General features: G+C 46.5%; 1 protein-coding gene across 5 annotated transcripts; it reads left to right on the top strand.

Annotated features, from left to right (window-relative positions):
• The first annotated feature begins 251 nt into the window (after nucleotides 1–251).
• Nucleotides 252–28618, top strand: FOXD1 (forkhead box D1). Of its 5 annotated transcripts, none has more exons than XR_012833075.1 (3): nucleotides 252–3797; nucleotides 5750–5869; nucleotides 5940–7016. XR_012833075.1 is itself a non-coding variant. In XM_075740505.1 (2 exons), exon 1 carries the CDS (start codon nucleotides 691–693, stop codon nucleotides 1936–1938), a length of 1248 nt encoding a protein of 415 aa, XP_075596620.1. In that variant the 5' UTR covers nucleotides 252–690; the 3' UTR covers nucleotides 1939–1960; nucleotides 28265–28618. The 5 variants fall into 5 exon arrangements, 2 of the variants coding, with proteins under 2 accessions (XP_075596620.1, XP_075596619.1); XR_012833074.1 differs by having other exon boundaries at nucleotides 5750–6381; nucleotides 6568–7016; XR_012833073.1 differs by having other exon boundaries at nucleotides 5750–7016.
• The last annotated feature ends 32330 nt before the right edge of the window (nucleotides 28619–60948 follow it).

Below are 60948 nucleotides of genomic sequence, written 5' to 3'. Positions count from 1 at the left end.
GAAGGCGAGGGGCTGGGGCGCGCAGCGAGGCGCCCCGCGTTGGGGGGGAGACACGGCGCCGCCCGGGGCCGCCGCTCGCCCCGCCGCACTCTGACGCTGGGAGCCATGTGATGGCCCCCTCGCTATAAGGCGGGGAGGAAGGCCGCCCTCTCCGGGACTCGGCCCCAGCCTTTTCACCGTCCTTCCGAAGGCCCGGCAAGCCGCCCCCTCCGCCCTCCCTCCTCGCCAGCCTCCTCCCCTCTCCTCCTCTCAGGACTAGGCGCGCTCCCTCCTGCCCCGCATCCATTAATGTCTGGGGGCTGAGGTGAGGAGAAAGAAGGGGGAACCGACTTCCAGGCGCGGAGGCACAGTCCCCCCGCCCCCAAGCCCCGACTCCAACCAAACAAAAAAACCAAAAGACCCCAAAAAAGGGGGAGGGGGGGGAAAGAGAGAGAAATCCAAAAAGCAGCAAAAAATACCCCGAAAGAAATCCTTAACCCGCCGCCGCCTCCGAGAGGGCGGCGGGATCGCTCCCGCGGCGGCGACGGCGCTGGGGGCCGGCGCGACTCGGAGCGGCCCGCCTGCCCGCGGCGGCGGCGGCGGGGCGGCTCTCCGCGGAGCGGCGCGGGGGCCTGGCGGCGGCGGGGAGGGCGCCCGCCCGCCCGCCGCGCCGCGCCGGCCGCCGCCGATGCGCTGCCCCGCCGCCGCGCCATGACCCTGAGCTCGGAGATGTCCGAGGCGTCGGCGCTGGCTGAGGAGACCGACATCGATGTGGTGGGCGAGGAGGACGAGGAGGAGGACGACGAGGAACCGCAGCCCCGCCGCCGCCGCCGCTCCTACGCCGAGGACGAAGAGGAGGAGGAGGAAGAGGACGAAGAGGATGTGGGCGACCTCCACGACGACACCCTGCTGCCGCGGTCGCCCGTGCGCGGCGGAGGCGGCGGCGGGGCGGGCGGTGGGGACGGTGCCGGCGGCTCTCGGCCCCCCTCGCGGGGCGGCCCGCAGAAGGCGGCGGCGGGCGGCGGCGGGGCGGGCGGCGGCGGCGGCGGCGGCAGCGGGGCGGGCGGCGGCGGCAAGAACAGCCTGGTGAAGCCTCCCTACTCCTACATCGCCCTCATCACCATGGCCATCCTGCAGAGCCCTAAGAAGCGGCTGACGCTGAGCGAGATCTGCGAGTTCATCAGCGGGCGCTTCCCCTACTACCGGGAGAAGTTCCCCGCCTGGCAGAACAGCATCCGCCACAACCTCTCCCTCAACGACTGCTTCGTCAAGATCCCCCGGGAGCCCGGTAACCCGGGCAAGGGCAACTACTGGACGCTGGACCCCGAGTCCGCCGACATGTTCGACAACGGGAGCTTCCTGCGCCGCCGAAAGCGCTTCAAGCGGCAGCAGCTCCCGGCGCCCGAGCTGCTGCTGCGCGCCGTGGACCCCGCCGCCTTCCTCCCGCAGCCCCCGCCCCAGCCCCCGCAGCAGCCGCCCTGCGCCTACGGACCCTACGGCTGCGGCTACGGCCTCCAGCTCCAGCCCTACCACCCCCACTCCGCCCTCTTCGCCTTCCACCACCCCTCCCCGGCGTCCCGCCAGCCCCCCGCCGCCCCCGGCAGCGCCCCCGGCGCGGCGCTGCCCCCCGCCGCCGCCGCCGCGCCGCCGGGCCCCTTGCTGCCGGCGGCGGAGCTGGCACGGACGCCCTTCGGCTACGCGCACCCGCTGGGCCCCGCGCTGGCGGCCTCGCTGCACGCCGCCAAGCCCGGCAGTGGCGCGGCGCTGGCCCGTTCGCCCTTCTCCATCGAGAGCATCATCGGGGGGGGGCCCGGCCCCGGCCCGGGGAGCAGCTGCGCCTCGCAGTCGGCCGCGGCGCCGGGGCTGGCCCGCTCGCTGGGGAGCGCCGGGGGCGGCCTGGCCCCCGCCGCCGCCCTGCCCGCCGCCCCCGGCTTCGCGGCCCGGATCTCTAACTGTTAAGGGTTTGGGAGTCTTTCCGAAGGTAGGACGGCGCCCGGAGGGGCTGTGGGCTTTGCACGGGGATTGCGCGGTGGGTCTCGGGGAGCGTCCGCCGTAGCCGGTGGGCCGCTCGGGACCACTATTTACGCAAAGCCAGGTCTAGATCCCGCACGGGCAGACTGTCACGCTAATGGAAAGTTACTCGTTACTCCTTAAAAACTAAAAAAAAAAAAAAAAAAAAAAAATAATAAATGGTGATAAATAACGTCTCTAAACCGTTAAAGTTCAGAGATTCTCAGGTCTAGCAGCTTGAAAACAGTAATGTACAGGAGAAAAAAAAAAAAGGCTTGAGGGAGGACAGCAAAGCAATACTTTTTTCATTTTAGTACACTTGTCTCATGTACTTTTATAAAGAAAAGAAAAGATTAACATGTTTACACAGAAGAAAGTCAAGATTATCATTTCTTATTTTAACCTGTGTTTTGTATTATAATAGACTTACGGAGTTTTTTATTTTGTACTTTATGCTTGTTCTTTACAAGGAGTATTGTTAAAATTACTGGCAAGTATTATTGTATCATTTTAATGTAAAATTTTTACACATTTTCAAAAATAAAATTTTTAATTTTCAAAAAAAAAAAAAAAAATCAAGACCAAAGGAGCCTAGCCAAACAATTGGCTTCGGACCCTTCCCTCCTTAATACTTCTCCCTTCTTTGGGACATGCATATTTTTTTCTTCGGGATTAATAGCACAATAGCCAAGGGATTTTACAGCTTGAAATTTGTTATGTCTGGATTTGACCGCGAAGAAGAAGATCAGAATATGATCTTTGCAGTCAAACCATTGTTAACTCTAGCAGAGAATGAAAGATGGAAAAAAAAAAATAGGAGCAAGGACAAAAGAGGGAATAAATAGAAATAGGTCTCTCTCGCGGGAATAAAGCCCAGCTCTGTAAGGCACCAATCAGGGGATTGATTAAAAAGCCGGTTTTAAACTATTTTTGTACTTTTGGGTGTGTTCTAAATCACAACTGCATCACAGTTTGGTTTCCAAGAGGCCCAAAGGAAAATACTACTTAAGGGGCACATACTGAACTACAGAGAGATTTGTCCTAGACTCTTATGTTTCTGTGATGATAATAGGGACATGTGTTTCTACTTTTCAATACATATAATATAAAACGAGCATTGGAATATCCTCGTGTGACGAGCTGATTAAGTGCACGAGCTATTGAAGTAAGGATATGTAAGTGTACGGAAAAAACCGCGAAAGCAGCTTTTCTGATTCTGAACTTTCGTCTTAAGCCGCATAAGGTCGATAGGTATCTATTTCATAGACTAAAATTACTTTTTTAACAAAAAAGCCAGCCTCAAATATTCGGAGCTTAGGTATGAAAAGCGAATCGCGGGTTTTAAGAGTAGGTGTGTGGTTGCTTGTCATGGAGTAGGAACACGCGTTTTTCAAAAGAGTGAGGCGCTTTTCAAGTACAACTGTATATATGACAGTTTAGTAGATACATTATGTGAATTTTTGTAAAAAAAAAAAAAAAAAGGAAAAAAAAAGAGGGGTGCCTTTTAGTGCTTTTTAGAGTGAGGAGGGGAAGTTTGTATGGTGACATGATTTTACGTACCGAAGTACCTCGTTGCCTTGCTTTTAAGTATTTTCGTGGATAGAAAAATGATGCTTTTCTGTTTTGTTTGTAGCAATGCAGAGTTAAATTAATGGTTTTCAGTAATTGGAAAGACTGGACGTCGGATCTCTGCTGGGCTCCATTTGCAGTCTGCAGCTGGAGGGCCTCTTTGGGTGTCCCTTAGAGGACGAGGAAGTAGAGTCCCGTTTAGCTTCTACAACTAAAGGGAAAAGACCCAGAGGCACCGCGTACGTACCCTTCGGGGAGAGCGCATCCTTTTCGCGACGGACCGATTAACTCGCTTTCCCCGGGCCCGACCGGGGGGGAATGCGCCGGTCCGCCGCGCCGATCCAGCGCGGAGTACCGAGCTGGGCTTAGTCGTCCCTCGGAGATGCGGCTAAAATCAAGCAGGGAAAGGTTTTGCGAGGGAGAAGGCGGCTGCAGCCGTGAGCGCGGCCGAACCGGACGCTCCGCGGCGGGATGCTGCTTGCGATCGGTCCGGCTTCTGGCTGCTCGAGCAGCGGCCCGGGCGAGAGGCCATGCGGGTCTTTGCTCTGTGCTGTTAGATGGGAAGAGCAGGTTCCGGCGACCCGCTATTTGTTTCTCTTGGCTTCTCCGCAACAAACCGCGGGGGCCCCGGCGACCTCCCCTGATCGGAGGCCGGCCCGGCCCCGCGGGCGGCGAGGTCCGAGGGTGCCCGCCGCCCTTCCCTCGGGTGTCTTCAGAGGAAAGCCGTGCTTAGCGATGTATGGCAAGCATACTGCTCGGCCACTTGTTCCTTTCACGCTTTATGCCGGTCGTCTGCATCCTGTGCGGACAGGGCCTTCACCTGCGAGTTGGTAGGGAAGCTGGCAGGAGCAAATAGCAATACGTGTTGTAGCTTTATTATTTACTTTTAAAGCGCTGAGGAAAGGGGTCGGGGAAGGGGGTCTGTGGTGCCGGGGGAAGACTTCTTCGCTTATTTGCTCCGAGTTCTAGGGAAAGCCGTCCGGCCTCGGCCCCGGGGCGCGGCCGTCCCGGTTTCCCGCGCCGCTGCGCGGTGGTTCGCGGCGCCGGAGCAGGTGCCCCCAGAAAAGGCGCCGGCCCCGCAGCTCTTTGATGGGGTCGCAGCACCGCCGGGCCGCAGCGCCCCATTCGCATGCAAATGCCCCGCCGTGCCCCCCCCCCCCCCGCCGCTTCCCCGCGGCTTTCAAGGCGAACAGAGGGGACGTGTAGTCCTCACGGGGACGGAGCCCGGACGAACAATTCCTCCAAAATAGGCTGGGCCCTAATAAACAAGCTGGTGGGACAAACAGGATGGTGTCGCCTCCTCCTCCTGCCAGCTACAAAGTGTGGATTCATTAACCCGTCTCCTTTTCTCATCATATCCCCGTAGGGTTGAGAGACGAATTACTGGAGCTGAATTGGGAGGGGATTGCTCTATATGGGGGCTAATGTTTCAATCAGTTCCTCCAGAAGGACCACACAAAAAGAAACTTTTTAGTTTATGGTGCTATTATGCAGAGTTTTAATCTAGGGATAGATTTAGCCAAATGTTATCTATTGGGAATTTAATGAAGCCCTTATGTATTCAATCGCTTTTTATGCCACACACAGTGTCTCTATCCAGAAACGTTTCCTTCCACATATTTCTTTGTTTCTGTCGGGTGATTTATATATTTTAATTAGTTTTTTAAAAATTATTTCTTTTCAAGCATCTTGTATAACGTTTCTCTCAAGCAGGACTGTGTTAGGTCCCTTCCCACATCCCCCATAAAAGAAGTTTCTCCTTCCCTCCCCCGTTTCTAAGCTGATTAGTTTGCACGTCCGCACACTGCGCCCTTCCCGCCGTAGTGGTCCCCCCGCCTTGCGCTGAGGGTCCCGACATCGCGCCCGCTCTGCCGGCACCGGCGTGGGCTGCGGTGGGCAGCTCAGCCCAGGGGCCCGGCCGAGCCCCAGGGGTCCTGTGCGCGGCTCCCCGGCCTCGATGCTGGTCTCCCAAACCTTCCCCATCCGCAGCTCCTTCGGGCCATACATTCGCTCCCGATCATTTTTCTGGTGCAGCGAGAGGCACCCCTGGGGGCAGCGGGGTGTCGGTTGGTGCACCCCCGTGTCCTTACAGTCTGGTTTCAAGTACCCAGGGCCAGCCCCGTCCCCGAGTCCGGAGGGTGAAAGGGTGGGCGATGGCCTCACCTGCTCTCAGCTGCTCCTTTTCTTGCAGCGTTGGTGGCGAGGGCAGAGCGCACGGTCGCCCCCGCCGAGACTGAGGCCTACGCGACGAATCTGTCGGAAAGTGGGTCTGGTTTAATAGTCCCTTGGCACGGCCCGGAGGCTCCGCTCCGTATGTAATACTTTCCCTCATTACTTACAGTAAGTACTTCAGTAGTCTCTGATAATATTGTATTTGACAGAAATAATGGAAAATATGATCGTGGCCAAACGCTCCCTGCGCTGGGACTTGCTAACCAAAGCAGATCCGTTTTTCAGCTTGTTACCAGCGTATCACCCATCCGCAGCGAAGTTTCGCCTGCTCCCCCTTCGGTGCGGTGCGGGCCACACACACCGGCGGGACCCGGGGACCGGAGGGGACCGGCCGCCGTGTGCCCGCAGCCGGGCGCCTCCCGAGCAGGTAGGTGTCCGCTCGCCCTCCGCCGCCCCTCACCCGCACGCCCCCGGTGACCTGCCGCAGGTGACTGCAGGGCTTCTCTGCCCTTCTCCGTAAGTCCTTTCCCACCCGCAACTCCCACCGTGAGAGCCACGTCGAGCAGCCGCCGTGGGCTCTCCGCTCGCTGCCGCTTACTGCGCTGCAAAGCACGACTGAGATGAGGAGGAAAGATTCGTGTATAAGTGTGTGTATGTACGCGTGTGCAGGAAAATGGCACTCCCGACGGTAACGAGCTGCTTTCGGATCCATGCTGCGGCAGCAAACGCTCCCGTTGCCTTTCTGCGCAGATGGGTGCCCATCGATTTAGGGGGAGGCGGAGACCTTCAGGCGAGCCCTAAATCCGTAAACCCCTTGTTCCCGTTTTTCTCTTGCAGAAGACCGCCGTCCCCTGCCGCCGGTCTCCGCCCGGAGGGGTGCTGCGGCTGCCGGTTCCACAGCCCCACCGGTCCCCTCCCCGCCACCAGGCCCGGCTCGCCGCGCATCTCCCGGCGCGACCCAAAAGAGGAGAGGCAAAGGCTGAGTGGTTGAGAGGGGACAGACCGGACGGGGACTAGGCAGGGAGCCCTGCGCCAAAACTCGCGGCCCGCCCGGCTGCAGCAGTGCGGGTGGCACCGCGGGTTGTGCGCGGCTGCGCAGCGGGGCAGAGCTTTCGCGGCCGCGGTGGTGCTCCGCGCCGAGCCCGGCCGTAGGAGCGGGGAGGCACCCGGCGGTAGGTCGGCGGTAATCACCGCGGGAACCTCGGGGAAGATGCCCCTCTTACGAGGATGTGCCTTCAGTGCAGGGCTCCAGATCCGCCGGCTGCGGCGGCGAGGGGCAGCGGGGATCCGGAGGCCTCGGAGGAGACAAGAAACCTACCGGCTAGGCCCCGAAGTGCCCAGAAAGTAGAAAAAACTGTAGACTGGGCTGTACGGAAGATTTTTCTTTTTTTTTAATGCAATGTCTAGCCTATTTCAGGAACGATATCACTGAGCTGAATTCAGAGGGAAAGTTGTGTTGGGTTTTTTAATCAAAATAATTAAACTTGCCCTTTCCTCAAACCACAAGAGACCTGTTGAATTGATTCTAAATTTCCCTTTCGTTGATGGAGCAAAACGACATGCAGAAGTCTGCAAGGCCCCATATTTAGATGATAAATTATACAATTTATGTTGGAAGCAAAAGGATAAATAGAGATTTCAATTGTTGCATTAATTCATTATCTGAGACTGGGAAAGTCTTATCCACGGTTAATCCGAAAGTATTTCTCTCCCCTCCGCGCAATAGAAAACCATCTGCGTGCATCGAAACGGGTGTGTACGTTCAGGTGTGTGTGCCCAGGACCCGGTGCTGCCACCGACCCGCGCATCTGTAGCACTGCGGCAAATGTCCACGCTTTGGAAAGCCCTTGTAAATCTTCCTACGTGGCGGACGTAGGTCTGCTTCTCAACTTTTTTTTTTTTCGGGAGAGCACATGCACACCTGTATACATTAAATACACACAATCAAGATAAATGAGGTGTCTTCCTCGGTTGGTTTTTTTTTGGTTGGGTTTTTTTTTTTTTTTGGTAAAATAAACACTGTCACGTCTGCTTATTCAGCAACCACTAGACGAAACTGATAGGTTTCTAATATACGTGTACACAGTGAAATTCCACCTGTCGGCTGCACGAAGGGAGGGGTAAAGGAAGGCAGTCTCTTCGGATCAATAGTTCACGATTAAAGGAACTATTCGTGAAAAAAAACAAAAATTGTCCAGAGCAGAGCAAGGAGGGTCAGATAGGTCAGGTGACAGGCTTGCGCGAAAGTGGATGGGGTCGGAAATGACGGACTGTGGAAAATAATTTATACTATTAATTCCAGCCTGCCTGTGATTGCGCAAAATCCTGCCGGGGGCAGCTCGGTGGGTTCTGTCAAACATCCTGGAAGTCCTTAACTTCTTCTCCGTGCAGACGGCGCTGCGTGTGGGGCAGCGCACACGGGTGTGCGTCGTTGTACTGTCCCGCAAGCACTCGGCAGCCGGCGGCCCCGCTAACACCAAACCGCAGACCTCCTCCCCTCTGCCTCCCGCTTCTGTACGAGAAGCCAAAGGGCGGCCCTTCTCTGGAAATTAACCTCTTTAGATCGCTTTCAGCACAACTCCTCTCGCGATGGCTCTTCCCCGGGTGTTCAGATATCTGCCTTTCCGCGACCGGGACACGTTTTTCGGGGGGACACCGCCGGTCATGCCCGCCGGCCCATGAGGCAGATCCCCGGCCCTCGCACCCGAGCGGAGCTACCGACAAGCGACGTGCGTATCTGTGCTTTAAATAGACTGTCTTACCCTCCAGCCTGTCCCCACCCAGAGGAAGCACTCAACAACTTGCTAACACACTCAAGCCAAACTCAGCGCTCCCACAAGAGCTTTTGAACCCAGCCCCGGAGCTGCTGCTGCGCCCGCGGCTGCGAGACGGCGCAGTTCGCCTGGGGAGCCGCGCAAATCTCCGCGGCCGCGCCAGGGCAGAGCTGGGGATGCTGCGAGGAGCACAGCTGAAGGGGACCGGCTGCTCCGTGTCTCCTCCCGGTCCCGAATACGCTGCCGCCTACCTCGGCTGCGCTGGGCACCCGGCCGCCCGCCGGCAGAGCAGACCTCAGCTGCCGTCGAGGGAGCGCCCTGGGTTGATAACCCGCCCCGACACGGACAACCCGTGGCCCAGGGTCGGCCCTGCCTTCGGCACCCACGCGGGGCGTTTGGAGACACCGTGGGGCGCTGGGAGGGGGGCGGGGAGCCCGGTGCCGGCGCTATAAATCCCTCGGCAATTGAGTTCTGCACCTTTGATTTGAAAAATCGGATTCCTTGAGTGGAAACAGTTGACAGGAACCTAAAAGGATTAGCTGCATTCCACACAGGATCATTTTTACTGGTAACATTTTGAAACGATTGATCCCTTCCAGACCATAAACAATGTCCAGAAAAATGATCTAACGAGACTTCCATTGTTTCCTTTTGTCTGCGAATCCCCTTTCGCCAGCAGTTTGATTAGGGACTTTGACAGCCTGGGTTTTAATTTCCAGCCCCCCGCCCCCACTCTTTTCCCGAACGAAGTATTGAATTTGAAATCGCTCACAATTTGGTCTGTAATCCCAATCTGCCACAGAGCGAGCAAGTGTGGAGAAAGGCGAGGAGAGCGGGCGGGGAGAGAAGCGGGGGCTCAGTTGCCGCAGGGTGCCAAAATGAGAAGTGAGGGCCTTTCCCTCCACCATGCTTCTCCTGCGGGCTTTTGTGAGGACCTGGAAGAAGAGAGAGAAGGGGAAAGCCCACCGGTAGACACGCTGGCCCCGGCCATGGCGGGGAGAGGACCCCACGCGCGGCCAGGTTGCCCCCCGTGGCCCGGAGGGACTCGCGATCCTCCGACCCTGCCTTGTCCCCCCCCCTCCCCTCCCCGTCCCGCCTGCAGGCGGGAGACTTACCAGGGTGACATTAGTGGGGGAGGGGGCCAGGAGGCCCTGCCCTGCCGTGCTGGCCGAAGGACTTTTCCTCTGTTTTGACACCTGCGCGCACTGCCCCATGCTCCTCTCCCTGATTTATCGCCCAATTAAGGGTTCAGCTTTCCTCGAACCACCCGCGCATTTTCCCTCCGCACCTTCCTCCCTGCGAGGAGCCGGTGGTGGGCTGGAATGTGAGGCGGAGACCCTCCTCAGCCTCCCGCCTTCCCCTGCACCCCGATCAGACCCTATGGCGCATCCTTGCATAAAAGTAGCCTCGCTGGGGCCTCTGCGGGTCCCGGCTTCCCGCTTCCCGGCAGCAGGCCGGGAGGCGATGGCCCGAGGTGGGGACCCGGGAGAGAAGCCGCTTCTCGGCGCCTTCCCCTTTCTGTTCCTTCCCCTCCACGCGTGTGTGATTGCGGATCCCACGTCCCAGCGGCGAGCCGGCGGGGGCCAGAGCAGTGCGCCGACGGCGCGGCCTGGCTCAGGTCTGTGCCGTGCAGCAGGGAATGCTTCCAGCCCGGGACAGCAAACAGCCAAACCCACTGGGGGAAAACCCGGCCGGGAAAGGCACCTCAATTGTGTATCCCCCTCAATTAAGAGACAGCAGCTCCTGCCCCTTGGATTCCTCGGGACTTTTCCTTCGTGCCAGGCTCCGGGATTCTCCTTTCTCTCTTTCTTATTTTCTCTTTTTTTTTTTCTTTTTTTTTCTTTTTTTCTTTTTTTTCCTTTATTTCTTTTTCCTCCCACAGAGAATATGCCGCTCCTCGGTGCAGATTGGCAGCATTGAGCATCCTCCTAACTTAACTCTGTCTTGCTTGCATCTATCAATCCACCTTTCTAATTAGACTAATTAGAAGATATGTGGAGTGTTGCTGGGTCCATAGACTAAACTGCTTAGGGCTTGTGAAAGGAAGGCTGAATGCCCGCCATGGGAGGTGGCCATTCAAGGGGACGGTAACAGTTGCTACATTTGTCTCCTGCCATTGAAAAGAGCTCTGCTTAAAGCTCGATTAAAATGTTTGGAAACTAATGCCACCCTGGATCCCTCTCTAATTAGAGGGCCTGGATAGATCACCCTGAGCAGTCAAAAGAAACTTCTTCCCGGGCCTGGCTTTTCTGTTCAGCAGAATTACTTGTCACACCACCATCCCGCCCCCACCTCGAAGAGAGAGGAGGAAAAAAAAAAGGGGGGGGGGGGGGGCAGAAAAGAGATAACGCAGCTATAAAAACGGAAAATGGGCAGAAAAATGGCGCTAGGTCCGAGCCTTCCTCCCCAAGTGTTATCTTCGGCCTCCGTCCTCAGGGGTTTCTCAGCTGCCAGGATGCTCCCGACTCTGCTGGAGCGACAAGGGAAGGAGTCTTGGTTGGGCTCCCCCGGCTCCTGCTTCGCTGCCTGCTGCCAACGAAGACGGAGCTCGGGGAAGGGAAAAAGGCCGTCGCCCCCCTCCCCTCGCCCAGCGCCCCCGCGGCCGCGGTGCGTGCGCAGGTGCGGAGCCCGGCGCCCGCCTCTCCCCCTTGCCTCGCTGCCCTCCCCGCTGTGCCGCGCCGGCCTGGGACGGAAAGCACCGGCGGGGTAAAAAAGGGGCGGAGGGCGGGTGAGGAAAGGTCATGCGCCGGGGGGGGGGGGGGGGGGGGGGGCTCCTGTCCCCAAAACGCTGCCTGCGGGAAGCCCAGGAGGAGCGGCAGTTTCCAATGGGCCGCCGGGCGGGGTGAGGAAAGGGCGGCTGGAAATCTCTCTCCGGGGTGCCCTGTGCCTCCGGCTCGGAGCTGGGAACACCCCCCGCGCACCCAAACGTGCCTACACGCGTTTGCATCCCCTGGAGCAAGTCAGACCCGGATTTCCTGCCCCATGGCCCCCGGGATGCGCGGGGGCCGCGGGCAGCTCTCGGGGCGATCTGCCTCCGGGGTGGGCCAGCCCCGGGGGAGAACTGCGGTGTCTGAGCACCTCGTAAATCTGCGCCGCCGCTTCTTCCCCATATGATGGAAGGATTTTTGTCCTCATAAACGCGAATAAAAGATTGGTGCTGATGGGGGGAAGGGAGGAGGAAAATGTTGACTCCATTAACGCCAGCCCGCTACACCCGGATGCTTTAATTTACGGGCTAGATATGACCGAAAGTGCCTGAAAAGAGATCGCACCCATCACTTGGCCGGCGACGAGCTCCCGACAGCCAGTGCCGAAGCCGGCGTTCACCCGGGGGGCACCCTCCTTGTGCCGGCAAACAGGGGCGCGGGGGCGCCTGCGGCCCCGTCCGTACCGTCGGGGAAGTCGGGGGTGCGGCGGCGGTGCGGATTTCACCCCGGGATCTTCGGTGCTTGCAGCGCACCACGTGTCAGCAGAGTGGGGTGGGATTTTATTTCATTTTATTTTATTACTTTATCTTATTTTATTTTATTTTAGAACGACCCGATAGGCCCTTCTGGAGAAACAGTCGTATCTGCTAGGGGCAAGTACCCGAGTCCCCTTCTCCCTGCCTCCCCTCAGGAGAGGCCTCTTGTGCCCTGTGGCATCTCGTGGCATAAAGACCTACGGGAGTGCAAGCGCGGAAAAACAAGTGGCATCTTCCGTTTTATTCCAAGCCCCCAGAGTCACTTTCTCCAGAGACCCTCTGCTGGGGAGGGGAACGGGAGAGAACTGGGAGCGTCTGCTCGGTGTGCTCCTCTTTGCCCCAGCAATCAGACGGCGTTGCCGGCGGGGGAAGGACTGTCTCTGAGCCCCGGGTGAGCGGGCAGGTGGGAAACGGGGCAGCCCCCGCGGTGTCCCGGGTCTGCCGCGCTCTTCCAGGCCCGCTGCCCTCTGCCCTCGGCCGGGCGGGGAGCTGCTCAGGCTGTATCACGTCTAATCCCAGTGAACTCAACAGGATGAGTCCGAAGGACAAAACCCAGCAAACATTTCCCTTAGGGACATAGAATCTTTTTTTTTTTTTTTTTTTTTTTTTTCCTTCAAAAGCAAGCCGAGCTCAGAGGACATACCTGCTTGGCTGCAGAGAACACATCTCTCCACTAAATGCTCCCGGAGGATCTCACCCTTGCTCCGATGGGGTCCGCCGGAGGACGGGCGGCCCCGGGGCCCACCTCAGGGAACGAGAGAGGAAGAGGAGCCCTCTCTGCCAGGGAGGAGGGTTTGGCGCTGGGGGTTGAGCAGGAGACTTTCTCCCGGCTGACAGGCCAGGCCACTGAGGAAGTAAGGAGGGAGGCCACCCTCTCCCAAAAAGACGGGCTTGTCACTTGTCCCTGCTCATGGGCTGTGCCCCGGCCCACACCCCTCCAGCATGGACAGCTTCCGGAGCCCTTCACCACAAAACGCAGCTCGGTAGGTGCCCTACAGACAGTCGGGAGGGGGTGCCCGGCCTGCAAGGATCTAAGGACAGTGCAAGGGGTAGTTGAAAGTTTGCTGAGTTTTACTCAGGTTTAGCGGTTTATTAATTTTAAAGAGTGCAGTATCTTCCCAGGGCCCGTATCTGCATTTCTGAAGCCCCAGGGGAAGCCCTGATACTGGTGACCTCTCTCTTTCGGATAAAGAAGTAGATGAAGGCTGAGGATGCTCCGTGTCCAGACCCAGGGGCAGCTGCAGCTGTGTGCCTGGTAGTCGGTCACAATCAGCAGGTGGTTGAGCTGTTTGTCTACATTTTACATGTTTCACATTGTTTTCCTCGTGGGCGTTATATGGCAAGTTTCCTTGTTAGCACTGGGAATTTTATTTTTTTTATTATTTTTTTAAATCCAAATGGGGAATTTCTGCAAGTAGCACGAGCGTAGGGTCAGAGCTTCGGGTTAGAGAGGTTTAGCTGAAACCTGTGTCCCGGCACCTCTCCGCTCCCGTACTCCTGCGAGTCCTGGCCGTGCCCTTGCCCCCGGGGGTCCCTTGTGCAGTCGTGCCATTCACCCCGGGCTGGGCAGGAAGGGAAAAGGTGGGGGATTGGATGTTTTGGGGGCGGGGAAGGCTGAGGGCAGGAGGAGAAGATGGGTTAAGCCTCTCTGACAACCCGTCCTCGGTGAAAATCCCGCGCGGTGGGGGGGGCGCGGGGTCAGAGCCGCCCCGCAGCAGGGGAATTTCAACCCTGGGGAAGCGGGAACTCTCTGGGATGTACGGAGCTGTGGGCTTTTTTTTTTTCCCTACCGGATGCTCCGGGTAGAAGCGGACCAGAAAGTGACTGGTCAGTGGGTTGATGCAGGATGCCTCACGCCCCCCACCCCCCACCCCGCGGGGTGACGGCCCTTCCCAGGGCCCCAGGGGCCGTGGCCGCGGTGAAACTGGGACGCGGAGGGTCAGGGGCTTTAGTAAGGGGAGCTTCGGTGGGACGGAGATCTGCCCAAGCGAGGGGTTTTGCCTCGGAAATACGTGTCTGAAAACACGCACCCCTCGCCATCTCCCGCCAAAGTACACTTGTGATCTGGCCGTGTCGACCAGCCAGAACAACAGCTTTCCCCAGATGTTGATGGCAGAAAGAGATAAAAGGGGAATTAAAATAAATATTTGTCCTTCAGGAATGGAAGTTATTAAATTAACACCCCAAAGTTTGCGCGATCTAATGAGTTTTGTCAAACATTATTTTTGAAAAAGAAAGATCAAAATATGTGAAGTTTTGCCTTTGGCCGGTGCAATGGAGCGTAAGAAAAACCTATTAGCGTACATCATCGAGCCACGCAAGCCACTGCTGGACACGTACAACAGAAGGTAAATAGATTATTTTGTTTAACAATGCTGACAGCTCGTATGGAGCAGAATTGGAGAGATCTAAATATTAATAGATTCATTCAAGTGGAGCAAAAGTTACAAATCATTAGCTGAAGAAAGTTGGCTTCCAGCCCACATTCTATAGGGGCATGAGGGAAGCGTGGTAACTGTGCTGTTGCCGGCTACAAAAGGGCAATTTTTGTATATAATTTATTTAGATGAAGTGTGCAGAATGTTTTTATTTGTTCTACTTCTAGCTGTCTCACCTCTGTGTGAACTCCCCAAACCCAGATCTACTCCAAATACTTCTGCTCCCCCTTCTGCACACTTCCCTCCAACGTGTTTGCTTTGGCAACTTTCATGTTCTTGCAAACAATTCTTCCAAAGATATCAATCACTCTTGCACCCAAAGAGAAATACTGTACACTCAATGCGATGACAAAATGAAACATGTTTGAAGCAAACCATGTGTTCCAGTGTGCCAGGGATTATGTTATTTGTTCAAGGAACATGTTCGGAATATTTTAGGCTTCTGTTACTCCTGTGATAGTAAATTTTATTGTCTGCCGTTGGGATTTATTATTTCAGAGACAACCCAAATACCTCTTCACACGGGGAGAGCTTATAAAGTGGGAAGCCTGCTCCGCGTCGCGCTGAGGGAATTTATTGGCCCGGGGTATTTTATTTTATTTTCTAATGCCGTTTCACGTACGAGACATGCAGAAACCGCGGCAAGTGTTCCTTTGCGGGCCTGGTGCCGGCAGCTCGGCGGGAGCACACCGCCGGCTCCCACGCGTGTCCACCCAGGCACACGCGTGCCCCACGGCGGCCGAGGGAGCGGGGCCCACGGCGCCCCGACACGGAAGCCGTCTGTCTGCGGCGGGAAAAGCCGAGGACGGCGGGATCCGCCAGCAGCGCCCGTGCGGAGCCCGCGGAGCCGCCCGGCAGGTAGGACTCCCGCGGGCGATGGCTGCGGCGAGGCCCGGGGGGGTTGCAGCGGCCGCCGGCTGGTGCGTGGGCCCCTTGCCTCTCTGCGCTGCAGGCGGTGATGCCCACCTGCCCTGCCTCTTGCGAAATCCTAATTTCACATCCTGATCTTGAGGGTGAGTCTTGGTGTGGTGTGGGGTTTTTCTGGTGCGTCCCCCTCCCCTCCTCCCCCCTCTCCCCCCCCGCCCTCGCACCGGTTTCTAAACACACTTGCTCGCCAGAGAGCAGGGCGTCCCGGCGGGACGGTTATCGCGCGGGTGCTCCCACTCGAAGTTTCGGTACTGACGGGCTGAACCCAAAGCCCAGGGATGCGTGGGTATCCCTGCCGCCACAGCCTCCCCGTGCTCTGCACCGGCGGCCAGCACAGCCCGGCACTGGCGTCCCGGCTCCCCTCTGAAATACATCAGACATTTGCCCCCCGCAAACTTCGCAGGGACCCTCCCAATACCACTGGGGAATTATTGTTCTCAACGCTAAGCGACTTCGCTCTCCTTTCCCCTCGCCCTTCTCGCGTGGGCGGCGGTGCCCACGGTGTCCTCACCCTTGCGTGAGGGGTGCGCAGGGCCTCCTTGCATCACTTCTGAAGCGTCCCCCCGACACGGCACCCGCTGTGCAGCGGCACGAAGAAGCCGTCCTTTCCGGGTGTTTGTCCCCTCCGTGTGCGCTGGCGTGACGGGACCCCCCCTCCGTCCACGCAGCCCCCCGGGCTCTCCAGTGCCAGCGCAGGTGGGGGCTCAGGCTCCTTGAAGGCGGCTGGGCTTCCCTAAGCGCTGGAAAGCCAACCTGGTATCTTCATGCAACCCTGCCACGCTTCTTGTCTCCGAAAAGATCGGGCTGTCCGAAATAACGGGTCTGATAGTCAGACGTCATTAAACCATCGCGGTTACGCATGAGCCAGTGCATGTGCCATCTCATTTTCCCGATTTAGCATTGCTGGCCGAAGTGAAGGTGATAGTGCCTTGCTCCAAAAGAAGCAGAGGTGCCCGACACCGGAGCTTCCGGGTGATGGATGCCCGGTTTTCTGACCAGGAGCACATTTCAAGCGAAGAATATTCGCATTTTTCCCTAACGTCATTGTTAAACTTCCTCTCGCAGGACTCTCACTCGGCCTGCAGTCAGGCTGTGCAGCGACTGCTTGAAACGGAATAACTTTGACTGGATCCTTCAGGAAAAGAAAGTAGACTGCAGATCATTAAAGCAATAAAGAGGGTTTTGGTGGCTTGAACTGCCAGGGTGTTGCCCCTGCTTCCCCGGTGCGCCGTGCCCGGCTGGTGGGGACAGATCGGGCCTGCTCGGGGCAGGAGCAGCGGCACGGCTAAGGGGAGATCTCCTCTTGCCCTGGAGGAGGATAGGACTGCTTTCCTGGCGTACCTCAGAGCGTTAACATCCTAGGTGGAAAAGCGCTTCTCACACCGAGGGATGGTGCTAATTCAAGGATACCGCCCGCCCCCCCGCCCCCCCGCCGCTCCCCAAGGAAATAACATTTGGTGAAAAGTCCCATCGCGGAAAGTAGAGTGGGGCGCAGTTCCCTACCGGAAAGTTTTTACTTTGTACACACACGTATTTTTCCAGTAAAACCTTTAAATATCTGTATGTGTGCGTGTGTTAGCCCCACAAGAGTAAACTGGGAGGGAAATCCTGTTCTGAAATAGTTGACATCTTCCCCCCGCCCACCTTGGCCTAAGGACGGTCGATGCTCAGTGTCAGTGTGTTTTACTGTAAGCGGTGAGCTCAAGGCATGAGCCACCTCCCTTCTCAAGATGATGGAAAATAATCTTCCATCAGTATAGGTAAGAGTGAGCGGCAAGAAATGCCAGCATATAAGCTAGCACACGATTCAGGTCCTGGCCAATGCCTTCATCCTCAATAAAAAAGCACGCTGAGAAAAATATGTGCAAGGTTGTAAAATAAACAATAAAACAAACAACGCCACCCCCTCCCCCCAGGCCAACCAACCAACCAAAAGGCCAAAATGTTATAGCAAAAAACCCCAACTTTTAAGGTGAAAGTAACCTACTGCAGATGTCACGAAAGGGCAGGAAACCTAAAGGGAACGGCCGAGAGAAGCCGGACCTCGGCCCGAGGTTCAGCCGGTGCCAGCAGACACACGGGGGTGGATCACTGCCACTGTCTCCTGCTAGCGAAGAAGAGACAAGGGAATTAGTGCATGTGCTTACTCCCGGAAGGATGGCCGGAAGCCCGTCCGCCCGGCAGCGGGAAAGCGGGCAGAGGTTTCCCCAGGCAGCTGCAGTTACATCGCGGCTTCGTCTGGCACCAGCCTCTTCTCCATCTTTTCGCCGACAACGCTGTATAGAACACAGACCAGCGCCCAGGCCTGGAGGAAAGAATAAGCCTTGCTGGGTGGTGATTGTCCAAACCGAGGTGTCGTTCCCCGGGCCGGGGTCCGAGTACCCGAGGAGTGAAGGGGTGCCTGCCGGAACCCCTCCGGGCCGAGGAAGCACGGTGCCGGGCCTCTCCACTCTCCCGATTTGTGGCTTTTTCTGATCCTCGAGGTGCAGCGCCCGCTTGGCCGCTGTGTTTTAGATATGGCAAGGATGGGAACACCACGGGACTGCGTGTATGTCCTTATTTTGTGCATACGACGAGGGGATGTATCTGTTCGCGGGACATTTTTCCTTTCGAGCAGTGCTCAACTTCCTTTGGCTCTGAGGAACACATGGCGAAGTACGCCGGAAAATGGAAAGAGATGTGCTTGTGACTGCTCATTTCATCTACCAAGGAAACGTCTCCCGAATGACTGAAATCCAGAGCCGAGGCAGAATAATCTCAACCACATTTGGTTTTATAGTAAATTAATACCGCAGTCTATATAGTTGAACGGGAAGTCGAAAGCCAAACCAAAACCCTTGTGAAAATAAATTCTCATCAGCAAATATTTTGATTATTTAAAAACGCTTTAATATGTGTCTAGCATTTAAAAAGAAAATTAAAAAAATGATGAGAGAGAAGTGGCGAGTCAGCCCGAGCACCACATGCCTTGCAGCTCATCCCCGGGCGAGAGACGAGACATTGATTAATCTGCATTGTGCGGGGCTATTGGAATAGACTCATAAAGTTTTATTTACAATTATCTCGTTCAGCGGCTTGCACGAAGCTCCAAACCTCCAGTTGGGTTTGAGGCTTTGCGTCGGGAACGGCTCAGATAGAAATTGAGGTCCCATAAACATCTCAGGTTGCCCAAAGCGGTGAAGATGCCCTTGTGTGCGGGGCCACGGGGGATTCGGGATGTCCCTGGAGTGTTGGGGGGTGGTGGGGAGGCTCGGCTGGTGACACTACCCCTGTCCCCGGGGAGAAGAAGCACCAGGGCTGCCCCTGCTTTGCCCCCGGCCGCGCAGGCTGTGGCACCGGCGCTCTCCATTCTAGGGCTGCTGTAAACAGCCCCGAGACTTCTCAGCTTTCTGGTCCACAGGGCTAGAAGCCTGAAATGTCCAAAGCTGGCACGGTGCACGAACTGAAACCTTTATAAACTTATTTCCCTTAAAGGCTTTATTAACTACCCCCAAGGACCATGGCTGCTCTTGCTTCTGCTCTTGCACGGTGGTGGTCTGGCACCTCCACGAAGCACACATGCTAAACAGATTAACATGCTTCGGCTGACCCATACTTCACAAACTGGGGATAGAGTTTCTCCAGCTCCATGTGGAAATTAACCTACATGTAGCAATGGTCAGCTGCAAAGAGGGAGTTCCCAAGCAATCTAAACAACCTACAGTTCTTTGTTACTTTTGGCCTTTCCCTCCCTTTCCAGCATTAAATATTTATTAAAATAGGAAATAACGGGGGGAGGGGGGGGAAGGGGGGGAAAAAGTGGGGGGGGAGGAAAACGAAAGGAAAACAACTTCCTTCCTCTTTCGCTGGGCTTACGCATATACCTGCAAGAGCTTTTTGTGCCGGTGCTTTTTTGTTTGTTGTTTTAGAAACGCAGGGCTTCTTTTAGAAAAGTCTAAAATCTCAGTTGTATGGTTTATTAGATGTTCTTGAAAGGCAGGTTAAATGGGAGTGTTATCTTTGTCGGAAAGACTGCAGTCGCTGATGTCCTCCCTCCCGTCATTTACATTTGAAAGCACCCTGGGAGAGAGTTGTTTGCAGATAGCCGGGGCAGGAGTTTCCAGCTAATCCCACCACTTTCCCTTGTAACAGCCTCTTCGCCTTGTGCCGTTGCGAGATCGATCCTACACCCTCGCCCCTCGGCTGCAAGCTCCAGATTTTCAGAGAACAAATACAAGTAACTGTTGGCTTGTGTCACACGGGGCTGTCACGGTAATAAACACACGGCTTCTCCTCCAGGAATTCCTAAGCCTCCCTGTGTGGCTTTAGCCCTGTGGATAATATCATTACAGGACTAAACAAATAAACAGTCTATCCAAATCAAGCGGGAGGCACTGGGGACCACAGTTCCTCTCTGCGAAGATGATACAAGTAAATTTACGCTCAGCTTGGAGAGGGTCCAGTGGCTATGAATAGCTGCTCAGTTCTACAGCACTGGCTCTGGGCTGGGAAATGGTGCTGACCCTCCTGCTCTGTATTTGCTGCAATCAATGTGAGCTATTCAGGGCTGTGTTTTCCTTACTATCCTCTGCTGGGAACATCAAGGACCACTAACACTTTTATGAACCCGGGCTCGAGGAAGACGCATTTACTACAAAGTTGGAGTATTAAACCCAGTGACATGAATGAGAGGTTAATGTGCTTCTGCCAACCAGGAGCTGGGCTCTCTCATGCGATTTCCTGTTGTTCCGGCTGCTGCCTCATATTTGATAAACTCGCTCACGTGCTGGGATGCACAGCCACATTCTCCCTCATCCTATATAAAAAAAAAAAAAAAAATTAAAGGCCAATCCAGCTGCAATCAAGATCCAACAAAACCAAGACATCTTAATAGCACTCTATAAATTCCAGTCTCGAGTTGTAATAAATAACTTGAATGGCGTATTTGGAACATTAGCATTTATATATCCCCCCCCCCAATAAAAACTACATATATTAAACTTATCTGTATGAATCTGACTCCATGCCATAACAATTCCAAATCCCTGGACATTTAGCACCCTTGCCCCCTGCAAATGCCAATTAATAAATCATGTTTAAATGCAGTTAGCTTTCCATGCACTTTTAAAGACATTTAGTTATCCAAAGTGCTACCCTTTCAGGGAGAGAGGTGTTTTATTCTTTCTCAGACGAAGAGAGGAATATATTGTTGTTTTCTTATGTCTCTTTGCATGAATTCTTCTGAAATATGTTTTCTAAAACTGCAAATTTGGTGATTAGCTCAAATGAAATTTTTCCTTTTTTATAGAAGCAGCAATAAAAACATCACACCCAAAGTGTGCCCTAAAGCATGGGGTTTTTTTTTCCTCTGTAGAGGGGAAAAATTCAAGAGATAGGTGATTAATAGAGAAGTGTGTGTGGGAGGGTAGTTGTTGAAGTGAAAAAGTACTCCAGATGAAGCAATACTGACTTACTGCACATAGATAAAGTTATGAATTTTCTGAACCACCCCAGGCAGGAAGGAGTCTTACACAGTCCATATGAGTTTCAAGAGCAGAAAAGTCCTGGATCTAATTTTTATTAGGCAGTTTGACAAAGATCTTGCCAAATTAAATATACTAGTTGCTAATCCTACAATCACTTAATTAACTCAGTTTGGTGTCAAAGAATAACAGGGACTTTCCTCTGAATACGCTTTGGCCACTTCAGGCCTGCCAGCTCTTGGTAGCCGCCCCCCCCCCCCCCCCCCCCCCCCCCCCCCCCAAGAAGATGAGGAGCATTTGGAGATGGGCTACGATACTGGTGCACATCCTGGAGCCTCCTGGCAGTTAGAGAGTTACACTGGTTGCTCCCCAGAGCAGTCACGCAGAACCCGCCGGATGCACCCTGGTTTTATTTACCAAGGCTTTTTTGTTTGTTTAGTTTTCATGGTGCTGTGCCAGTGGGTTAAAAGAGTACGCATTTTTAATTAAGTCAGATTTCTTTGCCATATCTGAAGGCTCGATTATAGCTGGAATGAATACCAGGCTCAGAGATGGAGCAGCTCCAGACACTCCTGTGTCAGTGGGTTATTGTGAACAGCAGCCTTGAACAGGACTAGGAGCAGTGCCTAAAGGAATTGGACAGTCTTTGGGAAGCTGGACCCTTGGCTTTGCTTATGTGAAATTCCCACAAGTTTTTATTGTTTTTCTGTGCTAGGACTTTATCAATGAATAAATAATAATGCAATAAGTCCTACAGACCTGTGCTCTGTCAGATTTTTTATTGACATTAGCTTAGACTGTGCTGCAAAAGTCTTCTGTGCAGGAGCTTCATATCCTCTATCATCACCTCTTGGGAGGTGCTTTCATGAGTATACTGCTCAGGATGTGGTTTATGTGTTTGCCTCCTTGCTGGTGCCCACCAAAGGTCTGTGAACAACCAGCCAACTTGGGTGACTGCTGACTGCATTGAGAGTGCCTGGTGCCGAGCCTTGCATCCTAAAGTGGAGAGGGAAGGAGCTCCCAGGGCTTCTGTGCTGTAGTCTGTTCTGTGACTTGCTTGGTGGAACAAGAAGGAGCCACTTAGCCCCTGTACCAGCTTCTTTTCCAACAGATTTGCATTTCCCCCTTCTTTCTTACCTGCCAGACACACTCTGGCCTATGTTGCTCCTTTGATTTTGCTCCTCCTTAACTCTGGCTTGGCCACTGATGCAGATGTTCCCCCTGTCAGTATTGTTATGCAGAGGTCCATGGAATGGGGATCATTCCTGCTTTGGACCACAAGTTGCAGGCATTTTCTGGCAGTGGTAGTGACAGTGTAGGAATACATTGTACCTCCTGATAAGCTACCTGGCAACCCCATCTCTTGTTAGTGCAGTGACGGACAGAAACGCCCTGAAGCACATCTGTGATGGGGAGAGGGCACAAGTGATTTTCTTGGAAACTGCTGAAGATAGGACTAAAATTTGTGCTTCATTGTCCAGGGACATAACTCATCTATTAAAACCAAGAGGTTAGCAGTTCAGTCCCCAGGGGAAGAGAGCTCAAAGAAGAAATCAGATTTATTCCCTTAATAAGATGAGTTCAGAGTACAGGGATATTTTCTTAGCATGGTTCCTTGCAGCCATCAAATCACATGGGTGGTTTTAAGATTCGCTTTGCCTTCCCCCAAGCTGTTCCTAACGTTAGTCCAGGTCTTCTTACTGGGAAGCTTATGAGCATGGGAAAGCTATCACTGCAGAGGAGAGCCTGCAGCTCTTCACCCTCCATCCAAGTGCAATGCAGGGGGACAGCAGTCGAAGGAGCAAAGTCGCCAAAGAGTTACTGGCTCCCACTGCCCTTTTCCATTAATAAAACCCACCATGGCGTGATTGGCTCTGGCCTCCTTTCCATTGTCATAAAGCTGGAATCAAAGAACATGACTGCTTTTATTGGCAAAACTTTTGCTCCATCGGTGACGTCAAAATGCAGAAGGCAGCTGAGGGTTCACCGGCAGCTCAGCGCAGGGCGGGCTTCTGGGTGAAAGGAGCCTTCTGTCAATGCCCCTCTTGAGACACTTAGGTTTAAGGAAATGTTTGTACTGCTCTAGAAAAAGAGCTGGCTGGGTGTTTTTCTTTTGTGCTTAGGCACTCTGAAAGGAATTCCTGTGGGCACAATTATCTCACATATGGCAAGTCAGAAACAAAACAAAACAAAAAAAGGCCAAAGGGAAAAAAAGGAGAGAGAAGAAGAAAAAAAATCAAAGGTCACTTGGATGCTTTGGCCCAGCACAGGAAAGAGGAAAATCCACCTTGGAGGGTACAACTTACTCGAGGAGAGCTGGAAACTCATGATCAAAGCAACAGGAAACTGAGAACAAGCCGTGGCCCAGTTAAAACCATTGAAACAAATCCCAGTCTCTGCAAACTGCAGGAACAGGGCATCAGCCTTGCAAATGAAACGGAAAGTGTATGTGTGTGTATGCGGTGAGCTTCACGGGACTGTACCTTCTGCACCCAATGGCTTGTCTGAAACAAAACACAGGAATTCGGTGGGGAAAGAGGTTGCTAAGGGGCAGCCAGCCTTGCCTTATCTGCACTAATACCTGTGCTTTTCACACAGCTGCTTAACAGGTTCCTACCTGGATCTTGTGTGATGCTGCACAAAATAGCACTTAGTCCTTGCAGCATCTCCGTGGCGAAGGTTAGAGCAAATTAAACCCTATGTACAGAAGGGAAAATGAGGCTTTAACCCCAGCCAAACAAGTCACAGGCAAGAAGAAAATCTACTGACTTTGCTCTGTTTCTTCTGATAGGAGGCAAAGCAGAGTCAAGGAGAGGCATTACTTCAGACAGATTACCTGTGCAGCGCAGTGGTACCAACTTGAATCCAGTAGCCAGCAGTGACTAGTTCTTTTTCCCATGAAGAAACTGCTACCTCTCTCTAAAATTCAAAGATCCCACAGTGTCTGGAAAGTATAAACTTTTTTCAAAACTATTTTTTAACCTTTATTTAAAAATCCATTGTAATTTTGTGATTAAGAAATTGTGTATTAGGTCATAACTTGATTGATTAGATGCTCTTTTGTTCATTCTTGGAGAATGGCTTGGCTACTTCACTATGTCTAGCTTGTCATATGAATGCAAGCCTCTTCCTGCACGTGAATTCAAATTTGCTCTATGTCCAAAGCGTTTCAACACGTGCCCCCATTTAAGTATCTGTGCAAACTACAGGACTGAGAAAGATGGGAGGAAACCCTGAACTTCCCAGTCTGTCAGTGCTGGCCACCACATCTATTCCTCCATATGGGCAATACCATCAGGCTTTTTCCTAGAGGACATTGACTGCGTGCCATAACACACTGTGAGGCTGGTATCAACACATGCATGGGTCAGGGACCTTGTCTGAGCCTGTTTCCTGGGCTGTGTTTACAGAACGGGTATGGATGAAGCCCTTGAATCAGAGCATCAGCAGATGCATAATGTGCTGCCAGGATATTTGGCCTTGAGGGGAACACACCAAGGATGAGGTGGTGTAAGAACCATCAGCAGGGAATCAATGTGTCATGAGTCTGCCTCAGCATTAACTCTGCAAAGGACATTACAGCATGTTTGAGTTCCCGCTTGGAACAGTAGGGAATGGATCAGACCACCAGCTTCTAAAGCTTCCAACTGAGCTTATTAGATTTGGTTGGCGGGGTATCTAGCACCTGGTAGATTACCAGTTTCTCTGGCATTTTTTCCCCTCCTGAGTGACAGAAAGGGCAAATCAATAGATACGGTAAATACTTAGGCTGTCTGTGTTTTTTAAATTGTTTATTTTGTTCTTTTTCATTATAAGTAACAGAAAATCATGGACGCTTTTTTTTTTGAGATAATACGAAACAAAGTGCTGACTTACTTGCTACTTCACATGTGTTAACCCTCCTCAAAAAAACCTCACTCTATCTTGTTCTCTCTAAAAACTTGATCAAGGCATCAAATGACAACCTGGAACATATGATTGTGCAGGCTGAGGGTCACACTTCTGTGGTGTTGTTCCACTGCTATGTCTGCCACAGCAGTGATGAGGCCAGCCTCCTTCCCTTCTATGCCAGCTACTGGAGCTGGGCGAGCACAGGTGCAGAAAGAAGCAAAGCTGCCCTACGCTTGAGTTCCCAGGAGATCCGGTGTGCACCATAACGGTGTGCTGCTTGGGTTCTCACATGGGATAACGGCAGTAATCATCCATAATTCTTGGTCAGCTATGACATCATAAAGCTCTGTGAAAATATTTTCATTAAGTCCAGTTTAGCTATGCCAAATCTCCCTGTAACTAGGCCAAAAATCATCTTTGCAGTAACTGCATTGACTTTGGGATGCATGTGGTCAACCCCCAGTCATTGGGCTCAAAGCTGAGATAAAACCAGATAGCACACTTATTTTGCTGTAGCTCTCCTTTGTCTGACAGTGGTGGTGGTCTTGTTTTGTTTCGATCTGTTTTAGGAGTGTGAGAATCTTGTATCTCTGACCTCCTTAGTAAAGACAAGGGAAGACACGTTTATTATTATTTTTAGTAATAATTGTCTGGTTATTTTTATTCCAGATATTCCAGATTCCATTATTTTATTTTATTTATTCTAATATGAGGAAAAAAAGCTTCTGTGAGGAATTAAGCCGCATATAAGGAGTATAAATAATGAAGGTTTTGTGAAGAAAAGCCTATGGACTGGTTTGTCTTCACTAAAGAGCTCCAATATGAAACACAAGGGTTCACATCAGAGCCTCTCTGTTATGATCCTGAATCTGTGTGCCTCCACTGGAAATGCATTGGCTATGGTAGATGTATACAGATGCAATAGAAAGCAGAATTTCCCTAATATTTCTGTAGCTTTGATCCTGTTAAAAATACAAATTCCTTGTCTTTCAAAAGCAGCCTCCCAGAAATCATAAGATTATATTCTCCATGTAACTACTACGCATGTGTAGAAAAGTTGTACTGTTTGTTTTTCTGGCACAGGACTCACTTTAAAATGAGATTACTTAATTGAAGAAAACATTTCCTGACATGTTGCAAATCAACATTTGAACCAAATCTTCTCTTTTTACGTAAGGAGAGGATGAGTGCACTCTAGCCTGTTTAATCCACGTGGAGCTCAATGAATTCATTTTAACCACTGAGGCACTTGATTGGTAAAATATAATGTAGCACAGTGTGAAGCAGCTTGCCATCAGTTAAACAGTTTTGCTCAGTCAGATTGCTTTGATAATTATTTGTCTTGAGGGGGGTCTTCCATAATTCCTTCAGATAGGCTCTAGCTCCACAGACACAATGATAGACCAATGTAGACAGGGAGACTAGTTCAGGCAACACAGTTTTTATAAACACCTATGGTCGATTGTTACTGAGTATATTGTCATTTGGGTTTAGTCTATATATGTTTATGGCAACTTTAAGTGTTTTCTAAGTGCATGTATAAATATAGATATATAAAAATCTAATATATATATATAAATGTGTATGTGTGAATGTATATTTACTAGAATCTCTTGGCAATAACATTTATCAATTTGGAATTGTGTAAGGTCATCTTCCAGACAACAGGAGATGTGAAAAGGAGCCAAATTTTTTGAGATCAGAAGTCTAAACAGTATTAGTGCTATCAGTGCTAGAATTTATTTTCTCTGGAGTCACTGCCAGTGAGTTAGCTATCTTCCATTTTGAGTTGTTGAGCAACAGAAATATGTCACAATTTGGAAAATATCTGGAGAGAGGAGGTGATGGAAACTGGGCCACCAAAGAGCATCTCAGGGTCCTGAGTCCCAAGAGCATCATCCCTTGCACAGGGTAATACCTTTTCCCTGGGCACTCTTTGTGCTGTTCTTTTTTCTGCTTTGTGTTCCCGTTTTTCTGAAGGTCATTCTGAGGCATCCTGGTGTCTGAAGGACCTTTCTGTTTCAGGCTTGCCTTGTTTCAGGCTTGCCATAAGATGGAGTCCACAAGAAGTCACCTCTACCATTTTGTTGTTACTGACTCAATTTTGAAACCTCACCCTTTCTGCTTCCTCACAGGGCAGATGGCAACAGCCATGCAGATCTCAGTGAAGGATCCTGATTGCTTGGTTGTAATCTTTCCACTACTCTGCCATGCCAGCATCAAAACCCAACTGACAATATGCATTATAATTTCAGCACACACCTCACATTTTCTTCTGCTAACTGTGAAACAGAGATGTTAGTAGTTTTCACAATATAGTATCTCTTGGTAGTGACAATAAACTGATTTTGTGAGAGCTTAATAAAGGGCTATGTATAGATTGCTCTTATCCTCACAGAAGAGACTAGTCAGCATTATTAAGCATCTCCACCCATTTTGTATGTAGAGGCTTTGCAAGGCTGGAGTCCAGAAGTCAGCTACAGAAGGCACGGTACACTAAGCATCAGAACAGGTTGCTAATAGCAGCAGTTTCCATTGATTAGGCTACCTAATCAATGTAGGACACCTATATCCAGTGTTAGTCATCTGCACAAGTTATTTCATATTTAATTTCTAATACATATTTAGTTAAGGTTATATTAAACATAAAGGGTCTTTCAGCTTTTGCCACAAAAGGTTGGTTTTCAGTTATCTCTATTCAGAAGCGAGTATTAACTTTACCTGATGGTATTATACTGTTTATTTTTTTCACAGAGACGTTCTTCCTACCATCTTTTGTGCACATGGGCACTTTTATGCACACACATGTACACATGCATGCACACAAATCATTCAGACTTTAGCCAGATGTATGCAGCTATGGGCTGAAGAAAGTATTTTGTCAGAATTCTGAGCAAACCGAGAAAGGAGAAGGGATGTTTTGTATTGAAATTCCTTTAATCTCTTCATATGGCATCACTACTAAAAAAAAAATACAATTCCTATGCATTCAGTGGATAAAATGGGTTCAGAAATATTCTGATATTCTAGGTGAAAGAGGGAAGTAGTAGTGAAGTTACAAACGCTGTCTACAGTATAGTGGTAGAGGTTTTGTCTTCAACTGCACGTTTTTTTCCTTTCTAAACTTTACACTAGATGATTAATTTCCTTAAGCATACTTTATGTTGATAATTCCATACCATTTCTGCAGCTTAAGCTTACAGTTAAGTTTACTGACAGAAACATTAAAATGTTTTACTGTGTGAACTCACTGAATATAGTACTTGCTTTACCTGTGCACAGAACATGATTTATATGATTTCCTCATCCAAGCTTTGTAAATCATGTCTATTGTACATTAAACCACCTCCAACTCTCAGTAAATTTGTTTACTAAAATGTCTTTAGTTCTCTTAGTGCATGAACAATAATTCATGTTGAACTGGCTAATATCTCTATAAGTACTTTGTACTTGGCTAATCTACAACATGAAATAATCATTCTTTAGGAGGCTATAATGAAAAAAAATCTGCCCAGTACAGATTTGTTACACAGATATAAGAAGTAGCCTAATTACAACATGGGTTCTTTTTTTTTTTAGTCTCCTGTAACTGGAAGAAATATAATCACTTTTGGCCTAAAATCTCCTGAAATTCTTCAGCCCATCTTCAGAAATCTGCACTTACACTCATTAACACAGGACCTACTAAAGACTGTCATAATTGTACCTTTTTCTTTGGAGAATCGAGAAACTGATGTTTCAGAGAAAGTTAAAAACTTCTGTGAGACTTCTTTTGGCTGAATAATTCTTTAAATAAAGAAGCTGGGGTTTCCCCCAAATTGGATACAGATCATCCGGTCACAGAGATTTTTTAAATTTCTGGAGCAAAGTATAACGGCACTCTGGTAATGGGCTGAAAACCAGCTAGACCAAGGACTCTTTCACAGAAGGCATAATTCAGTGGCAAATGTGTGGCAGGAACAAAGCAAGTGGCTGTAAAGACCCAGAAAGTGGAGATGCTTCTAGAAAGGATTGTTCATGATGACTCCAATGCAACTTCTGGCTCAGAAAATCCCCAGGATGCTGGTTACCAGAAGATAAAGGATGCCAGAGCAGGATCACTTTATCCTTGCCCTGCTTTTCATACTCCGTTCCTTGGTATTTTCCCCCAGCCGGAAGCAGAGACTACTCTCTCAGCCATAAAAACCTGTGGGATAATGCAATATTGCACTTCTCATATTCATATATCTAAACAGAATAAAGTTCTGGACATTTTCCCTCCCTATCATAGATGTGTAACATTTCTGTGGTAACTAGAGCATTAATTTGCAAAGAAAAGTTGTTTTAGGAGAGTATGCATTTGTAGCTGTTTTTAATGCAGTATGTGTTTGGTACTTCTCTGTATGATTTCTTGCAATTTATTTTTCTTTGTTTCTTAATTTGCTGGTCTGGTATTGGCTAATTTGGTTCCTCTGTATATCTCTCATGCTTGCCTTGTTGAATTTCCCATTCTCCCTATGCCAGGCCTTACTCTGTGGTATTTAGCCACCCTGCATTTACTGGTGGCTCCACTCCCAAAAGCTGGCTCCAGTCCTGCTTATTAACAATCCCCAAGAGACTGCAAAACTGGATTCTGTAGAGCTCCAAATTTATCTCTGTAATGATGACAGCCAAAACCAAAAAAGACAGCCAGAACTGCATGTTCCACTAACCCCACACCAGCTCCTAGCAAGTGGCTGCGAGTCACACACTTGGAAATTGTTGGACTGTTGCTTGATGTCATGGTCTAGTCATCAGCCCACAAGAAAAAAGAACGAGTATGTCAAGTACAATCCTTGTTCTTCTACCTCTGCTGATTTTGTAATATGGGGACAGCATTTGTCTTGCTCTCTCTGATTATTTTTGGAGACTCATTAGTTAATTAGGAACTGAAAAATCCTAATTGGTAATAAACCCCTTTCACATTTGAGACTTAAGATGCTTCTGCCAATGAAGACATTTTCAGTTCCCAGCTGTGCCAAAAGCAAAATAATACAATGCCATTGAGAGTCCTCTAATTACATATAGTTCTTCTCAGTTTTCATGTGGCACATATTTTATAGGCTTAAGAGATAACAGTAGTTTTAAAATGCATTCCTTACTTGTAGTTTGATGGCAAAAACACACAAGCAAATTAATCAAAACCAACCATTCCCTGCAATGTGTTGACTAGCAAAGCACAAACCCAATATACAAACCCATATAGCTCCTATGCAGTCAATCAATTATTGTTTCTCAGAGTTATGATGGTATAAGCAGCAGTGAAAAAAGTTTACTACAATTGTTTTCTCATCTTGTAAAATATTGTAACTCCATCTATGTCCTTATCGATGTCTTGCAAGGCATCCCTTTTGTTTTCCAGAACGGTACTGAATAAAGAGTTGTTTGCTTATTCCATTTTACCTCCATGTAATTTGTATTTTTTTCCTTTCCAGATTTGACACACAGAAAAGGACTGAATATTTCAGCAGTAGCTGTTGGCTTTCTGCAGTGTCCTGAGACTTCTCAAACATCTAAACTGGGGTTTAGAGCTTTCGTCCTTTTGCTGGATGCAGGCCAATGTTTGCAAAAATACTACACAGTTTAATTTCTACCCAAAGTGTGATGCAAATACACATTTTATCGGAAGTTTGTAGTTATTCTTCCTTCTTTTCTTTTACTGTCTGTAACCATTCATCCTAATCAGTTAGCTATAATTTTTAGGGCAACAGTGGCGATACCATCCAGCTGGCTGTTGCTTTCTCTTCTAGCGGGTAAAATGGATCTCATGCTTTTCAACATCTTCCATGTTTGAAGGATTGAGTTCCAAATCCAATTTCAGTGACTGCCAGAGTGATCAAGCTAAGTTTTGGGGATCTTTGTACTTCAGTAATGCTTTGCATGAGGTTCTTGCTATACAAAGCATTAGCTGCAGGGAAAATAACAGACTTCACAACATTCATGAAACAAAAAGACACTTGTCTGGTTGTTTAGATGAGCATATGTAAAAGGTCAGAAACAACAACAAACTACACCTGTGGCAACACGCTACAGAGCAGATGGGTACCCCAGTTGCAGTATTAGGAGCAATGGCACATGTTACCACTAAAGGTCTGGGATCTGAAGACAAAGGTCCCTTTCTGACTTTGGCAGGTTCTTCCGTTTCTCATGCTGTTGATGAAAGACCCGTCCATTACAGCATGACATAGCTGAAGCAAACACATGGTTTGCACCAATGTACATACAAGCTGCATACTGTAATTTAGACATGTCCGCTTCTTGTTAGATAGGCTCTGTTGGATTTTCAAAGTAAACAGAAGGGAAAAATAACACTCCTTTGGAGTTACACCTAAGAGGGAGGTCTAGTACATCACCGGCTGACCAAAGTAAGCAGTTATGCTAGTGCTGCCACAGCCACTGACCCAATTTAGTCCTGCTAAGTTAAACTAACTTGTCATATACCCACTCCTGTAAGCAGCTTGTCCATGTGACTCAGTAACGAGACTGGAGACCTTGGTACCCGGTAGAAAACTGCCAGTTCACTGGGATGTGGGCATTGCCTTATCAGAGGTTTGTCTTTATGGCTTTCTCATTTTAACTTAAGCTATAAACATGATAATCATTAACGTTTATCTGCTCGGAATACACTGACAGTCTTGTTTGTGCATTGTGTATTTGTGTAAGTCCTAGATGCTAATCAGTAATTTCAGGTCTGTAACCAGAGCTGGTTATTAGTGAGTACAGAGAAGGTCAGCAGAAGAAAAAAGGGATTTTTTTTTTCATGTTTATGAAATATGAATTTCTAATAACTGCCTACAGTTGTTCTCTTTCATTGATTAATTTCTTAATTAAATTTATTATTAATTCATATTATTAATTCATATTATTGAATTTTTTGTTTAAAAAAATGGGAAAGAGAAGCCCTTTGTAAACCAGAGAAAGAAGACCTTTTTGCTCTCTCTTGCTTTGTATTTCTTATTGACTCTTACTCCAACAGCTTCACTTCCAGCCTCTATTTCTGTGTTAGACTGGCCAGAAGTTTGTGAAGTCATGACATAAGGCAACTTGCTCAGAATTTTCTGATATCCATCATCAGTTTGCTAGGGAGTAGGTTAAAAAAAAGCCAGGCAAGTCAGAGGTCTAAGCCTCAGACCAAGGGGAGTGAAGGAAGCTGGACTCCCCTGCTTGGGATGGGAGGAGGATTTGCTGCAGGTGTCATAACCAGAGGGTGCAGCCCCGCTCCCCATCTGGTGAGAGGATCTGTTCTGAACTACTGCATGACAACATGTTGACCTGCCACCGGGGTGCTGTCCCTGTCACCACAGTTAACAGGGGAGGTTGGGGGAAAAAAGGGAAAACACGTATGTTTATGCATTCACACGCACCTTTAACTTGGCTTTGAAGTGTAGCTTTGGCTTCAGATATGCCTTGAGATTCACTGGTGTGTAGGAGGCATAAATCTAGTTCTAGAGCCACATGATTTGAAACAAAATTAATACAAAGGAGGTAACTTCCAAGTCCTTTAGCTTTTGTGCCAAACAATGCTTTTAACTGAATACAGAAGCAGAGAACAGTACAGAAGAGATTCACAGAGGCTGCTGTGCCTAAGCCATGTTCGAAATGGTTGCTTGTGCTTTCTTCTTAAAGACATCCACAGGCCATTCAGGAGGCCAGTGCAACTGGAAGCTGAGGGAGGGAAAGGGAGCCTGAGCTGAGAGGTGCTTGTTCTCTCGCTCCTTCCATAGGAGTGCTGACAGTGTTGCTTATGAATAGCAGCTCAGCCTTGGGCCAATCTAGAAAAAAATTAATTAAAAGATAACTTAGATGTGAATGTGAACTTGATTTCAGAAGTTACTTGGAATATGAGATATGAAAATAAAATGAAAAGAGCAGAAGAGCCATGGAGTTAGAGGCAGGAAGATGCATTTAGCTGTTCTGCTTTCACTGCCTAGGAGGAGGGATCTGCCATAGCTTGTCTTTCCTAGCGTATCTGCTACACTTGAAGTGAGCTGGACCCCAACCCAATCTTTTTGGTTTACTTGGGTAGAGTCATGAGAATATAAAATACAAGTTTACCCAATCAGACCAAAGTCCATATAGTTTCTTACAGCAGATGTTAAGGGAAGGATAGGAGAACAAGGCAATACTCCCACGTGAAGCTCCTGCCACTGGGTTATCTGTGGAGGATCTAATGCGAACCAGACTGATCTGTGAGGCATTCAGCTGGGAAGCTCACCTGCACAGCTTGCCCTGTGTTCAAAGGGTCTTGTCTCTATGGTCTTTACATGCAATGCAATTAGTCTCAAGTTTTGTAGTTGCTCTAGACCTTTCCTTACTGCAGTGCTGTGGGTTCCTTGGTCACTGGGAGCCTCAGGATGCTGCTGAGGAGCCTCTACTGGTCCCTGAGCTGTCTGGCCCCTGCAAGCTACCCACAGTTATATGATCCCAAGCTCCTAAGTGGCCTAAAGGCCACTTGTTTGGCTTCACACACTGCACTTTCTGGCTTCAATCATGTTTTAATTCATTTAATGAATATGTTTCAGTGACAGGGTTAATAACTAAACAGGTAATTAGGAGCTTTCTCACAATATTCAATATATTCATCAATGACCTGGACAAGGGGACAGAGTGTACCCTCAGCAAATTTGTTGACGATACTAAATTGGGACGAGTGGCTGACACAGCACAAGGCTGCACTACCATTCAGCGAGATCTTGACAGACTAGAGAATTGGGCAAAGAGGAACCATGTGAAATTCAACAAGGGTAAGTGTAGGGTCCTGCACCTAGCCAAGAACAACCCAAGGTACCAGTACAGGTTAGGGCTGACCTGCTGGGAAGCACTGTTGCGGAGAAGGACCTGGGGGTCCTGGTGGACAACAAGCTCTCCAGGAGCCAGCAGTGTGCCCTCATGGCCAAGAAGGCCAAGGGTACCTGGGGTGCAGTAAGAAAAGCATGGCCAGCAGGTCGAGGGAGGTTATCCTCCCCCTCTACTCTGCCCTGGTGAGGCCACATCTGGAGTGTTGTGTCCAGTTCTGGGCTCCTCAGTTGAAGAAAGACAAAGAACTGCTGGAGAGGGTCCAGCAGAGGGCCACAAGGATGATTATGGGACTCTCTTGTGTGAGGAAAGGCTGAGAGCTGGGTCCGTTTAGCCTGGAGAAGACTGAGAGGGGATCTCATCCATGCTTATCAATATCTAAAGGGTGGATGTGTACGGGAAGGGGCCAGACTCTTCTCAACGGTGCCCAGGGACAGGACAAGGGGCAGCGGGCACAAACTGGAGCACAGGAAGTCCCATCTGAATATGAGGGAAAACTTCCTTACTGTGAGGGTGACCGAGCACTGGAACAGGCTGCCCAGAGAGGTTGTGGAGTCTCCTTCTCTGGAGATATTCAGAACCCGCCTGGACGTGATCCTGTGAAACCTGCTGTAGGTGATCCTGCTTTAGCAGGGGGGTTGGACTACATGATCTCTAGAGGTCCCTTCCAACCTCTACCAATCTGTGAATCTGTGAATATATTAAAGAGACAGAGTTAAGGTTGTGCGACTATTTCACAGTTTGGAGTCCCAGGGTAGAAACATTCTTTTAGCATGACTATGCTATTCATTACTGCCGAGTCCTTTCTCTTATTTACTGTATGAGACACCACGAGGTCCATTGTCTCTAATATTAAGAAAGCTGGAAAAAGGAGGCTTCATCGTAATATTTTTCCCTTCCTTTTTCTGAACTGCTTTCCCAAAACTATGATTGTAAGAATGTAGTTTGTTTCTTGCAGGATTCCAATAGCAAGTGGATGCACAGTGAGGAAGGCATGGACAGAAAAATGCCTCCAGCACAATCATCTTCAGCTGTTCAGTGTTTTGCTCAGTATGGCTTCCACAGCATCTGAAGAGCCAACACAAATGAGAAAACCCCTGCACAAGAGCTAATAATCCTACATATGACTTTTGACTGAACTTGTCTGACTAATGTGCTTTAAAGCAAAACCCCGTGCTTACCAAATCCACTTGGAATAGTTTCTTTGGCCTCTAGTTCCCTGGCATTCAAGCACTGCTGCTTAAATATCACACCAAAGAACTTGAGTAATTCTAACTTGCAGCAGTTCCAGGCTTCCAATGACAACATTGTTTTGCATTGATTATTTTTCTGAAAGACTGTTTCTCTAGGATATATTGAGGCCAAACGCTTCTATGGATTCAATCAGCACAGCATCACTGAACTCAGTAATGCAGAGCTAGTTTGCCTCATTTGATAATCTGGCACATTTGTATTCCTGCCTACTTTTTATGGCATTAAAGCAAATCTAGCTGCTCAGGTTATGGCTGAATGCCTGTAGATGCCAAGCCAGTCGAACACACCCATCTAGGTCCTAAGGAACTAATTGGGGTAGCTTCCGAGCTCCTGTGCAGAGTGGTCAAGGGCACAAGGCTAGGGATAAAATACCCACTGAGAAAATACAATATAATAGTTCTTCAGTGACTGAGTATGAGCTTTTGTCATTAGAAATATATGTGCCTTTTAACAGCTCCACCTGTAACTTTCTAAGTTAACATTTGCATCTTATGGATATGTGACTAGTCTAAAATTCAACTGTGCAGAAAGAAGTGTTTGGTCAGGGCAACAGGCCTGTCTTGTGAATGACATCATCAGTGGGAGCAAGGCCTTTGGCTTCAAATGAAGAAAAAGTCAGTGTTCCACCAGGCATTTTACAACATAGAACTGGCTGTGGTCTTTGGGTTTGTTTCTTTTTTTTTTTCTTCTCTGGCAACTCTTGCTCTAACTGTTTAAGGAGTTACAACTCCCAGCTGCTCACTCTGCTCTGGTGCTGGAGGTTATTGCCCCTCTGGAAGATTCAAGAAAACAGAGCATGTGACCGCCCCTTGGCAGGTCCCCTACAAAGCCCAGTTATGCCACCTACGAAAGAGGGTTTCCGTGTAGGGCAGACAGCAGCAGCACACAGAAAGCTGGTACCACAGCAGTGGTCTAAATTTCTCTGATGCCAAATAATATTAAAGTTATTTGGTGTAGATACTACTGTAGTATCTCAGTATGTCCTGGGGGACCTCTCTAAGGCCAATTTTGTCTCTTTTCTGAGTGGCCCATCTCTGCCCTTCCTAGCCCCCATTCCTCTCCACAGATGATGGTCTTTAAGGTCCCTTCCAGCCCAAACCATTCTATGATATGATATGATGATAATCTTGGAGAAATTACTACTGTGAAGGATTCAAGTGACACCACTGCTCCCTGCACCAGACCGAAGAGGGCTGGCTGAAAACAGTACCGGCTTTGGTCTGGTATCTTGCACGAAGTGGAGGAGCAGTACCTTACCCCTCCATGACGTCAGAGTGCAGCATTTTGGATGATATTCCGAGCTGCTTTCTAACAGCTGTAGGGAAATCCAGTGAACAGTAATAGTGATGGAGAAATGAGGAGCTGGAAGAAAAAAGAGAGAGAGACAGAGAAAGGGGAAGAGGAAGGAAGAGGGAGAGAAAGACCTTGTACAACTAGAGTAAGTAACCTGTAATTATTGTTTTATTCAGGACAATTATTGGTCTCCCTTCTCTCGGGGTATAAGTCATGCACCTACCCCAATTTTTCTCAAGTTTGTCCATTGCTCCCAAGCATTTTCATGATATCTTTGAAAGCAGCCCTTGAAGTAAGATTGTGATCATCTCCACAGCTGTACGATGTGGTTAAATCAGCAGGTACCTCCTCCTTTCTTGTAGGGCACCTGCTTGCAGGAGTTGTGCTCTACTTCACCAGAGTGTTTGAATGGGTTGGAAAAAGCAGCAGGATGAGGAGACAGGGCCTGGGCACAGGTCTTGGGGCACATTTTGTTGAGTGGGGTTAGTACATTGGGTTTGAGGTCCTGTGCAAGACCAAGGGAGGCAGTGGGGAGGCACGTACCAGTGGTACCAGCACCAGAAGTGCAGGGGCGGAGTGAAAACTGCTGAGGTCAAAGCTGAGCCCATGTAAAAGAATATGGAAGGGGAGGAAAGAAGGTGAGGAAGAACAAAAAAAATAAGAAGACCATGTATTGCTGAAGAGAAAGGGGAGCTTAAACTTCACATAGTCTGAATGTGGTCTAAAAAGCTAATAGTTTCCCCTCCTTTTCCATAAAATTGTTTTTGTAGGGACAGGACAGCCAGTTAAGAATGAGGGTATGAGTAGGGAAATTTGCCATCTTCAAGGAGGAACATGATTCAGAGAGCACAAGGTGCTTTGGGAAGGGATAGCTTTTTCCTGAGTCCCTAAGGAACTGATAGGTGAGACGGCACTTCGAGGTGACAGGATTCTGAATAAATGTGTTAAATCAAATCTGGTAGCATCTGCCTAGAAGAGAGCAAGTTAGTACATATTTTTTTTTTAGGAAAAAGGAAAGTGGTAATCTGGAAAACAAGTCCTTTTATTCTGACCTCAGCAGTATGCTAGTTTTGTAACACATTTCTAACACAAGAATAGTTACATGTATGGAAGTTAGTGGAAATAGGATTTGAGTTAGAAAAAGGTGAAACATACGAGACTAAAATAATGACTTTCAGTGATAACTACTCACTGAACAAAGGAAATGAGTGATCTATTTTATCTCAACTTCAGTAAAGCATGTCACATGGTATTACATAAGAAATTATCAGTTTATGTGGAGAAGATGTGGGAACTAGTGGAAGATCAACAAGGCAGCCAAAGGAGTTACATGGAAAGGGGAGGCATCTGGCTGGCTGAAAGTTACTGAGAGAGCTCTTCAAGGATTAATCTTGAGCTAAACTTGTTTAAGCATTTAATTAATGGCAGCAATAATGACATGGTAGAAAGCATGGGAATGTGCTAATGACATTTGTTATCAACACAGAAGAATGGTGGTGCGCCAGAATATATGACAAGAAAACCAGAATTACTTTGAGTTTGAAGTAATAGAAATAGGATAACAGTATTCAGTGCAAATTACAAGATCATGCATTTACTGCTAAGTGATAGTGATTTTGTGATAAAATTTAAGTTTGTCGGTTGAAAATAACAGAAATAGAAAATAGATATATAGAAATGAATGTCAAGTGTGGTCATAGTATATGTCAAAAAAGGCATTTCCACTATATGAAGAGGGACTGATGCTAACCTCTTGGGTACAAGTGAGGCCCCTGAAATAAAATATACCTTTCTGGGCACCTATGTTTCAGGAAGAAGAAATCAAACAGGAGCAGAGGCCAAGAAGAGCTGACTGGGAGTGCATTTAGGGGAACAGAAAACTGATCTTGCAAGAGAAACTAGAATTGCTCAGATTGCTTAGCGCAGCAAAACAAAGGCTAAGAGGTGATCTGCTTGCTGCTTAAGCAACCACAAGAGCTCATAATTAATGACAGCTTAATAGTATTCATATCAGAAAGACACAAGTGTCTGAAACAGCTAGGAACAAGGCTAGGCTAGGAACTGGAAGAGATTTCCTCAGATTTGGAAGGGTGTGGTGCTGTGATGGGCTCCTGGCTGGAGCAGGAGGACCAGACCATACCTGCGTTTGGGGGAAGCTTGCTCAGATCAAGAGAAGGATAGGTGTCTTGAGGTGCGCTTCAAGACAGCCAAGGGTAGTCTGAGGAACTTTTTCTGTACTCCTAAATCTTTTTGTTCCTATCAGCTGATGCCAACTGTTCACCTCCACACACAGGGAGAAGCCCTGGGGAAGAATGTTTCTTAGACAGGCTCAATCTCTTTGGTTCTTCCTGTGTGGCCTTGAACTGCTCTCTATTTAGGGCATGTGGTGGAGCACCACAATCTAACCCAGGGCCTGTAAATGGTTTGCAAGAGGTTCCGTGAGAAAATTCTGTGTTTAAAATGTGAAATGTGTTTCAAATTTTGGATGGGCACAGAGGTCACGTGACAACTGCTCTGCTTCTCAACTGGAATAACGTACCTCCTAGAATTGAGTTTCTTTGCAAATACTCTTATTTAGGGCTTCAGCATTCATATTCTGAGAATATTCTGACCTATATTCTTCAAATTTGTTGTTTCCACAATATTCCTAGAAAAATCATTTTCTACTCTCAAGCCAAAAGGGTGTGAACGCAGCATGAAGAAAAAACATTTTTTGTTCGAGTGAAATCCTAGGAAAATTTTCAAGGAATACACTTAGGTCCTGGAGGGACACAGGAAACAGAGTGCAAGACAATCAGGGAGATTCTCAAGAAGAGAAACAGAGAGAGACAAATTGCATGAGAGAGCCTGAGGCATGTCTGAGGCAGGCTTTAAAAACAACAAGGACAAATTTGAGTTGAATAGGGAACCAGGGAGGTTGCCTGAGGATAACCGAATGTTGATCGCTGACACTTGCAAAGGAGAGAGGCACACACAAGAAAATTCAACAGTTGAACTTAGAGGAGCCAGGACATTTCAAAGGTTGAAGCTCAGGCTGTGGAGTAGAAGGTTGAGGTCCACAGCCACTGAGAAACAGAGACAGAAGATATGGAAGAAGAAGAATTAAGAATGAGGAAATATGTGGGTACAGCAGTCAGGAGGAGGTAAACCACAGGTGACAGCTGAACAAGATGGGGAAGAGCAAAGCTGCTCAATATTTCAGTCAGACTGGGAAGCTGGCAAGATTTGTGTGGTTTCAGATTGAAAGCATGTAAAACCACTTGCACAGGACATGTATCATTGAAGGGTTGAAACAGAAAGCTTTTCAACTCTGAACTGAGTTCTGGGGTTTTGATCAAACCACAGACCAAGAAAAAAGTTTTGACAGTGGGGGTGGGAATCTAGGTTTCATTGAGAAAGTTTCTCCTGCTTGTAAATGATGTAAGGGAGTGGAAAATTACACTGTGCTTATCTCCGAGCACTTTTCTGGATAGGATTCCCTTTAACGCAATCTCTTTCTACATGAAAGCTTCCCTTTGCTTCTCTCCCCTCCAGTTATGAAGCACTTATGCTCAGCCTATATTGCCCTACCACAAGCTGGGGAGCCCAGGTGACCACTCAGATTGCCTTAGTTTTTGTGTAAATCATGAGTGCAGGTTCCATTTTACTCCTCCTCACTATCTTGCACTGAGCCACCAGCACCTAGTTTCTCTGGCCAGCCTCTTTTGCACAGTGAGGGGGGGAATCTTTAGAGGATCTGAAGAAAGCAAGAGGAGGAAAGAGAACGATGATTAGAGACTTCTGAAAGGGGCAGTGAGGAATTAGGGACTATACTCTTTGAAAATTTGCGTGACACTCCTTAACGGTCCCTGCCTCATTTTCCACTTGGCTGCTTTATGACTGAACTGTAAACTAAAAATGACATGGGCTCATTAATTTGGCAGCAACTGGCAAGATGTGGCCATTTAGCATACCCACAAAGCTATTGTTTAAGGCTGGGTCATGTCAAAGGGCAAGCTAAATATGGCCGAACCCATGAAAGGCTGAGTCTAGGAGTCCTAGAGCCTAAACCTTCTCCCTAACCTCTGCTTGTCTTCAACAGTGTGATCAGCTTGGGTTTTCTGAGGAAGGCTTTACATAAAGCTGTTAAGTTACTAGCAATATTATGTCAGTTTGATTTTTTTTTAAAGCAGGCTCAATTATATCATCCTCTTTTCACGTCTGACAAGCAGTGTAAAAAGTGTTTGCAATAGCGGCTTCAAGGGAATGGAAATGCTTTGGTTGCAGGTTGCTGTTGCAAGTCCAGAGTATGAATGGAATCTAAGCCCAAACGCTTTAAAATGTTAAATGCCACAGAATCACTGAAAAACCCTTCAGGACATTGGTCTGACTGCATCTGTTCAGTTTAGAGAGTAGGTGGTTAATCCCTACACTGTCACGGAATTAAAGCGCATGGCAACTGGGCAGATCTCATGTGTGCAGGCTGAAGGAGCCCATCTGAATTCAGTATTAAAAAGCCACACTGAAAACTATAGGCTGAGTATTCATACATGTCTCTTCTTCAGACAAAAGAAGACAGTGAGAATGAAAACAAATGCAAGTAAAAAAGGCAGCTTCTCCCCCTTTTTCTCCCATTCCTTGGGAGTACTGCCCCTCAGGTGTAGTGGAAGAGATTTTCTTTGTGGTTTTGGTGCAATGGTTTATTCCCACTTTCCCTTGAGCTGACCCTGATAGAAAAAGATGACATCCTAGCCCACACTCTCCCTGGCCAAAAGCTGCCATTTATTCAAGAGACTTGGAAGGAAGCCTTTCCACAGCTGGTCCATTCCTGCTTGGGACATCTACATCTGAAAATAATACCTCTGCTATTTATGCACGTGGTCCTGTCATGACCTCGTCTACTAGGATAGATTAACCAAATTTCTCCAATGTTTTCTTTACTTCCTTATGACCACTATTGACTTTGCTGTGTGATGAAGGCTTTCGAAGGAGCTAAACATGCATCAGTGCAGGAAACTTGGCATGCTTGAACTTTGGGGTGGCTTTCAAATGTGATTTCTTCCCTTTTAAAATGAAGTCACACTAAAGCAGAAGGGACAAATAACTTTGGCATTTCCTCCTTGGTAAGCAGTCGTCTTAATGAATTTCGCAGAAGGCAAATCACAGTTCTCAGGTGTCGAAATTTCAGTTTGCATTGTAAGCAAAATAAAAGGGAAACAGTTTGAAATTCAAATGTTGCAGACTGGCTTTGCTGTGAAAAAGTACCTCAGCCTGGCTTCTCATTATTGCATTTAAACTTAAAAGAGTGTAGTAATAATAAAACAACTCCTTTTTGGTTTTTTGTGGTTTTTTTTGGTCAGCTTCATGTTCTGCTAAGATTAACAAGCAAATGTTTTTCCATGCTGATTGGTTAAGTCATCTTGAGAAAAAGCTCTTACTCAAGTACTGTATAACTCAAAATCTCTTTTTTTTCCGCTTCTGTGTTTCCAGTGATACTCTCCTATATATTTCTACTTTTTTTGTTGTTTTGTTTTGGTTAAAAGTTCACACAGGGTTGATTAATTTTAGCAACTTTCCAAAAATGAACTGGGCTTTTATGCCTCAAGGAATTTTTTTTTTTTTTGACATTTAACAGCAAAGAAAACTATTTCCTCTCCCATTCAAAGCTAACCATGTTTAATTGGCCTAGAAGTCTGTTGTAGTTTCAAAAATGTTTGTGATATCCCATCTGTTTTTTCATCCAGCCATTCAAGTGGGCCTGTGTTTACCATCTTGTTGGGTTTATACGTACAATGATGTTGATATGACAAGGTATTCCCTTGAAACAATGCTAGATCTTACAGGCTGTGTGACTCTTAATAGTGCTTTGTTACATAGGCCAAAACAACCTCTGCAGTTTTAGTGATAGTTTCATAAGAGCTCAAGTTTATTTTAACTGCTCGGACCCATCAGCTGCATGAATAATGCACACAACATAGACACATGCAGACACACACAGCTGTGCTTAGGGGACAATTTGGAATACTTAATGGGATCTATTTGTTGGCTTCAGTGGATTCAAATTAATAGTTTTGTATCTTTTGACCTTTGGTTGAAATTAAATGTTGTAATGCAACAAACAACCTTTAAACTCGTAGGCTACCATTTGCATCTCCCCCTGCAGATCATTAAGAGACTTTAGACTTTAGGGTGACAAGCAATATATTTTGTAAAACAACAGGGATTTAAGATGCAGACATGTACAGATGTTGCGTTTTCCATACATTTTTGTGGTCAGATAGCAATGTTTGAAGATGTATGTGTGAGGTCATTTGAATTCACTTGGAGATGGGAGCTTCATAGGCACAGAGACCATCTGGCGATCAGATGTGGACTGCAGGTAGACCTATTTGTTTTTAACTGAAGTCACTGAGGAATGAAAATGTCAAGTACCCTAACACTGCAGAAAAATGATAATCACTAACCACCCAGCACAGAGTCTGTTTAACCAGTCTCAAAAAAGTAATCCAGTCAATGAAGTAGGAAATTGCAGGCATTACAGTATTTTTTCTTTTCTGTGTGTGCACGCCCGTATGTATGTGTATATGCAAGTATGTATATTATGCCAAGTCCTTAATGGAATGGTGAGATTTCTGGGTGTCTGCTCATGGTGGTCCACACAAAAAGACTGGTAATTGGAGAAATTGCTCTAAAATCACTTAGCCTAGAGTGTCTGACAAGCTGCAATCAGTCTCTGACATGTGCGTAAATCCCAATTTTTTGGATGTTATTTGACTCTGGTGGTAAAGCTTTCTGGCTAACTGGTGAGCTGTTGGTTTCAGAGTTGGAAGTTAGGCTGTGCAGGGATGTAATTCAGGATGTCCCTTATACCCCTCCACCTACTCCCCAACCCCAGCTTTCAGCTGTAGGTACTGGCATGGTGGCTGGGGGTATTGAACTGCTGGCACGCAAGAGCTGAGATAGGCTTACTTGCTTTCAAGGTGCCAGAGACCACATCAAAGACAGAAAAGAGTGAAACCACTGTGGAAAATGGGAATGAAGACAGCACCATGTTGACAGAGACTTCCTCCACAAGCTTTGGAAGCATTTTTAGATATAAAAATGAGCCTTTCAGACTTTCTTTGAAAGAAAAAAAAAAAAAAAAGGAACCACAGAAATTTGTAAAATATATTCCAAATTATGAATAATGTATGGCTTGGTGTGACCACTTTCTCTGCAAAAGTACAATTCAAAGCATGAAATCTAGCAGCCTGTCTTGTATCTTCAACTACTTTAAAAACCTCAATATCTTGAGAGCTGCTTGAAATTTGTACCAGTTCACAACATATTGAACGTACAGACCTTGTGCCACTTGATGTATAGAATTTTGGTGTTTCTGGGCAAAGATTTCATAGTCACACACTAGCTGCTCATGGAACGGTGTCTATCCAGCAAAACCTGCACCCTGGTGATCAGCCTGTGCAAAGTTCAAAGTTTAGATGAGCACAGAGAACAAACAGAGCTCTCAGACCTTAGATACCTCTGCAAGACTTTGTGGGAGATGCCTGAAGAGCTGAGCAACTGCTGGGCAAAGTCTAAGGCATATTGTCCGACCCCTTGTGCAAGACACTCCTTTTAAAGTTATCTTGTCTTCTGGGAAAAAAAAAATCTTACTTTCTTCTTTCTCATTCTCCCAGACATTTGAACACTTTCCTTCCTTCCTTCCTTCCTTCCTTCCTTCCTTCCTTCCTTCCTTCCTTCCTTCCTTCCTTCCTTCCTTCCTTCCTTCCTTCCTTCCTTCCTTCCTTCCTTCCTTCCTTCCTTCCTTCCTTCCTTCCTTCCTTCCTTCCTTCCTTCCTTCCTTCCTTCCTTCCTTCCTTCCTTCCTTCCTTCCTTCCTTCCTTCTCAGATTTACCCAGAAGCTACTGACAGTTTCACTCTCACCATCTCACTTTCCTTCCCTTAGTCTAGCTCCCTGATTTAGATCAGGGCTGCATCTTTTGGGGACTATTTTTGGCTCCAGGAAGAGACATGTAGGGCACTGCACTCATCCTTGTCTCTAAAATGCACCTAATCTTTCTTTACATTCCATGTTGGCGTGAGAACTGTGTGTAATCTTCCTCCACCTCAGTGAATTCTGTGGGATTAATTTGTTAATTATTGATTTCTTCTCCAACTGAGCCTTTGAGCAGCACAAGGTTACCTCCAACTTAAACTAGAAATTTAACAATGTGGCACCTCTACTTCTTTTGGTGGAGGAGCTGTCTTGATGGCACCCATGCACTCTGAAATTCCTGACACCTGCAAGTCCCAAAAAATGCATTATGACCTATATTATCAGTTGGTGATAGATCACCAGGTGGATTATCCATGAACAAAACCCATGATATTTCTCCACAGAAAAGCAATCTAGGGTATGGCACAGAAATTGCAAAGCAGATTTACCATCAAAGTGTTGATATAAAAAAATTAATTATCTACAAATAGCTTGTGGAAAGTGCTCAAAAAAGCAATTATGAAGCAAAAGAAAAAACTTAGAGTTGATAAAAGATCTAGGTTTTTTCTTTTGTGGCTGTTATGCTAATAAAAATCTTTCAAAACTCTAACCTCTTAATAAATATTTTTCTTCTCAGAAGCCTTGAGGTGTAACTTTAGGTGTAACTAGTTCTTAGGCAATTAATTTTATTACTAGTTTTAGATAATCTGATTTTCTCTATGTGTAGTTGGCTAGTAACTACTTTATCAGCAGCAGACAGTAAAGAAGTGAGGAGTCTGAACATGCTCTCTCACTCTCTACCAAGTAAAGCTCTGTGCAGCAGAAGCCTAGATCACTTTCCAGAGATGCAAATCTAGGCCGACCCAGTAACACAGCAATTCCTAACAACGGAGTTATTCCAGATTTATATCAGCATGATGACAAATGGAATAAATCCTGAAAGCCATAACCAATGTGATGTCAGGCCGTCATCTCCCTAACTTGTGGACTGTGGTCTTGAGGCCTCCTTTCAGCCCAGGGTGATGAGCATTGCGATGAAGTCTACAAGGTCTCCAGGCAGACTATCAGAATTGCTGATCTCTGGCTTGAGCATATCTACTGATCTGTCAGCCTAACCATCTATATCTAATCTTAATCAGATAAAACTGATCAAAGAAATACAAATTTGTAACGAAGATCAAAATTTTTCCTAAGTCTAGATCAAGAATTATTTGGGTTTGATTCTGAGTTCTTTGTAGAAAGGCCCTATTACAAAAATTCCACACTTCAGTAGAAGCTTAAGGAGACAACTCCATCTAGATGCAATAGAAATTATGTATAGATCTCCCAGGACACACTAACAACAGTCACAGCATATGCAAACACGCTTTCCTCACAGGAAGACAAGAATATTATTCCTTTGGGATGATTTCTGTCTTGCTGAGGTTCAGCTTATATCAATGTGGCTAATTGGCTGATGCAGGACAACATGATTTACTCGAGAACTTCCTATTGCTTTTGTGATGATCTGTGTTGGTGTATTTGTCTGGAGGCAGGGTTTCTATCTCTGCATTTGGCTTCTATACCCAGCCTTATATAGTAATGCTCTCATCTGGCACACTTATTTGTACAGTGTGTCTCGTTATGGCTTTTTAATACAGAACAAGTTTCCTGGCATTTTCTTTGCTGTCCTTGGGGTAGGAACAATGGACTGATCCTGAGTTTTCTCCCATCGTTTTTTAGCCCATGGAAGGCTGCTTTAGTTGAATCGATACCTGACTTTCACTAGAGTATGTTAACTGGGACTACGGTCCAAATCCTTTCATTTCCATACACATTTATGGTGGTTTTTAGGTTTGGTTTTTTTTTAAGCATTTGACTGTTTTACTTAGTAGAGACACTGAATTCATGAATAAGCTAATCTGAAAGAAATTACCAGTTTAAATAAATTGAGATTTAATAGTAAATGACACATGACCATTTTTTCAGGTTTTCTATAGTAATGACATTTAGGACTGGCTAGTAAATCAAAGATCCTTGATTGCATAAAGTGTGTCAAAGTTACTCATGGAAAGACAACCAGTGTATTTGCAGCTGAAGTTATCTTTCATTAAATATTATTTGATGGCTAGTACAGAACAGCAGGAGAAACATCAGAAGCATCGTTTTCATTAACTGGGAACAGAAGCATTAACATGATTCCCTTTCGTAATTCCTTTGAAAATGATATGCATCTAAGCAAACAAACCCATTATTGAAACATTTCCTCTAGGTATATTCCACTCTTCTTGATGTGTTTTGGGACTCCACCAGCACCCACTATTATTTCACCATGCTTCTTTTCCTCTCTTTCACACAGTCTATGCACTGGACTGCCCTTTCTTTTGGACAAAGGGAGATGGACAGCCTGTTTTTGAAGCCTGTCAGTTCTGCTCTCTGGATTTGTCAGTGGAAGTTTTGGGGATCGTATCTCCAGGCCCTTCCATTACCTGACCAGGGGGTCAGTCTTGCCAGCTGAGTGCTGTTGTTATTAAGACACAAATGTGGACAGTCTCCTTCTTCTCTGGCTGTGGTGTTTGCCTTCCAGTCCAGAAGAAAGCTCCAACGCAAGGAATGGCTGAGGACCTCCAGTGCACTCTGTGTGAAAGCACTGCATGCATGGCAGGACATGAGTGTGGACTGCCCCAGAGTGAGGAGGGTGTGCAGCCCATCTGTCTCCTTTCTCAGGAGGTTCACCAACCATCAGCTATTATAGGAAAGGTGAGTGTCAACTATTCATTTTAGGCAGATTCAGGCCAGTCAAGGTGGAGGTCCCTAGTCACCACAAGAACAGAGCTTTTGGGATCTGTGCTACACAACTGCTGCATATTTAGGCATCTATAGCTCCTTAAGAGCAAAGCAGTTGCATGTGCTTTCGTGGTTAGCTTACTTTCTCTTTAGTGCCTAAATTCTACCTAAACTACCTTTTCAGGGCTCTTCCAGGAAGCTCACTGTGACCTCAAAATTTGACCCTTGGTCTGGGGCAAGCATTTACTGAGACAGATATCCCACCGTAACTCGGTGCCTTATTTTAACCACCTATCTATCCCTTCCAGATAAATACTAGATTGCTCTACAAATACGCATGAACTCCACAATGCATTGTCTAGAAGACACTCCTAGAAGATTATCCCTCAGGGAAGGTTTTACTATATTCAGCAAAGCACCAGCCTTATTGCTAGGGGAAATTAGATATTCAAAACCAGTTTTACTGAAGGATGTGTATCTGGAATTTTGAGGAGCAAAGCTGCAGAAAAGGTAAAACATGAAACGCACTGTAACAGTAGCAATCCTTCTCAGCTGCTCCATTGTCTAAGCAACACCATGCAGATGACTAGTTCACTTCTGCCAATAGACCAGAGCCAACATGTGTTCCTGTTGTTAGAGGTGGCTACCAGACCAACCATTCTTCATTGTCGTGTCCCTTCCTGGTCTATGTGGAATGACCTCGCCTTGTTCTTGCTTTTATCAGAATTTCTTTTCCTATCGTGACTGTGTACTAGGAGTCCACACAGAACCGCGCAAGGTTAGGTCATTTCCTCCCCCTTCCTCACTGAAATCTCTTGATTAATATTTCAGTTGTATATCTCAATGGGGACATCCCTGTCTGTGCTCCTTTGTTATAGTCTCCTTAAAACGTAGTAGTATAATGTTGTAAATTATGCATCATGAGAAATATTAATTGTGTAAGCACCTTCTAAAGACTGGTAATATTCAGCTTGCTCCGAGATTTTCATAAAGTCTACGTGTGTCTGGAGGACAAAAGAGAGTTTTGAGGACGTGCTTGCCAAGACTGCACATTTCCATTCTTCTCCTCCTGCACATACCCACATATGCATATACACACTTCATTAGATTAAGAGAAGCCTTGGGGGACGCTGTCACAGCTGCCTACATCCTTTTCTTGTATCTAGCCTTCAGACCTAAATATGATAATACTTTGCACAAGCCCTGCCATACCTAGAGAGCCTCGAACAAAAGATTGCATTTTATCCAGTACAAACCATTGCTGAAGACACTGGAATTAGATGGCAAGAGCATGAAATCAGAATCAGGCCCAGACTTGCAAGGTTTGCTCTGAATTTCCTTGCTTTTGTGGTTAGAATCCAGACCCTTAACATTATTTTAACATAGGTTTTGCATTTATATTTATAAACACAGAGTACTGCTGCCTATTTGAGTTTAGAATAGATTGTGGTATAAACATATTTCCTCTTTACACATTATAATCAGTGCACAATGGCCTGCTTTATGTAAAACATATCACAGTCTTTACTTCTCTGCATGTGCTCGCATGCACATATAGCTTAAATTAACGAACTTAATATTCTCATGATGTGTTCAAAGAGATCTGTGAATGAGGTAGGGAAAGACAGTCTTGCAGTTCCTATTTTGGAGTTTGAGATTTAACACTGCTTTTAAAGAAACATTTAATGACGATTCATTTTAACAGACTTTTGGTTGATGACTTATTTATAATTTCATCAACCAAACACTTCCCTTGACAGAGTATGTTTTGGCTCACTGTTGCTCCTGACAGCTATGTAGAACAATCCATAGTAAATGTCTTTTTGGAAAATTAACTAAACATCATTCCAATGCAATGACTCTGTAGACGATAAGATGAAAATTATTAGTTACAGTTCATTGAATATTGCCCCAAACCTGTTCAAAACTACTGCTTGACATAATCCCGGAGAAGGTGTTTTGGCTTCTTTCACAGCGTCACTGAAAAGCAGTTGAAATCGAAGCTGAGTTTTGTTTAAAGCGTAAATCAATAAAAAATTTGGGGCTGAATTTTGCAAGTGTTGTCTGCAGAGTCTGACCTAATTCTGCAAGATATTTTGCTTAACTTGGAGCATGTGAATTTACTTTTTGGGGATTAATCACACATTCAGGTTTTTGTAGTAAGTTTTTTTTGGTTGATGGCCTTGCACAGTAACTTTACGTTCAGTGCAAATGCACAAACAGCAGCAGTAGTAACAACAGCAAAAACACCTAATTCCCATACAGCATTTTCAGATTTAGATCTCACAGTATTTGGCAAGGAAAGTCTATATCATTATACCCATTTTAAGGAGACAAAACGGAGACAGAAAGTTTCCAAGACACTGTGAGGGGTATTGTCCAAGAGCTCGCCTCCAACTGGAGACAGAGCCTGAGATCCCTTTAACTTCAGGCCATTTCAAAACACCTTTACTCCAGTCTTGCTTCACTTGAGGTTCCTGTAAGATGTAACAAGTATGTTATATGCTGAGCAGCAATGGGGGTGTCGGAACAATGAAGTCTGTTGCTGGGGTGTCATCTACAACATCCAAATGATGGAAATGATGTCAGGATTGCACAGTGCTCATGTCAGGCACTGTTGTGCTCTCAGGCAGAGAAGTTGAAGAACAAAAATTCAATATCCTGTTGCCCTCTTCCAAAAAAGATCAAAAATCCAGAGGTTTGGTACAAAGTGTTTATTTATGATCTCTGCTGGGTGCTTGTTCCCAGCTGCATCTATTCACTGACTACATGTAAGCTTAAAAATATCTGCACACACTTTTCATTTTGCTAAGGAAGGAACAGAGAACTGCAGTGCTGGGCGCTGGGCACACAGGCAGCTTCCCACTCAGCTACACCTTCCCCTGTGCCGTCCCCCGAGTCCACACCACCACCCCATGACCGCAGGCTGCAGGGCCAATTTTTGCAGTGCCCCGGGCTGCACTCTGACCCAGCTGAGGCTGCCATGGGCACTCGTGCTCTCTGCTGCTGCTTTCAGCGGCATTAATCTTGCTGCTTTCACCTGCAGATTGGCAGCGATGTGAAGGAGTCAGGACTGTGTTTGTCTCCTGGCTCCTTTCCCACCCCACCTTGGGTGCTCTGGGTGGCCTCAGGGACACAGCGCGACTTTGAGCAGAGCGTGAAGAGGGGAAGGCGAAGTCGCAGAGGACATTACTCCATCTCTTCACCTTCATCCATCAGGATAACACTGCATGGTTCTGCTTATCTGCACAGGACAGGTTCTGCTTATCTGCACAGGATATATAATTTTTTGTTTAACATGCAGGAAAGGTGTGATTTCCCAAGCATTGGCTGACATGAAAGTTTGCATTATTGTACTTACTTACGTATGCTTTTAAAAAGTATTTATTATAAACAGCAGTATACATATTGATTTTTTTTACAAAATGTTCCATGTTTTTGTAAGAGCTGTATGCTGTCTCCCCGTTTATAAAACTTGCAGCATGGATTAAGTATACATAGGTCCATCTGCTCAGGTTCTGAATCATTAGACAAGAAAATTTAACTCAATTCACTTACAATGCTATCTTATGCCTTCACAGAGGTTTTTCTGATGTCAGACTACTTTGGAGAGAGATATGTGTTATTAACCTCACTTTTCATACCCCAAACTGATGGGATTTGTCCAAAATCACTGCCTAAGTCAGCTCAAGAGCTGGGGTGAAACCTCTGTCTTCTCACTCCTAATAAGAAAAATTATCCTCAAGTCAGCTTTCAAACTCAAACTGGTTTTAATGAAGACAAATGGAAGCCTTAAACCCTCTTAATACATTTCAATATGTTAGCTGTAAGTCCTAATAGTAAACTTCCACCTGGGAAATTGCTACATATAAAAAAAGTGCTAGACAATTCCTCTCTGTCCTCTCTATGTCTGGAAATAAAGAAGTATACATAGATCCACTCAGATACAACATACCCTGCAGATAAAACATTTTATTAGCAAAAGATATGTGATTCTTTCTCTTAGTAATTGACAAATACAATGAACACCTCATGCTTCATAACTGACTTTCCTTTTCCAAGGCAAAACAAAATGTGAATAACTTCTCTCTTTTTTTTTTTGTTTGTTTTTTCTTTCGCATACAGTGAGCTAAATTCAGCTGTGCACCATGCTGGTTCCCACTGATGCAGAGAAGAACAGGATTTGACTTCCCTTGCCCTCTGAAATTTAATCAGGATTTCAATATTATATGCAGATCTGCCAAACTGTATACCTGCTGAAAAATGTGATTAGCCACTGACTGCTCCCCTGCAACTCCTGGGTCCCCCTCACTTGCATGCTGGAGGTGGGGGTCTGTGCTCCCACCAGATCCTGCAGGGCTGAGGGTGGAACATCTCAGTCTGTCTGATGGAGTGAAGCATGGGATGAGTATGGATTTGCTGGGTATGTGAGAGGAGGGCTGTCTCTTCCTCCTCCAAGGATTACACATGGTATCTCACTGTATCAAACAGCTGCGGCTGTGCAGCCTCTTTAGTTAGGCTGGGGCAGAAAAAGCAGGCTTTTGAAATTGCATCCCACCACCACTCCCTTCCCATCAGGGCAAAAAAAAAGGCACGTGTAACACATGTGTTGTATATACCTGTGTCTGTTCCTGCCTCTTCCCTGAGTAGTAATTAATTTAAATCAGGGATGAAAGATGAGTGAAATACAGTTTCTCTGAAATGTGCCAAAGATGGTCCAAACAGATGCCTGCTGTATTTGTATAATCATTTAAACCAAACATCATAAGAACTCAAATTAATATCAGATTGATCCCTCCAGTGCTTAATGCAGTCTGGTAGGATGCTGGAGGTCACAGAATATCACAAACATGGCATCAGTAATAAATAGGTTCTAATATTCATAGAATCATAGAATGGTTTGGGTTGGAAGGGACCTCAAAGATCATCTAGTTCCAACCCCCCTGCCACGGGCAGGGACACCCTCCACTAGACCAGGTTGCCCAAAGCCTCATCCAACCTGGCCTTAAACACTTCCAGGGATGGGGCATCCACAACCTCTCTGGGCAACCTGTTCCAGTGCCTCACCACCCTCACAGTAAAGAATTTCTTTCTAACATCTAATCTAAATCGACCCTTCTTCAGCTTAAACCTATTACCCCTTGTCCTGTCACTACACTCCCTGACAAACAGTCCCTCACCACCTTTCCTGTAGGCCCCTTCAGGTACTGGAAGGCCGCAATTAGATCTCCCCGCAGCCTTCTTTTCTCCAGGCTGAACAACCCCAACTCTCTCAGCCTGTCCCCACAGGAGAGGTGCTCCAGCCCTCTGACCATCTTCGTGGCCCTCCTCTGGACTCCCTCCAACAGCTCCGTGTCTCTTTTGTACTGGGGACCCCAGAGCTGGACGCAGTACTCCAGGTGGGGTCTCACAAGAGCAAAATAGAGGGGGAGAATCCCCTCCCTCGACCTGCTGGTCATGCTTCTTTTGATGCAGCCCAGGACACGGTTGGCTTTCTGGGCTGCAAGCGCACATTGCTGGCTCATGTCGGGCTTCTCATCAATCAATACCACCAAGTCCTTCTCCTTAGGGCTGCTTTCAATCCATTCTCTGCCCAGCCTATAGTTGTGCTTGGGATTGCGCCAAAGGTAAAAAGTAACAGGAATTTGAGAGAGTCCTTAATATGGTGAGACGCACTAATTACTCTCAGCCAGATTCTTAGACACTCAGCTACATGAAAAAACTGGTCTGAAAGAGACGAGACCAATGTTACCTCCCCATCTAGATTTTCTCCAAGTTCACCCGTTAAAGGCAGCCCAAGACTTCTTGGTAGTGTGGGCAGGATTGAATTATTGCCCACAGATGAAGAATTGGACCTGCCTGGAGACAGGTTGCTTCTGCCACAGCAAGGTTGAGCAGAGGGAAGCAAGCCCTGAATACCTCAGGTCGCTGCTTTTGCTTGCACTTGAGGCAGGAGAGGGAAAGAAGGGAGTAGGGAAGGTTGGTTTGGCAAGAAGCTTACCACCACCCCTGTCCCATGCCAAACATCCAGCTGCAACAACTGCAGTAGGAAGCCCAGGACTCTTGCATCACTAGTGTAAACAGCTTAGCAGAAGACACTTTCTTTCCTAAAGGAGTCTCCTGTGGTGGGCAACTGCCTTGTTACCTGTGCTGAGCCAGCCCCATAATGAATTAGTATTTCTCTGTAGAAGTAACAACATTTTTTTTTCAGGGAACTAGTGGGACAGAGTGACTCCTGTTCAGTTTCTACCTGTGTGCCACTCTTCTGTCATTCTTCTGCTGGTAAAATATTCCAAGATGTGCTATTGAACATAGCCTTTCAAACATATACAAGGAGAGAAGGCTTGATTATTTCATTAGCAATGGGACGAGTTATGTGAAAATGTTATTCCATCAGTAAGTTAAAATCTTGCCACTATATATCAAAGAACCATTATGGTCAAATAAAGACCATATGCATCATTAAAATCTTGTTTTGTGAGCCTTGAAAAACAGAGTGTTTCACATTTTATTTTGGGGTCATTGTAGTTTATTTACTTAGCTGTAGATCTGGGGGGTCGGGTTTTGGTGGGGTTTTTTTGGGGGCAGGCATTCTTCTGGAGGGCCAGCCTTGTGCTGAATGTGACTAATTTGTGTAGAAACATTTAAGTCTGTTCTTATGCAGAAATCGACCTCTCATTTGTGTTGGCTTTTTGCACATTGATTTAGCAAAGGCAGGTCTTGGCTTTGTTTTCTGCAAAGTCCTGCACTTTTCTTTTTATCTGGCTTATCTTTGCATACTTGTCTTTTCGAGCTGCAAGCTCCTTGGGGCAGGCGTTGCATTCACAGTGTTTAATGTGCCTTGCACAAACGGAGTCCTGAGCTCAGGCTCATAAGTATCAGCTGAAAGCTAATAAGAAGAGTGAATTCCATCTGATCTAGCTCATTGCAGAAGCTGATCCTTAAACTCTAATCTAGCCCATTTTGCCTACAGACTTGCATGTTTAGTGACCACTATGGAATGAAAAGGGAAACATGATTTGAGGAAAACAAAATGTCAATAGGTAGCATTTGGTCTTCTCTGCAGAAAATGTGCTGCTTAAAGCAATCTTTCTTTTTTTATTATAGTTCTACAATAGGTGCTAGTGTTTGTTAGGACAATAAACTTGTCACATTGAATTATAGTAGTAAAAGAGCACAGATGCACACAGAGCCAAACTCGAACCTCAGAGTTTTTTAATTCATTAGTTCAACAACTCATATTTTAGGAAATAAAGAAGATGGAAAATTAGGAAATGGAACAGAGTCCTATGTGAGTGGAAGCTACATGAATCTGAATGAATCCAAATATCATTTATAGGGAAAAAAAAACACGCTTGTGTTTGTTGCCAGATATTAAATCTTGTTTATCCTTCCTTAAACTAACCAGAAACACATTGTGTTCAAGTACTGTTTAACAACTGAGAAGCTGCGGTTGTGCTGTAACTCTCCTCCACTGCTTTTATCTCCTCTGAAAAGGGAGCGTGACTGCCAGGCTTGGAGCCTGGCTTCCCTTGCTTCGAACCCTTCAGTGTTGGAAGCCCACAGTGGTTCTGCCCGTGGCCCCCACTCTGGAAAGTGTCAGTCTTCCCGATGTGCAACCAGTGGCATCTGAACAGATGTGTAATATGGGTTTCTCTGAGCTGGGTGTGGGATGGCCCTTTTTTGTTAGAAGGCTTTGAGCACTTGTCTACAAGATCTGAGTACTTCTGTTTATATTGCTGACATCTATATCACAAGCAAAAATTATGCTTTTATGAGGAAGGATCTGCAGGTTTTCCTTTCCTTGCTGTAGAGGGCTATCTGTATCTGTTTTCTTGTATTACAGTAGAAAATTGCAGGTATACATGTGCTTTTGGATGTCAGCTGATGAGTAGGTAGCTTGAACCTATAGACCCCAACATTCCAGACTAATGCATATGGATTAATACATTGCAATAACATTTTATCTGAGGTATTACTAGCTGCATAAGACACTCATCGCCTTGATTGACCTTGGAGTATCAATAAATAAAATGTGCAAAACTGACTGATAACCAGTCTGTGTCTAAGAAAGCAGACCGCTATCTCTAAACAAAGAAATTCTGAGCTGTTTCAAGGACCTGGAGGAGCCTTTAATATTTAGATGAAAAGCTTCAGGCTCCAGGGAAGTGAGCAGAATGCATGACTGCAAAGATAGGGACGTGAAGGGCATAAAGCTTGTTTTGTATTCCCTTGTTTTTGAGGCTGGCTTGCACAGTTGCAGCTCCTATAAATCAGAGCAGCTGGTGGGAGACTGTTTTACACCAGCGGATATAACGGCTACCTCTCCTCCAGCACCAGCTCACACCCTGCGCCTTTGGAAATGGTGTGACCTCGTAGCCTTTTTGTTGGCCATGTGCCAGAGGCATTAAACCAGCACCTTCCGTGATCGTCTTGGTCTCCTTGCCATGACACATGTAGAAAGGCTCCTGTTTACATTACTCACATTTGTAAAGCGGACAACCCATTCATGGTACAACAAAGGTATTTCCTCATATTCCCCAGGCACTTCGTCGTTAGCACTTTGCTGCAGGCTGCAGTCAGCCTATGGGCAGGTCCTAACAGCAGTAATTTCATCTGGAGAAACTTTATAAAAAATGGGCTGCCTGGTTAGAAGGGAGCTGCCCATCTCTTCTTCCTTTTCCTTCAAGCCACAAATAAGTTTCAATAAAGACTTGGGAAAAAACCCCATCTTCTTAAAAGCACACAGCGTCGTTGATCCGGCTAAGGGAAAGGACTAAATCTGTTGACAGCATGAGAGGGGAGGCTTAATATCTGAGAAATTATTTTAAAAACATCTCTTCCCAAAAATTTCCTTCTGGATTATCAGATCCCAGCCAAAATGATTCAGTGATTACCTTTTCTTTCTTAGTGTTTGGACCGCCTATTATTCTAATAAACTGTGTATTAGAAAAAGACATGTTGTTTTATGAAAATAAATATTACTGTTGCAGCCTAAGATTTTCAAGCTCTCCTTGACTGCAAATTTGCAAAAGAATTTATATCACTAGCTCACGTTTACTGGATATAGTTTCTACCAGCAGCATATGGGAGGACCTGCATTCCTTTCATGCTAGCTTTGCAAGCTTGTGAGCCCTTCCAAGCCACATGAGAGACATGTCACTGGGATTTGACTAGGAGGCAGAGATCGAAGTAAGTAGAGAGAATGGCAAATTCAAAGCTCAGTAATGGGCAGCCCCTGTGGTCATGTCTTACCACCTCACATTCCTGCTGAAGGGAAATGATGCTATTATTCTGAAGAGCAAAGATATTAAGCATAGACAAATGTGAATAGTCCTTATACAGGCATTCTTTTCCACTAGAACAGAGATATATCTTGAAATATCTGCGAACAGGTTTTGCGGTGTGGGTAATCCTTGTATACTTCAACAACCATTTCAGCCAATACTGAGGTGGAATGTCACAGCTTTTTTAACAAAATACAGCAACACTACATAAGCTCAGGGCAGGAAATGGAGAAATATATCACATTTATGTATAAATTTTTGAAAAATTGTACACAGGCAAGTTGTAATTGCTTTAACAGGGAAATTGAGTTAACAGCCTAGTTTTGGGACACTGTGTTCCGGGGAGTTAAATGATCACAAGCAGTTTGCATTTCATGTTCATGGCTTGTCAGACTGACAGTCCATCCTAATCAGCATCATGAATATCCCTTTTTATCCTATCGAAGTATTAACTCAGTACTGGTTTTGAAGGATTATATTTTCTGAAGAATTAGACCAAGTTGGAGTAAAGTTTTGAGGGGTATTTAGAACTATGCAATTCTAAGAATGATGCTGAAATCATTAGAGATGGAGACCATCACTCTCAGCCTAGGCTGACTGAGCTGTAATTTAGTGACTGCAGTACTTTACAAATGACTGATAATCTCACTATGTCTGGTTGTAACAGATCTCAATACCAGAGCACTTGCCTGTAGCAGCTGTGAAGTTTTGTGAACACTTTTGGAAACTAATATATTTGTAAGTTTTCAAGACTATGTTATGCAAAAGTATTGGGATATCTGTATGATCCTTCCAAAGTGGAAATTTTCAGTCAAGAGTTTGCTGAAAAATTTATTTTTGGTTTTCATAATCACTGACTGTATCATGCTGGAGAATCTTTTACTATATTTATTTTACCTTTCCCCTAGTTATCACTCTAACTTTTCAAAAAATAAAAAAGGTTATTTTGATTGAACTCTTTCAAACAAAATTGTGACAACCTCAGTGTCGTAATTTAGTTTTGCATTGAAGACTTTTCCAGAGAGGAGAGTGTTGCAGACTGAATTGCCATTACCTTCTGCTTGAGGCATTTTTCTTTTACAGGTGGTTTCCAAACAGTAACAGAAACTACTCCTACTGAGCATGCCAGTGTGTCAGTATTAAATCAAGACATCCTAAAACATGACTAGGGGAGCATATTGTCACCTTTACCATGTTTCCATGTGACAGTACAAGGCATAACCATAATTCTGATTGATATACATCTTCCTGCACACTCGTATCCCAACAATTGCTAAAGGAAAGTTGTTCTAGTGAATTAAATATGAAAATGTGCAGTTGCACCTTCCAGAATCCAGAAGTTTGGGCAAGTAGTTAGAAACCAGTGGGAGCTGGGATATGTGAGGATACAGGGAATCACTAGGACCTTGAGATAAGCACACTACCTGAGTACCTACAAAAAGACAATTCATGGGGAAGTAGTTAATACTGAAATATGAATGGTTATGGATAATTTTAAGATTCAGCTGCTCATTCAGATGAAGGAATCTGATCCATACCTTTGACTTGTTCCTTCAGCATTGTATTCACAAGTTTAGGGAGCTGATCTGTCAAGATTGTACACAACATAGCAGCTTTCAAGGCTTTCTTAACAATTATGACTCCTTAACAAAACCTTGCTTTCTGGCGACTACCTTCACAGCTAGTGCCATGGGTAGACAATCACAGTATATACGGTACTCCAAAGTATGGACCAATATAATTCATGCTAACTCACCTTTCAGTTAAAGGCACAAACGTGAAGCAGCCATGTAAAGAAAAAAGAAGAAAAGAAAATATCAAGAAATATGTCAGACCTTTACCCACTCTTAAGGTTTGTTACAAACTATTGATTATTTGTTGGCTTTGTGATATTCAGTGATATTTTTCAAACCCCAGATGCTGGAATTGGGCAATTTGCAAAAATCTAACATTTTTTCCTCCTGCTTTTAAGAAGATACTTCTTTCTCCACCCTCAATCCCCTTCCTAACTGCTCATTGCACCAGTGGGTTACATCTTGTCTTAATTAGATTGCAAGCCGCTTTGGACTGCAACTATGATCTTACCCTGTGCTACGTACTGGGGCCCAAGCATGAGTGGGGCTGCCGAGGGCTTCTATAACACAAATATAATTATTTTTCTTTGTTCATAGGTGTCTTTTCGCTCTAGCTCTTACATAAACACCGTTTCGTGGAGCTGAAACTGTAACTTGGCTGTCAGTGTGGGGAGCCAAGGGCTGACTGAGCATCCCATGAGATGAACAAATCTCTACCTTATGTGGAGGAAGAGAAAACAGCAGGGTTAACTGGTTCAGAGGTACTTGGACTAATAAAAAAGCTCAATATGGGTTGCAGACTTGACTAGGGATGATCAGGAAATTTCTGAAACTGTTTATTGACAGAAAATTGGTGTGCAGCTAAACGAATTATTTAAGTATCAGCTTTCTGTGAACAGTTTCAGCTTTTCAACAAGGTTTTTCCATACCCTACTCTACCCCCTAATGTCTGAAAACTGAAATATTTCCACAATGAAATGCTGCCACCGAGTTTCATGGGAGCTGTAGTTGGATGTCGTTATGTACCAGCTCTCCTCTCAGCCAGGATCTCTGGTCGTGCTTAATCTGCCAAAATGTGCTGCTGTCCAGCTGACCTAACCCACTGCCCTCTGCACCCCATGGAGCAGGAAGCTGTGGACCATCTCCCCATCTTGCTGGGAGGAGTGGCAGAGGTGGGCTTGGACACCCCACCTTCTGCCATGGGCTGTGGCAACAGCGTTTCCAGGTGCAAAGAAATATCTGCCGATATTTTTGTTTTCAGCTCAGGGTTTTCAAGGTAGGGGAAGAAAGGGGTGGGAATACAATGTCACCCTCTGAACAGTGCTAGCCTCTGCCTGTGGACAAACCATGGGGGTGTGCGTGCAGTGGTGTGAGCGCTCAGCCCTTGGGGGACCAGAGTGACAACCCTCTGGCAGCCAGCTTGTAAGCGAGAGACTAAAATATCTCCATGGAGAATGAACAAATAGCACAAACATCTCAATCATAGTGATAAATGGCATACTTGTATTTTCACCTATTAACAAATTATTCTTTTTAATTCAAGCTATATCTTGTAATATAGCTTGCATTTTTTCTTCCAAGTGTCCTGCCATCTTCTCTGTCTTTTTCTCATCCTTGAGTTGATTCCTGTGAAGATTATGGACAGATACTTGTTAAGTTTGGTCGAGAATCTAGGTAGTACCTCATGCCACAAACAGGCCCAGTGCTTGCACAGAGCTTTTCACACAGGACATCATTTAAAAGGTGATATAAAACTCCAGTGCCAGAGTCTAGCCCTCTGCCAGGAGAATTGAGAACAGGTTGTCCTGACCATTACAGTCAGTATTGTAAGACACACTACTGAGTTTATTGGTTACATCACTTAGTTATAAGCACAGCTAATTAAATAATTAAAAAAACAAGTTGTGAGCATTTTGTTTGCTTGCTTGACACACAAAATGATTCCTACCTGTTTGAGTGTTTGGATTGTCACTGGGTATTTGTGAAAACTGCACTAAATCTGGAAAGTCAAAATGATCACTCTAAATGATCATGGTCCAGAGGATAGTAAAAGAAACTTTGTGCTAAGACTAACAAGATATCCTGAATCCACAAGCATTCAGCAAAACTTTTTGGCATCTCCTCGTAGCACACAGGAGCAAACCTCCATTGAGGTGATACAGACTTGGATTTGGACCCTTGCAGGGCAACAGAGAAGGTCTAAGTTTTCTCTGACACACAGGCTAGCCAGGATAATCATGAAGATCCGTGGAAGCGCAGAGGACCACGGTGGGAAGTAAGGGGAGGGAACCAGGTGAAGAGCTGGTGTAATTTCATCACAGTGCCTGTTCATGCCCCATGGCCCAGAGGAGAGTCTGCACTGTGCTGTTCTCTCACCATGCTGGTGCCACAAGCTTTGAGGTCTAGCTCAGAGGAGCACAGGTCATTAAATAGTGGTGCCAACTCCATTGATCCAGGGGAAGCTTGAGGCCCTCTGCATTGCTGGATGGCGTAGGGTGCCTAGCACAAGAGAGAAGGGAGAACTCTCAGATCTCATCTCTTTCACTAACACCTGACTCTGCAACTCTCTCAAGAGGATACTACTTGGAAAAAGTGAGAGAAAAAAAAGAGAGTGGAGAGTATGGGCTTTCTGATACTTGGTTTCCCACTGGAAATTAAAACAAAACATTAAGCAATGGGGGTTTGCTCCACTCAGTTGACTTAGAACAGCTGCTCACCAATTTCTGCAGCACAGAGAGGAAAAGCAGAACTTTGCCCTGGGTCTGAGCAGCTTTTCAGAAGCAATCCAAGTCAAACTTCCACTCAATGACTTCATTCAAAGCTGGTTTACATCATGAAGAGAAACTCAGTTTATTTATTTGTAATAACTTCAGGATTTTATGGACCCGCAAGAGGATGTAATTTAAGAAAACATCAGCAAGCTGTTTCAAATAGCAAGGTTTCAAAACGGACTGTGCCAAAAACTCATCAATGGAAAGAGTTCATTATTAAAAATAAAAATTTAAAAAAAATGAAGGAAAATGTCTTCGTAGATGGCTTTGAAGTAAAAGGTTCTAAAACTTGAATTTCATTCTGCAATAAATACATGGGTTTTATATGACTGAAGTCATATAAAGGAATGGTCAGGCTTCCTCCAAGGGCACTGAACCAGCCAATGAACAAAGTTGATAATTGTAAAGTCTATTACCTCAAAGAAATGGCACAGCAACAGTGTTTTAAAATATCTCATGTCATGCAAACCAAGCAATAAAAAACCCATGAGAGGTAACATAACTTTAAACCTGGAAAGCAGCAGAGCCTAGTCTGATAATGCTTAGGAGC

This window comes from Balearica regulorum, chromosome Z (assembly GCF_011004875.1).
Source record: "Balearica regulorum gibbericeps isolate bBalReg1 chromosome Z, bBalReg1.pri, whole genome shotgun sequence".
NCBI lineage: Eukaryota > Metazoa > Chordata > Aves > Gruiformes > Gruidae > Balearica > Balearica regulorum.
The sequence above is the reverse complement of the archived record's forward strand: the minus strand, read 5'-3'. Positions and strand labels throughout refer to the sequence as shown.

What these genes read in the sequence shown, in the direction of transcription:
- FOXD1 (XM_075740505.1), top strand. Translation starts at nt 691, where the DNA reads ATGACCCTGAGCTCGGAGATGTCCGAGGCGTCGGCGCTGGCTGAGGAG.